This window comes from Aquarana catesbeiana, linkage group LG12, assembly GCF_042186555.1.
Source record: "Aquarana catesbeiana isolate 2022-GZ linkage group LG12, ASM4218655v1, whole genome shotgun sequence".
Lineage (NCBI taxonomy): Eukaryota > Metazoa > Chordata > Amphibia > Anura > Ranidae > Aquarana > Aquarana catesbeiana.
This window is the reverse complement of record NC_133335.1, coordinates 177,450,124-177,522,212: the sequence shown is the minus strand read 5'-3', so window position 1 is coordinate 177,522,212 and position 72,089 is coordinate 177,450,124.

Genomic DNA, 72,089 nt, shown 5'->3' with positions numbered 1-72,089 from the left:
GAGAAGGCCTGGGTCTGGAGGTGAGGGGGTCTCTGGTCGCTCTGCCTGACTGGTTGGAACCCGCAGGACAGGCTCTCCCATGCTGAGCCGCCTCTCTTCCCGACAGCTGACTGAGAGGTGGCCTCATTGTCTAGATTCCTCTGTCGAGCGGGGTCCGGGGACAATACAGGGCTATGTCCCCGTCCCACAGAGCTCTGCTCATCGCGGGGAATCCTCCCAGCACGCACACCGGAGCTAGCTAGTGGAGGCCGAGCCGACTAGGCTGGAGGGTCCATTCCCAGGCTCCCTGAGTGGTGCTGAGCTCAGGGGAAAGGAGAAGAGCTAAAGTGCTCTGGGGGGCGTGCCCGCCAAACACGCGGTGCTGGGTACTCTGCTGGAGCCGTGTCAGAGGCTCCCAGCAAGGACGAAATCTGATCCTGCAGCCAGTCGGCCCACATTGACGCAGCCATGGAGCAGAGCTGCTCCTGCAGGGTAACCAGGTCGACCATGGAAGAGATGGTGGGGGGTGGGGGCGCAGATTCTCACCGGAAAAGCGAAGACATAACCCAGAAAGGGTCCATGAACCTTCCTCCCCCACGTTTCTTCACCGGATGTCTGGAAAATCCTCACTTCCCCTCAAAGACTACCCCTGCAGCCCCTCCCCTCCAGCTGACAGTACCAATGAAATAAGAGGAAATAAAACTTCCAGATTTTAACACTGTCTCTCCCTGAAGTCCCGTCATGCTAGCCCTGCACTTATTTATTTTTTTTGCTTCGGGCTGTACTTACTTCCAGTGTTAATGCTTTCGTTAAAATGGTTCTTCACTTTGAAAACAAAAAATTTAACTCAGCAGCAACAAATAATGTAGCTGCTGACTTTTAATAACATTTGTCCAGGACATTTGTCCAGGGATCCAGTGCTGTCCTCACCTGAGCCAGCCCCTCGGCCGTCTTTGGGTTCGGGCCCCAGCTTGTTTACAAAGGGAAGCTGGCTGTGACTGCTTGTGGCTTCACAGCCTGCTTCCCACTGTGTGCTGTGAAAAACCTCTAAACATCTTGTAAGGACTCTCCCATAAAATGAGTTCCTCTGTTACTCTCTTTAGCTTCTGAGAATCTGTACTTACAAACTACTTCTGATAACACTTTTTACTGTGGCCTTCTGGCTGTTCAGAAAACATACAGACAAAATGTCCATACAGACAAAATGCATACTTGTAAGATCCTGACTTGGGCATCTGGATATATATTTTTGTAATCTCTGGAAGGGATGTTCAGCTTTTGGTAACACCTTTGGTAACAGGTAAAACAGGAAGCAGTATAAAACAACTGTGGTGAACCCTGGCGCTATCCCATGCTCATTTACTAAGGCAGCAATAACTGCTTTTGACCCATGAGTGATGCATAGTTGCCAACATTGAAAAAAAAATTTTAGGGACACTTTTTTGGCCGTAGGCGGAGTCTTGTTTTAATTAGGGGGTGGGGCATGCATTTGTGGGTGTGACAAAGGGAAAAAATAAAAATGCAGCGTGCACCTTGCATCAGGTGCTCCCAGCGGAGCCCCCCTTACATCAGATGTCCCCAGCGGAGCCCTCCCTCACACCAGGAGTCCCCAGCGGAGCCCCCCTCACACCAGGAGTCCCCAGCGGAGCCCCCCCTCACACCAGGAGTTCCCGGCGGAGCCCCCCTCACATCAGGTGTCCCCGGCGGAGCCCCCCTCACATCAGGTGTCCCCAGTGGAGCCCCCCTCACATCAGGAGTCCCCAGCGGAGCCCCCCTCACATCAGGAGTCCCCAGCAGAGCCCCCCCTCACATCAGGAGTCCCCAGCAGAGCCCCCCTCACATCAGGAGTCCCCAGCAGAGCCCCCCCTCACATCAGGAGTCCCCAGCAGAGCCCCCCTCACATCAGGAGTCCCCAGCGGAGCCCCCTCACATCAGGTGTCCCCGGCAGAGCCCCCCCTCACATCAGGTCTCCCTGGTGGAGCCCCGTCACCTCAGGTGTCCCCGGCGGAGCCCCCCCTCACATCAGGTGTCCCCGGCGGAGCCCCTCCTCACATCAGGTGTCCCCAGTGGAGCCCCCTCACATTAGGTGTCCCTGGCGGAGCCCCCCTCACATCAGGAGTCCCCAGTGCAGCCCCCCCACATCAGGTGTCCCCAGTGGAGCCCCTCCTCACATCAGGTGTCCCCGGGGGAGCCCCCCCTCACATCAGGTGTCCCCAGTGCAGCCCCCCTCACATCAGGCGTCCCCAGTGGAGCCCCCCTCACATCAGATGTCCCCAGTGCAGCCCCCCCTCACATCAGGTGTCCCCAGTGCAGCCGCCCCTCACATCAGATGTCCCCAGTGGAGCCTCCCCTCACATCAGATTCCCACAGCGGTGCGCCCCTCCCCCCACAGGTGTCCTAGTGTAGTAGATAGTATATCCAGAGTGGCTGGCAGACATAAAAGATCACCTTTTTCTAAAGTCCTGTTTTATAATAAGTTGCCCCCTGTGGACCACTTGTTCTTCCCATTCTGGGATCCTTAAAGTTGAAATATTAATCCCAGCTGTACTGGGCTATAACTGGGGTGGAATCTGTGAGTTGCACAGACCCAGCAAGTGTAATGCAGCATCCTTAGTCACCTGGTCTGCTTCCATGTGTGAGTTTTAATATTAATATGGCTACCTCAGCAAGAAGCTGGAAGGCTGAAGACAGCCAATCAAATGACTTAGCATGCTTGATTGCATACCTCCCAACATTTTAACTTCAGAATGAGGGACACTTGAGGGAAGGAGTGACCTGACCGTCAAGTGTTGCGCGTAGCACGCTGGGGCAAAATGTGGGTGTGACCAAAGTCTTACCAGTGGGAGAGGCTTAAGGGGTTAAACAAAATCCAGGCTTCCTCGTACCTATACAATATGCTTTGATTGCTTTGTCTGAGCCTACCTTAAAGAAGAACTTCATTGAAACAATCAGGGACTGCATAGCAACCAGCAATTTTAGAGACAATAAGATTTTGGTGAGAAGAATACAATGTACAGTATGGTTTATATAGTGCAGGAGTGTTCAAGGCAGAGCACAGGAGTGCTGCAGTCAGTGTCAGATTTACGTAACGCAGGCTGCAGGGCTCCAGGGTGTGTTCAAGGAAGGAGTATGTAGAGAGGGCTGTAGTCAGTACTTTGTTTAGGTATACATGCAGTGCCAGCCCAAGACATTGTGCTGCCTGGTACCAAGAATGAAATGCTGCCCCCCCCCCCAAAAAAAAAATCACGCCCACCAAAATGCCCCCACATCCATTATTTTATATCATGGTAACTAAAGTGGACCTGCCATGGCTCTATACATGTAAAGGAGTATAAAGAGGAATTGTAAAAATACAAACCACAGAGGTGATCAAATACCACCAAAAGAAAGCTCTATTTGTGGGAAAAAAATGACGTAAATTTTGTTTGGGTGCAACGTTGCACGACCGCGCAGATGTCAGGTAAAGAGATGCAGTGTCATATCGCAAAAAAAATTATTGAAGTGCAATATTTCTATTATTACATTGTTATATAGAATAAAATAGTTCAACTCACCATAATGCAGAATCAGTGGGAGCCCTGAGCATGTCACTTGCCAACGTCACCTGCCTTCAGATGCGGATTGTCACTTGCCATGACGTCACCTGCCTCACATTGCGGAATGTCACTTGCCACGGCACCACCTGCCACACATTGCGGATTGTCACGACGCCACCTGCCACACATTGGGTATTCTCACTTGCCACAACGCCACCTGCCACACATTGCAGAATGTCACTTGCCACGGTGCCACCTGCCACACATTGCGGATTGTCACGACACCACCTGCCACACATTGTGGATTGTCACTTGCCACAACGCCACCTGTCACACATTGCGGATTGTCACTTGCCACAACGCCACCCGCCACACATTGCGGATTGTCACTTGCCACAACGCCACCCGCCACACATTGCGGATTGCCACAATGCCACCTGCCACACATTGCGGATTGTCACTTGCCACAACGCCACCCGCCACACATTGCGGATTGTCACTTGCCACAACGCCACCCGCCACACATTGCGGATTGTCACTTGCCACAACGCCACCCGCCACACATTGCGGATTGCCACAATGCCACCTGCCACACATTGCGGATTGTCACTTGCCACAACTCCACCTGCCACACATTGCGGATTGTTACTTGCCACAGTGCCACCTGCAACACATTGCGGATTGTCACTTGCCACGGCGCTACCTGCCACACATTGCTGATTGTCACAACGCCACCTGCCACACATTGTGGATTGTTACTTGCCACGATGCCACCCGAAACACATTGCAGATTTCCACAACACCACCTGCCTCACATTGCGGATTGTCACTTGCCACGGCGCCACCTGCCACACATTGCAGGTTGTCACTTGCCACTACTCCACCTGCCACACATTGCTTATTATCACTTGCCACGACGCCACCCGCCACACATTGCGGATTGCCACTTGCCAACACAAACTGCAGAGGTGATCAAATACCACCAAAAGAAAGCTCTATTTGTGAAAAAAAAGGACGTAAATTTTATTTTGGGTGTAACGTCGCACGACCGCGCAATTGTCAGTTAAAGCGATGCAGTGTCATATCGCAAAAAAAATTATTGAAGTGCAATATTTCTATTATTACATTGTTATATAAAATAAAATAGTTCAACTCACCATAATGCAGAATCAGTGGGAGCCCTGAGCGTGTCACTTGCCAACGTCACCTGCCTTCAGATGCGGATTGTCACTTGCCACGACGTCACCTGCCTCACATTGCGGAATGTCACTTGCCACGGCACCACCTGCCACACATTGCGGATTGTCACGACGCCACCTGCCACACATTGTGGATTGTCACTTGCCACAACGCCACCTGCCACACATTGCGGATTGTCACTTGCCACAACGCCACCTGCCACACATTGCGGATTGCCACGAAGCCACCTGCTTCACATTGCGGATTGTCACTTGCCACGATGCCACCTGCCACATTTTGTGGATTGTCACTTGCCACGACTCCACCTGCCACACATTGCGGATTGTCACTTGCCACGGCGCCACCTGCAACACATTGCGGATTGTCACTAGCCATGGCGCTACCTGCCACATATTGCTGATTGTCACGACGCCACCTGCCACCGATTGCGGATTATCACTTGCCACAACGCCACCTGACACACATTGCAGATTGCCACAACGCCACCTGCCTCACATTGCGGATTGTCACTTGCCGCTGCGCCACCTGCCACACATTGCAGGTTGTCACTTGCCACAACGCCACCCGCCACACATTGCGGATTGTCACTTGCCACAACACCACCTGCCACACATTGCGGATTGTCACTTGCCACAACTCCACCTGCCGCATGTACCGGATTGTCGCTTGCCATGTCACCTGCCATACATACCAGATTGTCGCTTGCCATATCACCAGGCACACATTGTGGATTGTCCCTTGCCACTGCTGCTGATCCCCCTGTGAAGAGCCCCATCGCAGTACTGAGGACAAAGGAGACGCTGAAAGTCTCCGAACATCAATAGCGGGAGCATGTGGCACAATGTACTCTGAAGCGCAGGCGCCATGTAGAGCTCATGAACAGCTGTTCATGTTTGGAGACTTTCGGCGTCTCCTTTGTCCTCCGTACTGCGCAAGCGCTGCGCTTGCGCAGTACAGGGAAGACGGTATGCGATGGGGGACCTTTCTCGGCGGATCCTCCCAGTGGGATCCGCAGTGGAGCGGGCTGACTGGAGGGCGGCAATTTGCTGCCCCCCTGAATGTGCTGCCTGGAACCATGGCTCCATCGGGTCCCATGGTAGGGCCGGCCCTGAATACATGGCACACAGAGAGCAGGGTCCAGGAGTCTGTAATGCACAGAATACAGGGGACATGAGTGTTATCCACAGAATGCAGGGGTCAGGAGTGTGTAATGCATAGTAGGAATCATGAGTACAAAAAAAAATAGTGCAAGCAATACCCTCCTCCACTTAACCCACTCCCTCCTCTGCAAAATATAACAAAACGCTAATTTGAATACTCACGCCCCAGTACAAATCCTCTCTCCCCTCCCAGAACAAATTCTCCCAAGCAAATCCCCCCTCCCAACATGAAGTTCCCCCACAAAGTAAAAACCCACCTTCCCCCCAGTATCCCTCTCAGAATAAATCCTTTTCAACCTCCCAAATCCTCTGTCCCAGCACAACCCCCCATTATAGCACAAATCATCTCCCACCCAATTTCCCCTCTCCAAATCCCCCAGCACAAATCTTCTTTCCCTCACTAATCCCCCTTCCCAACACAACAACCCCCCCCCCAATGTATTTTCCCAGCAAACATTCTCTCCCCCCCAAGCAAAAATTCCCCCAATCCCTATTTTTGCACAGATCCTCCTCCTCCCAGTGTAAATCCTTTCTCCACTTTTAGCATAAATCATCTCCCCAAATCCCCTTTCCAAGCACAAATCTTCTTCCACCCCCCAAATGCCCCCTCCCATTACAACACCTCATCCTGGCACAAATACCCCACCCCCAAATCCCCTCCCAGCACAAACCCTCTCTCCGCTGCTAGCACAAAGCCACCCCACCCCTCCATCTCAGCACAAACCCTTCTTCCCCCTCTTCAAAACACTCCAGGACAAATTCTGCCCTCCCACCTCCAAATCCCCCTCCCAGCAAAAATCCTCTCTCTAGCACATATCCTCTCCTTCAAGTTCTCCCTTCCAGCAGACCCCCCTCCGCCAATCCTTGGTAAAAGACTCCCCCACATAATTGGGCCCAATTTGGAAATTTTCACTTAGGGGTGTACTCACTTTTGTTGCCAGCGGTTTAGATATTAATGGCTGTGTGTTGAGTTATTTTGAGGGGACAACAAATTTACACTGTTATACAAGCTGTACACTCACTACTTTACATTGTAGCAAAGTGTCATTTCTTCAGTGTTGTCACATGAAAAGATAGAATAAAATATTTACAAAAAATGTGAGGGGTGTACTCACTTTTGTGAGATACTGTGTATGTATATGTATATGTGTATGTATATGTATATATATATATATATATATATATATATATATATATATATATATATATATATATATATATATATATATATATATATATAGTAGCAGAGCGTCCCAGAGAGAGCCAGGAAAGGTCCTGTTCGGGGTTTATACATCTCCCAGGCTCCTCTCATACACGTTCAGGGATCTCTGATCCATGGTCCAGTTCAGGTCTTGGTCCTCTCCCCCAGGCTAATTTAAGCTTACCTGAGCAGACAGCCTTTGCTCTTGGCCTGGGTTACTCAGACAACTTCTGTGTAGGAGAGCAAAAAGGTATGTGGAAGCTGACAAGCTGTAGGCTTGCTCAGCCTGGTAGATAGGAACTGTAAATATTGTTTAGTTAGTGCCGAGACACGGCTAGGTTTTGTTTTGGCTATTTTTGTTCCTATTTGTTTTTTTTGGAACACTGTACAGCACCTGTATATAGACTTGTATATATCACAAATAAACACCGCACTGTTTGTCACGATTTCACTGGATTTGGTATCTGTACCTGAAAGACTGCTCATCCCAGGGAGCTTTGTACCTGCTACCTGTCCCCCAGGTTACATATGGTGGAGAATATGGGCAGCTGTAGTAAGTTACTACTTAAAAGGCCAGTACCTAGAGTGACTAAACATGGAGGAAATCCTAAAACAATTGGTGATATCCAACGCTGCACAGCAACAATCCAACGCTGCACAGCAACAATCCAACGCTGCACAGCAACAATCCAACGCTGCACTGCATCAAGCAAACGCTACACAGCAGCAAACAAACGCTATCGCACAGGAGCAAACCAAGGCGCTGTGCCAACAGATTGGTGCTGTACAGGAGCTATCGCAAAGGCTGTTTGAACAGCTAGCCACTGATGCAAAAGAGGATAGGAAAACCCTGGCTGCGGTTGTGGAGACGCTAGCACAGTGGTCACCTGCTAAAGTTAATATTGTTGGAGATGTGTGCCCAGGGCCCCAATCAACTACACTTGATCTCTTGTATCTATCGTATCCTCCATGAGCCGACTCCAATTACGGAAATATTACACCATTATATGCGCAAGTGGTCTCAGTTGGTGGGCCGCCCTGTCACAATACAAATGTGGGATAGGATCTGGCCCTCTACCTTTTAAATCTTCTAAATGTGTCACTCAGAGGGAGACAACCATTAACCACTTGACGACCTCCTCACGCCGATGTACGTTGGCAGAATGGCACGGACAGGCAGAATCACGTACATATACGTGATCTGCCTTTCGCGGGTGGGGGGTCCGATTGGACCCCCCCCCCGGTGCCCGAGGCGGTCCGCTTCTGACCGGCGATCAGAGATGAGGGGGAGAACATCCGTTCGTGGCCCTCCCCTCGCAATCGCCGCCGGCCAATCAAATCATTCCTTTGCTGCTGTATGCTAAACAGCAGCAAAGGAAATGATGTCATCTCTCCTCGGCTCGGTATTTTCCGTTCCGGCGCCGAGGAGAGAAGACTTCAATGTGAGTGTAACACTACACACACACACACAGTAGAACATGCCAGGCACACAAAACACCCCCCCTGTCACACTGACACCAAGCAGTTTTTTTATTTTATTTTTTTTTTTCTGATTACTGCATGGTGTCAGTTTGTGACAGTTACTGTGTTAGGGTTAGCCCCCTTTAGGTCTAGGGTACCCCCCTAACCCCCCTAATAAAGTTTTAACCCCTTGATCACCCCCTGTCACCAGTGTCACTAAGCGATCATTTATCTGATCTCTGTATTAGTGTCACTGGTGACGCTAGTTAGGGAGGTAAATATTTAGGTTCGCCGTCAGCGTTTTATAGCGACAGGGACCCCCATATACTACATAATAAATGTTTTAACCCCTTGATTGCCCTAGTTAACCTAGTTAACCCTTTCACCACTGATCACCGTATAACTGTTACGGGTGATGCTGGTTAGTTTGTTCATTTTTTTATAGTGTCAGGGCACCCGCCGTTTATTACCTAATAAAAGTTTAGGCCCCTGATCGCCCGGCGGTGATATGCGTCGCCCCAGGCAGCATCAGATTAGCGCCAGTACCGCTAACACCCACGCACGCAGCATACGCCTCCCTTAGTGGTATAGTATCTGAACGGATCAATATCCGATCCGATCAGATCTATAATAGCATCCCCAGCAGTTTAGGGTTCCCAAAAACGCAGTGTTAGCGGGATCAGCCCAGATACCTGCTAGCACCTGCGTTTTTCCCCTCCGCCCGGCCTAGCCCAGCCCACCCAAGTGCAGTATCGATCGATCACTGTCACTTACAAAACACTAAACGCATAACTGCAGCGTTTGCAGAGTCAGGCCTGATCCCTGCGATCACTAACAGTTTTTTTTGGTAGCGTTTTGGTGAACTGGCAAGCACCAGCGGCCTAGTACACCCCGGTCATAGTCAAACCAGCACTGCAGTAACACTTGGTGACGTGGCGAGTCCCATAAGTGCAGTTCAAGCTGGTGAGGTGGCAAGCACAAGTAGTGTCACGCTGCCACCAAGAAGAAGACAAACAGGCCCATAGTGCCCTTCCTGCTGCATTCGCCAATCCTAATTGGGAACCCACCACTTCTGCAGCGCCCATACTTCCCCCATTCACATCCCCAACCAAATGCAGTCGGCTGCATGAGAGGCATTTTTATGTCCTCCCGAGTACCCCTACCCAGCGAACCCCCCCAAAAAGGATGTCGTGTCTGCAGCAAGCGCGGATATAGGCGTGACACCTGCTATTATTGTCCCTCCTGTCCTGACAATCCTGGTCTTTGCATTGGTGAATGTTTTGAACGCTACCATTCACTAGTTGAGTATTAGCGTAGGGTACAGCATTGCACAGACTAGGCACACTTTCACAGGGTCTCCCAAGATGCCATCGCATTTTGAGAGACCCGAACCTGGAACCGGTTACAGTTATAAAAGTTAGTTACAAAAAAAAGTGTAAATAAATATATATATCTCTCTCTATCTCTCTATCTCATTAAAAAAAAATAGTTGTCGTTTTATTGTTCTCTCTCTCTCTATCTCTATCATTAAAAAAAAAATAGTTGTCGTTTTATTGTTCTCTCTCTCTCTCTCTCTCTATTCTCTCTCTATTGTTCTGCTCTTTTTTACTGTATTCTATTCTGCAATGTTTTATTGTTGTTATGTTTTATCATGTTTGCTTTTCAGGTATGCAATTTTTTATACTTTACCATTTAGTGTGTTTTATTGTTAACCATTTTTTTGTCTTCAGGTACGCCATTCACGACTTTGAGTGGTTATACCAGAATGATGCCTGCAGGTTTAGGTATCATCTTGGTATCATTCTTTTCAGCCAGCTGTCGGCTTTCATGTAAAAGCAATCCTAGCAGCTAATTAGCCCCTAGACTGCTTTTACAAGCAGTGGGAGGGAATGCCCCCTCCCACCATCTTCCGTGTTTTTCTCTGGCTCTCCTGTCTCAACAGGGAACCTGAGAATGCAGCCGGTGATTCAGCCAGCTGACCATAGAGCTGATCAGAGACCAGAGTGGCTCCAAACATCTCTATGGCCTAAGAAACCGGAAGCTACGAGCATTGCATGACTTAGATTTCGCTGGATGTAAACAGCGCCATTGGGAAATTGGGAAAGCATTTTATCACACCGATCTTGGTGTGGTCAGATGCTTTGAGGGCAGAGGAGAGATCTAGGGTCTAATAGACCCCAATTTTTTCAAAAAAGAGTACCTGTCACTACCTATTGCTATCATAGGGGATATTTACATTCCCTGAGATAACAATAAAAATTATTAAAAAAAAAAAAAAAAAAAATGAAAGGAACAGTTTAAAAATAAGATAAAAAAAGCAAAAAAATAATAAAGAAAAAAAAAAAGCACCCCTGTCCCCCCCTGCTCTCGCGCAAAGGCGAACGCAAGCATCGGTCTGGCATCAAATGTAAACAGCAATTGCACCATGCATGTGAGGTGTCACCACGAATGTCAGATCGAGGGCAGTAATTTTAGCAGTAGACCTCCTCTGTAAATCTAAAGTGGTAACCTGTAAAGGCTTTTAAAAATTTATTTAGTTTGTCGCCACTGCACTGCACTGTTTGTGCGCAATTTTAAAGAATATCATGTTTGATATCCATGTACTCGGCCTAAGATCATCTTTTTTATTTCATCAAACATTTTGGCAATATAGTGTGTTTTAGTGCATTAAAATTTAAAAAAGTGTGTTTTTTTTTTTCCCCAAAAAATGCGTTTGAAAAATCGCTGCGCAAATACTGTGTGAAAAAAAAAAAATGAAACACCCACCATTTTAATCTGTAGGGCATTTGGTTTAAAAAATATATAATGTTTGGGGGTTCGAAGTAATTTTCTTGCAAAAAAATTTTTTTTACATGTAAGCAAAAAGTGTCAGAAAGGGCTTTGTCTTCAAGTGGTTAGAAGAATGGGTGATGTGTGACATAAGCTTCTAAATGTTGTGCATAAAATGCCAGGACAGTTCAAACCCCCCCCCCCAAATGACCCCATTTTGGAAAGTAGACACCCCAAGCTATTTGCTGAGAGTCATGTCGAGTCCATGGAATATTTTATATTGTGACACAAGTTGCGGGAAAGAGACAATTTTTTTTTTTTTTTTTTTTTTGCACAAAGTTTTCACTAAATGATATATATTGCTCAAACATGCCATGGGAATATGTGAAATTACACCCCAAAATACATTCTGTTGCTTCTCCTGAGTACGGGGATACCACATGTGTGAGACTTTTTGGGAGCCTAGCCGCATACGAGACCCCGAAAACCAAGCACCGCCTTCAGGCTTTCGGAGGCCATGGAATGCCCAGGTGGCACAACCCCCCCCCCCCCCCCCCAAATGACCCCATTTTGGAAAGTAGACACCCCAAGCTATTTTACTGGTTGGTGTGTGTGAATGTGCTACTCCCATAATACCCACCACTTGCAATATTCTCTTCCTGTTAATCCAAAAAAATCACTTCGATAAAATAATAAAATATAAAATCATGTGCATAGTCTTATAACTCTAAATCAAACAGAAATATGACCATAATCCATCCAGTACATGAAAAAAAGTCCTTCAAACGTGCTGCAAAAAATCCTTTGGTAATTAATTGTGACTGGCGTGCTCCTATGTTCCTTCAGTGATCATATGTGACTGAGTGAAACACCTCCACCATTCAGATTGGCCACTCACCAGATGCTTAATTAAAGATGCGCCTTTGGTTCATTCAAGGGATAACCACTCCACCTAAGTAACACTCCTCACCGGCTAAACTTGGGCTTTAATGTTCCTCATTGGAAAGCATAAGGGACAAAAACGATCATAGCACAATATGCTTAAACTATTTATTTAAAATTCACAGAGAAAGTATGCACTCACATTTAAAAGTGCCCTCGAGCCGGCACAAAGCTTATCCAGCAGTTATGGACGGGTACTAGGCTGTTTGCATGGTCCGCCTGGTGTTGTATTGCGGTCTCCACGCTCGGCTTGCGCTCCGAGCCTCGTTCCCGTTCACGTCCGGTCACCTGATGTGAAAAAACTCCCAGCAGCCTCTACGCGTTTCGCATCATAGAATGCATCATCAGGAAGCTGCCGTATGATTGGTTCATGTTCTATTTATATTGCGTGTGGCCGGAAATAGATTTTCCGCCATTTTTACTAAGGTTATGTTCCCATCTGTGACTTCCTTCCTAGTATCGCCATTTTAACTAAGGGCTTAGCCCATTTTTGTAGATCCTGAATATACACAACCATTTTCCCTTTGCTGTCTTTACTTAAATTGAATATTTGGATGTTTTTGTGGACTAAATTTTAACCCATCTATATCTGCTGGAGAGGCTTTTTACAATTCCTTAAACATATCACACATATATAAAGCATTTTGTGTATTTTACCCATTCCACCCTAATTGTTGGTCCATAAGCAATATGGAACAGCAAAAAATTTTTTTTTATATATTCTTCAAATATACATACGACCCCTATTTTCCTTTATTTCATCACATTCATAATGGTTCTAACCATACAGAAAAAAATATATAAAAATAAGAATAAGAAAAAGAAAAAAAATTTTAGAATAAGAAAAAAATGCTCTAAAAAATATATTTAACCAATGAAACCAAAAAAATCAAAAAAACCAAAAAAATATATTAAAATAAAAATAAAAAAGTTGTAAAGATAAAGAAATAAAGAATGAAAAATAAAATAGAATAAAATAAAAAAATATAAAATAAAATAAAATAATAAAATAAATAAAAAAATATAATATAAAAAATATTAAATGAAAATAAATAATAAAAATAATAAAAAGTAAAATTAAAAAATAAAAAATAAAATAAAGTATGAGATAACAAAATATAATAATATATGATATATGAAATAAAGAATATGAAATAAAAAATAAAAATAAATAATGAATGTTATTAATTTCCAGATAGCAGTTGATGTCGAGTTCCACGTTCAACCCCTTTGGCCTCATTGTGTCCATTTTGTATATCCAATGGGTTTCATTTCTTGACACCTCCCTTCTTGAATGAACCAAAGGCGCATCTTTAATTAAGCATCTGGTGAGTGCCCAATCTGAATGGTGGAGGTGTTTCACTCAGTCACATATGATCACTGAAGGAACATAGGAGCACGCCAGTCACAATTAATTACCAAAGGATTTTTTGCAGCACGTTTGAAGGACTTTTTTTCATGTACTGGATGGATTATGGTCATATTTCTGTTTGATTTAGAGTTATAAGACTATGCACATGATTTTATATTTTTTGGAGTGATTTTTTTGGATTAACAGGAAGAGAATATTGCAAGTGGTGGGTATTATGGGAGTAGCGCATTCACACACACCAACCAGTATTTCTAGCTCATCTTAATGAAGGGTTTTTTTGAATGCAGCAACCCTGACACATATGTTTAATATAATAGTGGTTTTTGCGCCGGTGACACACATACAATTAATTACCCCAAGCTATTTGCTGAGAGGTATAGTGAGTATTTTGCAGACCTCACTTTTTGTCACAAAGTTTTGAAAATTGAAAAAAGAAAAAAAAAATGTTTTATCTTGTCTTTCTTCATTTTCAAAAACAAATGAGAGCTGCAAAATACTCACCATGCCTCTCAGCAAATAGCTTGGGGTGTCTACTTTCCAAAATGGGGTCATTTGGGGGGGGGGTTGTGCCACCTGGGCATTCCATGGCCTCTGAAACTGTGATAGGCAGTGAAGAGTGAAATCAAAAATTTACACCCTTAGAAATCCTGAAGGCGGTGATTGGTTTTCGGGGCCCCATACGCGGCTAGGCTCCCAAAAAGTCCCACACATGTGGTATCCCCATACTCAGGAGAAGCAGCTAAATGTATTTTGGGATGCAATTCCACATATGCCCATGGCCTGTGTGAGCAATACATCATTTAGTGACAACTTTGTGCAAAAAAAAAAAAATTTGTCACTTTCCCGCAACTTGTGTCAAAATATAAAATATCCCATGGACTCAACATGCCTCTCAGCAAATAGCTTTGGGTGTCTACTTTCCAAAATGGGGTCATTTGGGGGGGGGGGTTGTGCCATCTGGGCATTTTATGACCTTCAAAACTGTGATAGGTAGTGAGGAGTGAAATCAAAAATTTACACCCTTAGAAATCCTGAAGGCGGTGATTGGTTTTCGGGGCCCCGTACGCGGCTAGGCTCCCAAAAAGTCCCACACATGTGGTATCCCCATACTCAGGAGAAGCAGCTAAATGTATTTTGGGATGCAATTCCACATATGCCCATGTCCTGTGTGAGCAATATATCATTTAGTGACAACTTTGTGCAAAAAAAATAAAAAAAAAATTTGTCACTTTCCTGCAACTTGTGTCAAAATATAAAATATCCCATGGACTCAACATGCCTCTCAGCAAATAGCTTTGGGTGTCTACTTTACAAAATGGGGTCATTTGGGGGGGGGTTTGTGCCATCTGGGCATTTTATGGCCTTCAAAACTGTGATAGGTAGTGAGGAGTGAAATCAAAAATTTACACCCTTAGAAATCCTGAAGGCGGTGATTGGTTTTCGGGGCCCCGTACGCGGCTAGGCTCCCAAAAAGTCCCACACATGTGGTATCCCCATACTCAGGAGAAGCAGCTAAATGTATTTTGGGATGCAATTCCACATATGCCCATGTCCTGTGTGAGCAATATATCATTTAGTGACAACTTTGTGCAAAAAAAATAAAAAAAAAATTTGTCACTTTCCCGCAACGTGTGTCAAAATATAAAATATCCCATGGACTCAACATGCCTCTCAGCAAATAGCTTTGGGTGTCTACTTTCCAAAATGGGGTCATTTGGGGGGGGGGGTTTGTGCCATCTGGGCATTTTATGGCCTTCAAAACTGTGATAGGTAGTGAAGAGTGAAATCAAAAATTTATGCCCTTAGAAATCCTGAAGGCGGTGATTGGTTTTCGGGGCCCCGTACACAGCTAGGCTCCCACACATGTGGTATCCCCGTACTCAGGAGAAGCAGCTGAATGTATTTTGGGGTGAAATTCCACATAGGCCCATGGCCTGTGTGAGCAATATATCATTTAGTGACAACTTTTTGTAAATATTTTTTTTTTGTCATTATTCAATCACTTTGGAGAAAAAAAATAAATATTCAATGGGTTCAACATGCCTCTCAGCAATTTCCTTGGGGTGTCTACTTTCCAAAATGGGGTCATTTGGGGGGGGTTTGTACTGCCCTGCCATTTTAGCACCTCAAGAAATGACATAGGCAGTCATAAACTAAAAGCTGTGTAAATTCCAGAAAATGTACCCTAGTTTGCAGACGCTATAACTTTTGCGCAAACCAATAAATATACGCTGTAGGAATCGATATAATTATTAATATTATATCTGTGTATTAATTTGTCTAGTCCCTACCATTAGTTGGTCTAGTAAACTCTGAGCACATGCTATTGTTAATATCACAATAATACCAGGTTAGCTATGAAATCAAACACACGGTGCTGCTAGTAAAACAAGTTACATTTATTTCCCAATAAAAATAGGAATGTCGTAATTAGGAAAACTAACATAAAGATACTACCAGAAATTGCAATATTACAAGGCCTACACTCATAACACAATACAAGAGTGATACTTAGCACATCCTCCTCGGCTGGTCCTCTGGTCTTAAAGAGAGACTGTTTCTTTAGCAAACATTACTTTTAACAAACATACCTCATCCAGACCCCCCCTTTTGCCTGCCCAACTTTGCCTTTGGACGAATCACAGTGTCTCTGGGGCGTTCCCTCAACAGCCCATCATATGGACCGTTTTGTCCTCTGGGGGGCAGTGTTGGTCCATGCATTGCCATCGTCCGACAGATGTCAGGTTTCACACACACCTGGGCCCTTGATCTCCTGTATCTAACCTCATCCATCATCCCTGTCAGTTTATCTGCCTTTGAAGCCTGGGTGGATAGTAGCTAATCAGGAAATTCCCATAGACAGGTCGGAGCCAGCATTGTCATGCGCAATGGGAGCTAAACAGGCCACGTCCTGTAATCCCGGAAGTGTGAAACTTTCAGCCTTTTCAAAAACCATGTGAGTTTTCTTCTCTTAGGTATCGTAATGAAATATATGTACAAATACGATATTCATGTTGAATGCCAACATACGCTTATTGACTTTTTTTTTTTTTTTACCAAAGACATGTGGCCGAATACATTTTGGCCTAAATGTATGACTAAAACTGAGTTTATTGGATTTTTTTTTATAACAAAAAGTAGAAAATATCATTTTTTTTTCAAAATTTTCGGTCTTTTTCCGTTTATAGCGCAAAAAATAAAAACGGCAGAGGTGATCAAATACCATCAAAAGAAAGCTCTATTTGTGGGAAGAAAAGGACGCAAATTTCATTTGGGTACAGCATTGCATGACCGCGCAATTAGCAGTTAAAGCAACGCAGTGCCAAATTGGAAAAAGTCCTCTGGTCCTTAGGCAGCATAATGGTCCAGGGCTAAAGTGCTTAAGATTCTCATGTTCTGGTACTGAACTCCCGATGTTATTCACAAGTATGATCCTTCAGTTTCACAGCTCTGTTGGTGGTGTGGATCTGATATAGGCTCACTATTCCATATCTTCTGGCAATGTTCCTTGATACAACCTTTTTGGAATGATGTACATTTACTTATACATAAGGTGACTGGGGTGTCTCTTCCGTTGGATCCTTTGAATTAACTTTTGGGTCTTCCCCCCCCTCGGGGGTACCAAAAAAGACAAACAAACTGGAATCCTATATATTGCTAGCCGCCAGGAGGATTATCCCACTGTTCTGGTTATCCAATACACCTCCCCCATGGTCCGGGTTTCTGCGTTTAGTGGCTGAGATTCGGACAATGGAGTTTTTGACAGCTTCGGTACATGACTGCACCCCCCAATTTAATAAAATATGGGAACCATGGGATCTTTCGGAACTCGGGACCCCCATACTACCAAATATGCCCTAATCCTAACCTAATTTAATTCTACGTTGCCTGTGTATATACTCTGAACTGATCGCAGGATTCTAGATATTCTCCCATAGTGCGTTTATCGCATACATCATAAAGATTTGATTTAATGCATATATGTGCCTTGTTTCTGTGAACACTCTTTTATCACTTATATTTGTTTTTTTTCCATTTTGTTTTCTGTTTTCATTATGTTTGTTTATAATGCACTTATGTTGATAGTGCACTGTACATCTTGATACAATTTTGTACTTATTCTTCGATACTTCAATAAAAATACAATTTAAAAAAAAAAAAAAATGTTGTTGGAGACAAGCCCTCAGCCATCCATGTGGGTCGCTTTCTTTCTAAGATGACTGCAGATGATGATCCAGAGGCCTTTCTCTTAACGTTTGAACGGACCGCTGAGAGGGAAGGTAGGCCCAAAATCCAGTGGGCAGGACTGGTCGCCCCCTTGCTGTCTGGAGAATCGCAGAAGGCCTACTATGATTTGGAGTCAGCAGAAGCAGGAGACTATGAAAAGGTCAAGCGGGAAATCCTGGCGCGACTTGGTGTCAACTTGGCAGTTCGAGCACAGCGGGTCCACAGCTGGTTCTTCCAAGACGAGAGGCCCCCAAGATCGCAGATGTTCGACCTAATTCACTTGGTGAGAAAATGGCTACAGCCAGAGTCCCTGTCTGGGCCAAAAATAGCGGAGCGTGTGGTCATGGACCGGTTCCTGAGGTCACTACCAGTTCCCCTGCAGAAGTGGGTGAGTCAAGGAGACCCCAACTCAGCGGACAACCTCGTGGAACTCGTTGAAAGGTACTTTGCTGCAGAGAGCCTGGTCACCACCCCTACAGCCGCATGGACTTTCCACCCAAAGCCACGGTCTCCCCAGGCAACCGGTAAGACTGTTCCAGGGGAAGTGGGTGGTAAGCATGGCAAGGAAATAGGGGGGAGGATTTTTGGTACCAGGACTGAAGTTTGGCGTCCCAAACAAGGGAAGCTACTGCCTGTCAGCAAACCAAACTGGGGAAACATCAGGTGTTTTCGATGCCAAGAACTGGGACATGTTGCAGCAAACTGTCCATTGACAGATGAACCAATGCAGTGTGATCTATCTATTAGAAGGCAGTCAATGTTTGCTGCTGTTTCATGCGCTGCAGCACCAAGTATGGGAAAACACATGTGCCATATGACTGTTAATAATAAGCCTAATATGGCCTTGCTGGACTCTGGAAGTCTAGTGACTTTGGTTACAGCTGAGATGGTTGAAACTGTGAATTTGCATGCTAAAAAAGTTGCTGTGATCTGTGTACATGGGGATACCCGCAAGTATCCTATAGCCACTGTTCAGTTTTTAAAACTGGCTTAGGTACGGTGACCCATCCGGTCGGACTTGTGCCCCACTTGGTGCACGAGGCTCCCTACGTTTTGGGAACGGTGGGATCGTCCCGACTCGGTCGCAGTAGCCGACTCAGTGAAAAAGCCAGAACTTCTGGCCGCTAATGACAATGTGGGTTCAGGGGACTCTTCTCAGGGCTCCCCGGGTTTTCCTTTCTCAGTTATGGCAGGAGAGCTGGAGGAGCCTGAGGAGGTCCCCACAACCAGTGGAGCTGGACAGCCATCTGCTGAATCTGAGCCTACGTTGGCGTTTGCTGACCTTAATGTACACAAGGAAAATTTTGGTACCGAGCAGAGAAAAGACCCAACACTTGCCAGGGCCTGGGAAAATGTAATGGTGATTAATGATGTACCTGTCGAATCAGGGGACAGGCTCTGTTTTCCTTATTTTAGCAGCAATGAAGATTTACTGTATCGAGTAGAAAAAAAAAATGATGAAGTGGTTGAACAGTTGGTGGTCCCTAAGCCATACAGACGGGTGGTGTTGGAACTTGCCCATGGGCACTTGCTAGGAGGTAATTTAGGGGTTGAGAAAACTACTGAAAGGGTGTTGCGCAGGTTTTATTGGCCCGGGATACAGAAGGATATTGAGAATTATTGTCAATCCTGTCCTGTGTGTCAGATGTCAGCCCCACTACAACACTTCCGAAGTCCTTTAGGGCCCTTGCCCATTATTGAAGTGCCCTTTGAGAGGATTGCCATGGACCTTGTGGGTCCACTCCCCAAGTCTGCCCGAGGTCATCAGCATATCCTTGTTATCATGGATTATGCTACCCGTTACCCCAAGGCCATTCCCTTACGCACCGCGTCTGCTAAAAACATTGCCAAAGAGCTGTTTATGGTGTTCAGTCGTGTTGGAATCCCTAAAGAAGTCCTTACAGACCAGGGCACCCCATTTATGTCACAAATAACTAGAGAGCTGTGCAAGTTATTTAAGGTGTCGCAACTGCGAACCTCGGTATACCATCCTCGAACGGATGGCATGGTGGAACGCTTCAATAAGACATTAAAGAGCATGTTAAAAAAGGTTGTTGACAAGGATGGGAAAAACTGGGACTTCCTGATACCATACTTGATGTTTGCCATCAGGGAGGTTCCCCAGTCCTCCACGGGGTACTCTCCATTTGAGTTGCTTTATGGGAGACACCTTCGGGGACTCTTAGACATAGCCAAAGAAACTTGGGAGGGGGAGCAGACACCCCATAAAAGTGTCATTGAGCATATCGCTCAAATGCAGGACAGGATTGCAGCAATTATGCCGATGGTAAAAGAACACTTACTGCAGGTCCAAGCAGCCCAACAGAGGATATACAAGCTCAAACCGTACCGAATTCCTGAAGCGAGGAGAAAGGACATCAGCGAGGAAGTTAAAAGAATGTTGGAGCTAGATGTCATTGAGGAATCCAATAGTGACTGGTCTAGCCCCATCGTGTTAGTCCCAAAACCGGATGGCACTTGGAGGTTCTGTAATGACTTCAGGAAGCTTAACGCAGTGACAAAGTTTGACACGTACCCAATGCCCAGAGTGGACGAACTTATAGACCGACTTGGCAAGGCTCGCTATCTGACCACTTTGGACTTGACAAAAGGCTATTGGCAATTACCCCTAACTGGTAGCGCCAAAGAGAAGACTGCATTTGTGACCCCGGAGGGTTCCTTTCAATATAAAAAAATGCCTTTTGGGTTGCAAAATGCCCCCGCGACATTTCAGAGGTCCATGGACAGGACTCTAAGACCCCATCGACAATATGCAGCAGCATATCTAGATGACATAGTGGTACATAGCACTGACTGGGAGTCTCACTTGCCCCGTGTCCAGGCTGTCCTTGATTCCCTCTTCAAAGAAGGTTTTACAGCAAATCCAAAAAAATGTGCCATTGGTATAGAGGAAGCCAAGTATTTGGGCTACACTATTGGGCGTGGTGTCATAAAACCTCAAGTGAATAAAATAGAAGCCATCCAGGAATGGCCACGTCCTGCAAACAAGGAGCAGGTCAGGGCCTTTCTTGGCATTGCGGGGTATTATAGAAGATTTATCCCAAATTTTGCAACTATAGCTGCCCCACTGACAGACCTTACGAAAGGGAAAGACTCTGTAATGGTGAAATGGTCTTCAGTAGCAGAGGAATCTTTCCAAGTCCTGAAGAAGGCTCTTTGTGCACAACCAGTACTGTACTCCCCTGATTTCTCCAAAGAATTTTTGGTTCAGACGGATGCGTCTGATGTTGGTATCGGGGCAGTACTATCACAGGTACACAATGGGGAAGAACACCCTGTGGTGTACCTAAGCAGAAAGCTCAATGACCATGAGCAAAGGTATGCAGTCATTGAAAAGGAGTGTTTAGCCATAAAGTGGGCCGTAGACGCACTCAGGTACTATTTGTTAGGGCGCCAGTTTGAGTTAATAACTGACCATGCTCCTCTGAAATGGATGGCCCAAAAGAAGGAGACTAATAGACGGGTGAACCAGTGGTTTTTGGCTCTACAGAATTACTCATTCACTGTAAAACACAGGCCAGGTATTGAGATGGGGAATGTAGATGCCCTGTCCTGTGGTCACTCCTGTTGGGCTACAGGTGTTCCAACCCTGGGGTTGAAACAAGGGGGAAGGATATGTAGCAGGGCGTCCCAGAGAGAGCCAGGAAAAGTCCTGTTCAGGGTTTATACATCTCCCAGGCTCCTCTCATACACGTTCAGGGATCTCTGATCCATGGTCCAGTTCAGGTCTTGGTCCTCTCCCCCAGGCTAATTTAAGCTCACCTGAGCAGACAGCCTTTGCTCTTGGCCTGGGATACTCAGACAACTTCTGTGTAGGAGAGCAAAAAGGTATGTGGAAGCTGACAAGCTGTAGGCTTGCTCAGCCTGGTAGTTAGAAGCTGTAAATATTGTTTAGTTAGTGCCGAGACACGGCTAGGTTTTGTTTTGGCTATTTTTGTTCCTATTTGCTTTTTTGGAACACTGTACAGCACCTGTATATAGACTTGTATATATCACAAATAAACACCGCACTGTTTGTCACTATTTCACTGGATTTGGTATCTGTGCCTGAAAGACTGCTACCTGTCCCCCAGGTTAATGTATGTATGTATGTATGTATGTATATATATTATAGTGGGGACGGAAAGTATTCAGACCTCCTTAAATTTTTCACTCTTTGTTATATTGCAGCCATTTGCTAAAATCATTTAAGTTCATTTTTTTCCCTCATTAATGTACACACAGCACCCCATATTGACAGAAAAACACAGAATTGTTGACATTTTTGCAGATTTATTAAAAAAGAAAAACTGAAATATCACATGATGGTCCTAATGCCGCGTACACACGAGCGGACTTTACGGCAGACTTGGTCCGGCGTACTGGATTTCGTTGGACAATTCGATCATGTGTGGGCTCCAGCGGACTTTGTTTGCTCCAAAGTTGGACGGACTTAGATTTTTTTTTGAATCAAAAAAGGTTTTATTGAACATATTTTCCAACAATAATCAATGTTCAGGTTGCAATTTCAGTTACATCATTAATTCCAGTTAGGTTCACATACATATACACAGTAATTGTTTCAACTAGTCTATCAACTTGTTGCATTTCTCCAGACATCTAGAGTACAACTCCCCCTGTTTTCACCATCACAGCCCGCATTATTTGTATTATACAAACTGTTTTGCTCTCCCTCATTCTGTTTAAAGAGATTGCAGGAGTCTAGACATCACAAGCTCTCTCGGGCTTAATCCCGGTGTGTCCAGCCATTTTGACCAGATACGTTCAAACCTACATGGGCATCCCCTATGTTGGTATATATATTTTTCCCTTATAAGGGTTTTCCCATGTGTTCCACCCAGGAGCCACTGGTGGGTGGCAGCGTAGATTTCCACCCCATTAGGATAAGTTTCCTGGCTTGGAATAGAGCCCTGGAGAATGCGACCCTAACCATCTCCTCCGGGATCTCCTCCTCCAGGACCCCCAGCAAACAACACTTAGGATCAGTGGGAACCTTTGTCTGAAATACTCCATTGAGCGTGCCCATCACCTCATTCCAATACCGATGGAGCTTCGGGCAACGCCATAGGAGGTGAATAAGGTCCCCGTCGTGCTGTCGACAACGGGAACATAAAGGGTCTGCCGCCCTGCCCATCTTGTGCAACTTTTTCGGGGTATAATGCACTCTCAATGCTATGAACAATTGGGAAACCTTTTGTGCAACATTAAGGGAGCAGGTAGATATGGACTGAAGAGCCTCCTCCCACTGTTCATCTGTGATCTGGCCAAGGTCCCTCTCCCAGGCAGAAGCCGCCTTGCATGGATAAGCCCGCAAGTGTCTTGCTAGTAGCATTGGGATATAATTCCTTTAGTTACACTACTAGACTGCAGTACATGAAACACAGGAGTGGATGACAATATCCACTCACCGGCATCTCCCTGCGCAGCGACAGCATGTCGCAATTGAAGGTACGAGTAAAACATGTTATTCCGGTAAGTTAAATTTGGCTTGTAGTTCTGTGAAAGAAAGTAGTTTACAGTCCCTAAATATATGGGAAAGTAGTTTTACCCCGTGCTTACACCATCTAGACCCTTGTTGTAATTTTCCCAGTTCAGTATAGGAGCGGTTGCCCCATATTGGATTGAAATCCGTGAAGCCTTGCACCCCCTGGAGTTGTCTGACCTTATTCCATATTTTCTGTACAAGTGACAGGGTTGGGGCCTTTTTATTGGATTTCGCAAACAGTTGTGCCTCAAGGCCCATGGGGATGGTCTCCGCTCCAGAGGCAATCAGCATCATCCGTGCGGCTGAGCCCTGCGGTTCTGGAGTCATAGAGCCAACCAACTGCTGCAATTGGGACGCCATGTAGTACAACCAGGGGTTGGGAACCGCCAACCCCCCTGTTGTCCTTAGACTGCTGCAACTGTTCTAGCTTAATTCTGGGATGTTTGGTATTCCATAGTAATCTACGAAAAAGGGTGTTTACTATTCTGAAAATTTTAAGAGGAATTACTACCGGTGTATTGTGCAGGCAGTATAACAATTGGGGCATTAAGATCATTTTAATTAAATTGGCCTTGCCCGCCAGGGACATCTTTAAGTTATTCCATGTGTTTATTTTATCTCGAAAACGTGACAGCAAGGGGTATATGTTTAGGAAACAGTAGTCTCCAATCCTGGGCGCTATTTGTACGCCCAGATATTTGAAACTAGTGACCAGAGGGATGGGGCATTGGTCAGGAAGCGCAACCCCATGATCTCTATCCAGCATTATCAGGGCCGACTTGGACCAGTTTATGGTTAACCCGGAGTGGTGACCAAACAATTTTATTATAGACATCGCCTCTGATAATGAATTGCTCGGGTCCCCCAAAAAGAGTAACATGTCGTCTGCGTACAACATTATCTTTTCATGCAGAGTTTCATATTGAAACCCCTGAATCTGGGCACTCTCTTATCAAGATTGCCAGTGGCTCAATCGCAAAGAGCAGCGGGGACAGAGGGCAACCTTGCCTCGTCCCCCTGCTCAGAGCGAAGGCTTGTGAAACTCTATCTGTCATTCTAATATTGGCCTGAGGGGTTGCATACAGTAATTTAACCCATTCTATAAAGCGTTCCCCAAAAACAAATTTGTCTAATACTGCCCAAAGATATCTCCAGCTAACGCTGTCAAAGGCCTTGTTGGCGTCAAGGGACAGCAGTGCTCTTTGACCCTCGTTATCTGCTTGCATTTGCATATTAACAATCTCCTCAAATTTGTGGCTGTGGACTTTTGTGGCATGAAGCCCGCCTGGTCTTGGTGTATAATGGAGGAGATGACCCCATTGACCCGGAGCGCCATGACCTTTGCAAGGATCTTTACATCACTCTGGAGTAATGAAATAGGTCTATAGGAGCCGGGGTCAACCGGATCCTTCCCCTGTTTAAGAAGTAAAATCACATTTGCTCTTGCCATAGATTCAGGGAGTCTGCCTGCCTCCAGGCAAGCATTAAATACTTTTAACAGTTCAGGAAGTATCTGTTCACCATATTGAGTAAATACCTCTATAGGGAGGCCATCCCCACCTGGTGCCTTACATGTGGGGAAAAGAGCAGGCCGCTGTCTGAAGCTCCTCCAGAGTGATTGGAGCATCCAATAGTTTTTGTGCTGCTGCCGACAATGAAGGTAAATCAATTTTTGATATATATGCAGCTAGATCTGCATCCGAGTAAGCATCCCTCGGCCTATACAGGTCTTCATAGAAGGATGCCAGCTCGGATATAACGACCTCCGGGGAATTGACTACTGTCCCATTGGCAGCACGAATAGCTCCAATTGCTGGTGACTGTTGTTGTGATCGTGCAATTTTGGCAAGTAAGCGGTCCGTCTTTTCCCCCTCCTCATAAAATGCCAACTTCGTGAAGAACCTTTTACGTTCCGCAGTGGAGGATCTCAGCCGGTCCAGGGAGTCCTGGGCCAACATCCATGCCTTCCTGGCGGAGTCAGTAGGATCAGTTATGTAGGTTAGTTCTAATTGCTTCACCAAGTCCCCAGCCTGTTCTAACAGGACCGAGGAGTTGTGTTTAACCTGTTGTACTTCCTGAATAAAAATCCCTCTCAGATGTGCCTTAAAGGCCTCCCATTTCAAATGAACATCAGTTAAATGTCGATGTGTTTTAAAGAAAGCCTTGATCTGAGTTGCTATTCCCTCCTGTGAAACAAAAAGTTTTAACCAGAAAGCATTCAACTTCCACGGGGCTCTAGGTAAGTTGCTGGGGGGGTCTGGTAATTAACCATAAAGCCAGTGGAGAGTGGTCTGACACTCCCCGTGGAAAATATTCCACTTTAGATATGTTGCCCACCAGATTTGGGGTGCCTATGCATAAATCAATACAAGATAGTGACCCATGGGTCTTAGAAAAACAGGAAAATTGCTTGCACCCTGGATTACGATTGCGCCACATATCTATCCATCCTACCTCTGCAAGTAGAGGACTGAGAACAGTGCCCCGTCCATCCCCGGTGGGCTGTACAGGTGGATGTCTGTCTAGTTTAGGGTCTAGGTAGCAATTAGTCACCCATTATTAGTACCGGTATGTCCGGTTTGTTAGCTAAGTAAGAGATTAACAATTATAATGCCTCTCTGGAGAATGGAGGGGGCACATATACAAAAGCTAGTATCAAAGTGATTGTATACAATTTACAGTGCAGAAACACAAATCTACCAGATATATCTATCAATGAGTCTAACTCCTGGTACACTAGGGCTTTGTGTATCAATACACTCACTCCGCGCGAAAAAGCGGAGTAAGTGGTGTGATAGGCTTTACCGACCCAGGCATATTGTAGGAAGCCAACCGTATCATCCCGCAGGTGAGTTTCCTGCAGGCCAATTATGGCCGGATGGAACTTCCGCAGTCCGGCTGAGATCATAGATCTTTTCAGTGGATCGTTCACTCCCCGAACGTTCCAGGACACTATGGGTGTATAAGACATTGCAAAAATCGAATCCATTTCTTATAAGTGTAACAAGGTCCCGCATTGTCATGCAGCACACCCGGAGATCTCCAGTCCGCAATCCATGCATAAACTGAAGTGGCCAGCCGACCAGTAGGATCACAGGGCATGACGGTGATGCAGTTCAAACAGTGGAGAAGCAACAAAATGTCGTGGAGAAGTTGTATGTTCATTTGTAGAATAAAATGAACCAAATAATAGGTCCAGAAATAAAAAAAGAACCTGTGAAACAACCCCCGCTGACTGTGCCACGCGAAGGGGTATCAAATATTGTGGGGCTCTGTAGGCCCTAACCGTGCCAACAGGGCACAAAAACTCAAGCCATAATAACAGTGGCAACATGGTAAGTTCAGGTGGTGTTAACGACAGTAGAATGTGGGCACCCTTTATGCTTGCAACAAGCGGATTAAGTAAAGTCATCCTTCCTCATTTTCGCATCTGCGGCGACGCAGGTCTTGCTCGTTCCGGTCCAGCCATGCTGCAGCATCTTGCGCATTTTCAAAGAAATGATTCTGATCTCCAGCTGTGATTCGCAGCTTGGCAGGAAATAACATCGCATATTTAAGTTGTAATCGTTGCAGCCGTTTTTTAACATCTGCAAATTTAGATCTTCTGCGCTGCACTTCGGCTGAGAAGTCAGGATAAAAGGAGATTTTGGTTCCATTAAATTGCACAGCCCCCTTTTCTCTGGCAAGTCGTAGCACTACTTCACGGTCACGGTAGTTAAGGAGCCTGGCCAGCATCGCTCTAGGGGGGTTTCCGGGTGGGAGAGGTCTTGGCGGCACACGATGTGCCCGCTCCACCGCATACAGGGGAGAAAAGGCCTCTTTACCGAATATTTCCTGTAACCACTCTTCAACGAACACCGTGGGGTCCTTGCCCTCCACCTTCTCTGGGAGCCCCACTATGCGAACGTTATTACGTCTCAGGCGGTTCTCGATGTCACCAGTCTTTTCAAAGGCCTGGTGTGCATGTTGTGCAGCCCCCCTCACATCTCTGTTTAGATGAGGCATCTGATCTCCTATGTCACTTACTCTCCCCTCCACTGCCGTGGTTCTCTCCCTGATTTTTTGAATGTCCTGGCGGAAGAGAGAGACAGTCTCCTTCAACCCCCCCCAAATTTTTCTTTGAGATCATCCACTGAGGCAGTGCATCTGTGGACTGCATGTAAAATTTCACTGAGCGTAGGCTGGGGGCTGTCGTCCACTTGTAAGTCAAACAGGCCTGGCATAGGATCTGGAACAGACTCCATAATGTCAGTGTCTTCCGGCCTGTCTGTGTCCCCCCCTGCCTGCCTGCTCCATGGACACTGCTGGGATCTGTGTACTGGTCTGTGTGGAGTCTGCAGAGCCTGCCAATTTCTGTGCGTAGTACAGCATATTCCTGGGCTGGTCTTTGGTCTTAGGGGGTTTCTGTGACTTACCCCCCTGCTCTGTCTTCTTGTCCTGGCCTCGTGGCGTTCTCTGCGGCTGAGATGTCCAGGCACCATCTTGGAAGTCCGGAGCGGCCGAGGCCGCGGATTCACCGTGATTCCCTCGGGTCATCATGCCCAAAACAGCAGCTGTTTCTGTGTCCTGGGGTGTCAGGGAGGTTGTAGGCACCAGGCACTTTGGTTTTAGGGCGCCGGGAACAGCGAGGAGAGGATCGTTTTAGAGGATCAACAGCGGGAGCTCCGGTGAACAGGTCTGTTCACATGCCGCGCTAGGCCATGCCCCCCCGGACGGACTTAGATTTGAAACAAGTTTTAAATCTATCTGACAGACTCTTCTTTCTAGCGGACAAACCGGTCGTCTGTGTGCTAGTCCAACGAACTCAAACTGACGCATGCTCTGAAGCAATTACAAGACGGAAGCGCTCGGTCTGGTAAAACTAGCCTTCGTATTGAAGCTTGCATATTCCTCTTCTGTGATCTTTAAACCACTTGCCGACCGCCTCACGCCTATATACGTGAGCAGAACGGCACGGGCAGGCAAAATCACGTACCTGGTACGTGATTGCCTTCCCACGGGCGGGGGGTCCGATCGGACCCCACCCCGGTGCCAGCGGCAGTCGGCATTTGTCTGGGAGCGTTGAGAGGCGAGGGGGAGGCCATCCGATCGTGGCCCCCCCCTCGCGATCGCTCCCAGCCAATGAGAAACATCCCCTGCCTGTGTATAGTACACACAGGCAGAGGATGTGATGTCATCTCTCCTCGGCTCGGCAGTTTCCGTTCCGGCGCCGAGGAGAGAAGACTTCACAGTGAGTGAACACACACGCACACGCACACGCGCACACACACACACACTGTAGAACATGCCAGGCATACATTACACCCCCGATCGCCCCCCGATTTCCCCCCCCCCCAATCACCCCTCCCCCCGTCACACTGACACCAAGCAGTGTTTTTTATTTATTTTATTTTTTTTTTCTGCTTACTGCATGGTGTCAGCTTGTGACAGTTACTGTGTTAGGGCAGTTACAGTTAGCCGCCTTTAGGTCTAGGGTACCCCCCTAATAAAGTTTTAACCCCTTGATCAACCCCTGTCGCCAGTCGCCATCATTTTTCTGATCGCTGTATTAGTGTGACTGGTGACGCTAGTTAGGGAGGTAAATATTTAGGTTCGCCGTCAGCGTTTTATAGCGACAGGGACCCCCATATACTATCTAATAAATGTTTTAACCCCTTGATTGCCCCCTAGTTAACCCTTTCACCACTGATCACCGTATAACCGTTACGGGTGAAGCTGGTTAGTTTATTTTTTATAGTGTCAGGGCACCCGCCGTTTATTACCGAATAAAGGTTTAGCCCCCTGATCACCCGGCGGTGATATGCGTTGCCCCGGGCAGCGTCAGATTAGCGCCAGTACCGCTAACACCCACGCACGCAGCATACGCCTCCCTTATTGGTATAGTATCTGAACGGATCAATATCTGATCTGATCAGATCTATACTAGCGTCCCCAGCAGTTTAGGGTTCCCAAAAACGCAGTGTTAGCAGGCCGTCGTGCCCATAATGCCCTTCCTGCTGCATTCGCCAATCCTAATTGGGAACCCACCGCTTCTGCAGCGCCCGTACTTCCCCCATTCACATCCCCAACCAAATGCAGTCGGCTGCATGAGAGGCATTTTCTTTATGTCCTCCCGAGTACCCCTACCCAACGAACCCCCCCCCCAAAAAAGATGTTGTGTCTGCAGCAAGCGCGGATATAGGCATGACACCCGCTATTATTGTCCCTCCTGTCCTGACAATCCTGGTCTTTGCATTGGTAAATGTTTTGAACGCTACCATTCACTAGTTGAGTATTAGCGTAGGGTACAGCATTGCACAGACTAGGCACACTTTCACAGGGTCTCCCAAGATGCCATCGCATTTTGAGAGACCCGAACCTGGAACCGGTTACAGTTATAAAAGTTAGTTACAAAAAAAGTGTAAAAAAAAAATAAAAAAAAACACAAACAAAAATATAAAATAAAAAAAAATAGTTGTCGTTTTATTGTTTTCTCTCTTTCTCTCTTTCTCTCTCTTTCTCTCTCTTTCTCTCTCTTTCTCTCTCTTTCTCTCTCTTTCTCTCTCTTTCTCTTTTTTTTTTCTCTCTCTTTCTCTTTTTTTTTTTCTCTCTCCTCTCTCTTTTTTTTTTTCTCTCTCTTTTTCTCTCTTTTTCTCTCTCTCTATTGTTCTGCTCTTTTTTACTGTATTCTATTCTGCAATGTTTTATTGTTGTTATGTTTTATCATGTTTGCTTTTCAGGTATGCAATTTTTTATACTTTATCGTTTACTGTGCTTTATTGTTAACCATTTTTTTGTCTTCAGGTACGCCATTCACGACTTTGAGTGGTTATACCAGAATGATGCCTGCAGGTTTAGGTATCATCTTGGTATCATTCTTTTCAGCCAGCAGTCGGCTTTCATGTAAAAGCAATCCTAGCGGCTAATTAGCCCCTAGACTGCTTTTACAAGCAGTGGGAGGGAATGCCCCCCCCCACCATCTTCCGTGTTTTTCTCTGGCTCTCCTGTCTCAACAGGGAACCTGAGAATGCAGCCGGTGATTCAGCCAGCTGACCATAGAGCTGATCAGAGACCAGAGTGGCTCCAAACATCTCTATGGCCTAAGAAACCGGAAGCTACGAGCATTTCGTGACTTAGATTTCGCCGGATGTAAACAGCGCCATTGGGAAATTGGGAAAGCATTTTATCACACCGATCTTGGTGTGGTCAGATGCTTTGAGGGCAGAGGAGAAATCTAGGGTCTAATAGACCCCAATTTTTTCAAAAAAGAGTACCTGTCACTACCTATTGCTATCATAGGGGATATTTACATTCCTTGAGATAACAATAAAAATGATTTAAAAAAAAATGAAAGGAACAGTTTAAAAATAAGATAAAAGCAAAAAAATAATAAATAAAAAAAAAAGCACCCCTGTCCCCCCTGCTCTCGCGCTAAGGCGAACGCAAGCGTCGGTCTGGCGTCAAATGTAAACAGCAATTGCACCATGCATGTGAGCTATCACCGCGAAGGTCAGATCGAGGGCAGTAATTTTAGCAGTAGACCTCCTCTGTAAATCTAAAGTGGTAACCTGTAAAGGCTTTTAAAGGCTTTTAAAAATGTATTTAGTTTGTCGCCAGTGCTCGTTTGTGCGCAATTTTAAAGCATGTCATGTTTGATATCCATGTACTCGGCCTAAGATCATCTTTTTTATTTCATCAAACATTTGGGCAATATAATGTGTTTAACGCATTCAAATTTAAAAAACTGTGTTTTTTCCCCCAAAAATGCGTTTGAAAAATCGCTGCGCAAATACTGTGAAAAAAAAAAAATGAAACACCTACCATTTTAATCTGTAGGGCATTTGCTTTAAAAAAATATATAATGTGTGGGGGTTCAAAGTAATTTTCTTGCAAAAAAAAATTATTTTTTCATGTAATCAAAAAGTGTCAGAAAGGGCTTCAAGTGGTTAGAGTGGGTGATGTGTGACATAAGCTTACAAATGTTGTGCATAAAATGCCAGGACAGTTCAAAACCCCCCCAAATGACCCCATTTTTGGAAAGTAGACATTTTCCTATTTGCTTTGAGGCATGTTGATTCCATGGAATATTTTATATTTTGACACAAGTTGCGGGAAAGTGACAATTTTTTTGCAGAAAGTTGTCACTAAATGATATATTGTTTACACAGGCCATAGGCATATGTGGAATTGCATCCCAAAATACATTTAGCTGCTTCTCCTGAGTATGGGGATACCACGTGTGGGACTTTTTAGGAGCCTAGCCCCGTACGGGGCCCTGAAAACCAATCACCGCCTTCAGGATTTCTAAGGGTGTACATTTTTTATTTCACTCTTCACTGCCTATCACAGTTTCGGAGGCCATGGAATGCCCAGGTGGCACAACCCCCCCCCCAAATGACCCCATTTTGGAAAGTAGACACCCCAAGCTATTTGCTGAGAGGCATGGTGAGTATTTTGCACCTCTCATTTGTTTTTGAAAATGAAGAAAGACAAGAAAAAACTTTTTTTTTTTTTTCAATTTTCAAAACTTTGTGACAAAAAGTGAGGTCTGCAAAATACTCACTATACCTCTCAGCAAATAGCTTCGGGTGTCTACTTTCCAAAATGGGGTCATTTGGGGGGGTTTTGTGCCACCTGGGCATTCCATGGCCTCCGAAACTGTGATAGGCAGTGAAGAGTGAAATCAAAAATTTACGCCCTTAGTAAGCCTGAAGGCGGTGCTTGGTTTTCGGGGTCCCGTCAAGGCTAGGCTCCCAAAAAGTCTCACACCTGTGGTATCCCCATACTCAGGAGAAGCAACAGAATGTATTTTGGGGTGTAATTTCACATATTCCCATGGCATGTTTGAGCAATATATCATTTAGTGACAACTTTGTGCAAAAAAAAAAAAAAAAAAATTTGTCTCTTTCCCGCAACTTGTGTCACAATATAAAATATTCCATGGACTCAACATGACTCTCTGCAAATAGCTTGGGGTGTCTACTTTCCAAAATGGGGTCATTTGGGGGGGGGGGGTTGAACTGTCCTGGCATTTTATGCACAACATTTAGACGCTTATGTCACACATCATCCACTCTTCTAACCACTTGAAGACAAAGCCCTTTCTGACACTTTTTGTTTACATGAAAAAATTATTTTTTTTTGCAAGAAAATTACTTTGAACCCCCAAACATTATTATATATTTTTTAAAGCAAATGCCCTACAGATTAAAATGGTGGGTGTTTCATTTTTTTTTTTCACACAGTATTTGCGCAGCGATTTTTCAAACGCATTTTTTGGGGAAAAAACACAGTTTTTTAAATTTTAATGCACTAAAACACACTATATTGCCCAAATGTTTGATGGAATAAAAAAGATGATCTTAGGCCGAGTACATGGATACCAAACATGACATGCTTTAAAATTGTGCACAAACGTGCAGTGGCGACAAACTAAATACATTTTTAAAAGCCTTTAAAAGCCTTTACAGGTTACAGAGGAGGTCTACTGCTAAAATTACTGCCCTCAGTCTGACGTTCGCGGTGACACCTCACATGCATGGTGCAATTGCTGTTTACATTTGACACCAGACCGACACTTGCGTTCGCCTTTGCGCGAGAGCAGGGGGGGACAGGGGTGCTTTTTTTTTTTTTTTCTTTATTTTTTTTTGCTTTTTTATCTTATTTTTAAACTGTTCCTTTTCATTTTTTTTTTTTTTTTTTTTTTTTAATCATTTTTATTGTTATCTCAGGGAATGTAAATATCTCCTATGATAGCAATAGGTAGTGACAGGTACTCTTTTTTTGAAAAAATTGGGGTCTATTAGACCCTAGATCTCTCCTCTGCCCTCAAAGCATCTGACCACACCAAGATCGGTGTGATAAAATGCTTTCCCAATTTCCCAATGGCACTGTTTACATCCGGCAAAATCTAAGTCATGAAATGCTCGTAGCTTCCGGTTTCTTAGGCCATAGAGATGTTTGGAGCCACTCTGGTCTCTGATCAGCTCTATGGTCAGCTGGCTGAATCACCGGCTGCATTCCCAGGTTCCCTGTTGAGACAGGAGAGCCAGAGAAAAACACGGAAGACGGTGGGGGGGGGGCATTCCCTCCCACTGCTTGAAAAAGCAGTCTAGAGGCTAATTAGCCGCTAGGATTGTTTTCACATGAAAGCCGACCGCTGGCTGAAAAAAATGATACCAAGATGATACCTAAAGCTGCAGGCATCATTCTGGTATAACCACTCAAAGTCGTGAATGGTGTACCTGAAGACAAAAAAATGGTTAACAATAAAACACAGTAAACGGTAAAGTATAAAAAAATTGCATACCAGAAAAGCAAACATGATAAAACATAATAACAATAAAACATTGCAGAATAGAATACAGTAAAAAAGAGCAGAACAATAGAGAGAGAATAGAGAGAGAGAACAATAAAACGACAACTATTTTTTTTATTTTATATATTTTTTTTTTTTTTACACTTTTTTTTTTTTGTAACTAACTTTTATAACTGTAACCGGTTCCAGGTTCGGGTCTCTCAAAATGCGATGGCATCTTGGGAGACTCTGTGAAAGTGTGCCTAGTCTGTGCAATGCTGTACCCTACGCTAATACTCAACTAGTGAATGGTAGCGTTCAAAACATTCACCAATGCAAAGACCAGGATTGTCAGGACAGGAGGGACAATAATAGCGGGTGTCAAGTCTATATCCACGCTTGCTGCAGACACAACATCTTTTTTGGGGGGGTTCGTTGGGTAGGGGTATTCGGGAGGACATAAAGAAAATGCCTTTCATGCAGCCAACTGCATTTGGTTGAGGATGTGAATGGGGGAATTACGGGTGCTGCAGAAGTGGTGAGTTCCCAATTAGGATTGGTGAATGCAGCAGGAAGGGCATGATGGGCACGACGGGCCTGTGTTTGTCTTCTTCTTGGTGGCAGCGGGACACCACTTGTGCTTGCCACCTCACCAGCTTGAACTGCACTTAGGGACGCTCCACGTCACCAAGTGTTACTGCAGTGCTGGTTTGACTACGACCGGGGTATACTAGGCCGCTGGTGCTTGCCAGTTCACCAAAACGCTACCAAAATAACTGTTAGCGATCGCAGGGATCAGGCCTGACTCTGCGAATGCTGCAGTTATGCGTTTAGTGTTTTGTAAGTGACAGTGATCGATACTGCACTTGGGTGGGCTGGGCTGGGCCGGGCGGAGGGGCAAAACGCAGGTGCTAGCAGGTATCTGGGCTGATCCCGCTAACACTGCGTTTTTGGGAACCCTAAACTGCTGGGGACACTAGTATAGATCTGATCAGATATTGATCCGTTCAGATACTATACCACTAAGGGAGGTGTACGGTGCGTGCGTGGGTGTTAGCGGTACTGGCGCTAACCTGACGCTGCCTGGGGCTGGTGCTTGCCAGTTCACCAAAATGCTACCAAAAAATCTGTTAGCGATCGCAGGGATCAGGCCTGACTCTGCGAACCCTGCAGTTATGCGTTTAGTGTTTTGTAAGTGACAGTGATCGATCAATACTGCACTTGGGTGGGCTGGGCTGGGACGGGCGGAGGGGCAAAATGCAGGTGCTAGCAGGTATCTGGGCTGATCCCGCTAACGCTGCGTTTTTGGGAACCCTAAACTGCTGGGGACGCTAGTATAGATCTGATCGGATCAGATATTGATCCGTTCAGATACTATACCACTAAGGGAGGCGTATGCTGCGTGCGTGGGTGTTAGCGGTACTGGCGCTAATCTGACGCTGCCTGGGGAGACGCATATCACCGCTGGGCGATCAAGGGGCTAAACCTTTATTCGGTAATAAACGGCGGGTGCCCTGACACTATAAAAAATAAACGAACTAACCAGCGTCACCCGTAACGGTTATACGGTGACCAGTGGTGAAAGGGTTAACTAGGGGGCAATCAAGGGGTTAAAACATTTATTAGATAGTATATGGGGGTCCCTGTCGCTATAAAACGCTGACGGCGAACCTAAATATTTACGTCCCTAACTAGCATCACCAGTGACACTAATACAGCGATCAGAAAAATGATCGCTTAGTGACACTGGTGACGGGGTGATCAAGGGGTTAAAACTTTATTAGGGGGGGTTAGGGGGTTACCCTAGACCTAAAGGGGCTAACCCTAACTGCCCTACCACACTAACTGTCACAAACTGACACCATGCAGTAATCAAAAAAAAAAAAACTGCTTGGTGTCAGTGTGACGGGGGGGGGATCGGGGGGGTGTAATGTGTGTGTGTGTGTTTGGTGCACTCACATTACAGTCTTCTCTCCTCGGCGCCGGAACGGAAACTGCCGAGCCGAGGAGAGATGACGTCACATCCTCCGCTTCTGTTTACATTACAGAAGCCGAGGAAGTCTGTCATTGGCCAGGAGTGATCGCGAGGGGGGAGCCACGAATGAGTGGCCTCCCCCTCACCTTTGATCGCCCCTGACCTGAATCCGACCGCCGCTGGCACGGGGGGGGGGTCCGATCGGACCCCCCACCCGCGGGAAGGCAAGGACGTACATGTAAGTCCTTTTGCCTGCCCGTGCCACTCTACCGACGTACATCGTCGTACGGCGGTCGGCAAGTGGTTAAAAAAAGTAAGTACTTGTTGTGTTTTCCTATTGAGATACTTAACTTGCATGCTGATCCATATTTTTTTACTTTCTACAGCATCGTTCGTAAAGACCATTCTTTGTAAAATACATATGATACTTTAGAAAATGACGTTATTTTTTCGCCAAATACGATGGTACAGGGTTGGACATACATTTATGTCTTGATAATTTGTTGAATTCCCACAATTTGTTGATGTGCTGTAGATATGTTGGAAAATATAATGCTTCTTCAAAAATGATTCAGTGTAATGTAAGGACAGGACACAGCAGCTGTTTACACATCTGGACTCACGAGCACTAGTGTACTATGTGACCATAAATACATTTTAGAGGGGCAATACACATAGGAGATCATTGATGTGTCTGCATCTGTGAAACTTGCCTGAAAATGTGCATTGTTTATAATTGTTGTTCAGAGGGAATGTTCATCCTGTCTTCTAAATTTTTGAGGACAAAAAAAGGCAATTGGCCACAACTCCTAACCAACGTTTCATATTATTTGATAAAATCTAAAATATCATTGTTTTTAACTATACCTTTTGTTCAATTATCATAGGGGAGAAAAGACTCAGACAACAGTCCAAGGATCCCAGGACCCCCCCCCAAGTAGCCAGCCTGAGGCTGAATATGCCCCAGCCCAAGACCACGCCCACCCGACGACCTGGAGGAAGGAGAGGTGGAGGAAGTGTGCGAGGTTTCAAGCCCACCAAGTGAGTGTCTGACACCCCAGCTTAAGGTAATGTATTTTGGCGTGCATATTGTAACCCTTGTTTTTATTCACTCATTTTAGGTGAGTTTCTGGTTGTGGAAGGCCAAGCGGCAGAGCCATTCAGCACAGACAGTGCCCAAAGACTGATTGGCCAGATAATGCTGTGGAATGGCCAAATAGATAAAATGCATGACCAAATTCACAGCATGCAACTTCGCCTGGACTCCATGCAACAGGAAATGAAGAACATGATTTATGTTTTGGGCAGAATATAATAACTTTTTTCCTAAAAAGATCAATCATGTTCTTCATTTCCTTGTGAAGTTTGTTTCTTCTAGAAAATTGTTTTTAATTTTCTTTGGGATCCCCAAATTTTGATTATGATGCACACGGTGTGTCATCATGTGCTAGCTTCCATCATGGGTTATCAATGTACTTGTTTTGTGTTTGCAACCCCTTCATCCTCAAAATTATTTTGTGGTGATAGGAACAAAAAGGGATTGCACACACAAAACACGTACATTGCTCACCCATGATGGGAGATAGCACATGTTGACTTGACCCTTTTGTAATGCTCAATTTTGAGCATATTCAAACTTAATGATTTCCAAGGGTGACATCACATGCACCGTTCTTTAAATGTTGAACTTTGTAAGTTCTTTAATGTTTTGGTATGTTTTTCAAAACACTGTTGTGAATTTAAATATTTTTATCAAGGTCTATTTTTGTAAAAATATGCCTTTAATAACGTTAAAACAAAATAAATATTTTTACACCAAAAAAAATCTATAAAAAAAAAAAATAAATAAATAAAAATTATTCAAAAATGCACCTTTCAATATGCACACAGTAAAAAGTTTTTACTAATACAATGTGTATGGCTGATTATTTCTGAAAAATATTTTTTTTTTTGGGTGGTTACAGTGACAAAGGGCCTGATTAACTAAAGGTAAATGCACTTGCCACTACTCCAAGTGCACTAGGAGACAGACCAAACTAAATGCAAACAAGAATAAAAACAAGATATTTTTGATCAATTATTTTTATTGTATTTTTTTGTAAAATTAAAGCTCTTGCTGAATAGCAATGGCCCCCCGACCATTAAAATAATTAACATATCGCTCACGCACTTGACGTGCGGTTCAGGGGGCCAAGCCAATGCGGCCAATTTCTAGGCCTGTCGTTGTTGGATCTTGTTCCAGTCCGGCCTCAGGCCCAACAGAAGAAATATATGTCGCAGAATGTCTCCGTAAAAAGTTATGTAGGATGCAGCAAGCAAGTATGACGTAATTTAGTTTATAGTCCGCCAGATTTATTGCTGAAAGGAACAAACGGAACCGGCTGGCCAGAATCCCAAAGGCATTCTCCACAACTCTTCTTGCTCTGGCCAGCCGGTAATTAAATACCCTCCTCTCAGGGGTGAGTGTCCTTTGGGGGAACGGCCTCATCAAGTGCTCACTGAGAGCAAACGCTTCATCAGCGATAAAAACTGAGGGGAGTCCATCAACATTCTGGTCATCAGGTGGCAATCCTAGGCCACCAGTCTGGAGACACTGGCACAGCTCGGTCTGTGCAAAGACTCCTCCATCAGACATCTGGCCGTTCTTCCCCACATCCACAAACAGAAAGTCCAAATGTGACGAGACCACCGCCATCAAAACTACACTATGGAACCCCTTATAGTTGTAGAAATAAGACCCTGAATGCGGTGGTGGCACAATGCGGACATGCTTCCCGTCAATCGCCCCGACACAGTTGGGAAAGTCCCAACGGTCAGCGAACTGGGAGGCCACAGTCTGCCATTCCTGTGTACCGGAAGGAAACTGTGGAGTGAAAAAAAAAACAAACATTAAGATAAGGACTTTTAAACATAACTTGTATATCAGATTACACAAAAACATTAGTGAACAACAGCAGTCAAACATTATTAATATGTGTGTGTGTAATTTAAATTGTAAAAAACATAAGGCCCACTTATAAGATTAATCACCCCCTCTGATGGCCCATTGATCCATTTGAATGTGGGGGGGAGGGGTTCTAATTAGGTTAACAAACACACCTGATTGTTTTAAACATTTGAGGGGTGGGGGAGGGGTTCTAATTAGGGTCAAAAACACACCTGACTGTCTTAAACATTTGTGGGGTGGGGGAGGGTCAAACAAGACAATGGAGCAGACATTATACATTGTTCAAGGGACTATAGGCTAGAGATATAAATGGACCCAGGATTGCATGGTGGGGAGGTTATTGAAGGTAAATATGCATGTAGGGCAATAAATGATTAATGTCCAAAAACAGGCACGCATGAAGATAAAGGGGACATTCACAGCATATTGAAAGCATGGCAATTAGGTAAGGAGGACATTTATACAATACATTAGCAAACATTTAATACATATCATGTCATGTTAAAGGATAAAACTTACCTTCATATAGTCCTTCTGCAGGACCTGAATGATGGCAGAACAAGTCTCTGGGATTATTATCCCCAGAGCCTGGGGGGAGATGCCTGTCAAGAACTTCAAGTCCTGCAGACTTCTCCCAGTCGCCAAGTAACGTAACGTGGCAACTAGCCTCTGCTCCGCACTGATGGCTTGCCTCATGCAGGTATCCTGCCTGCTGATATAGGGGGTCAGCATAGCCAGCAGACGCTCAAAAACGGGGTCCGTCATCCTGAGAAAATTCCTGAAATCCTCAGGATTATTCTCACGGATCTCACGGAGCAAAGGCATGTGCGGGAATTGGTCACGCTGGCGCAACCAATTCTTCATCCATGAACTCCTCCTCGCCCTGTTCAAGGACTGGACTCGGGTCAAAGTATTAACCCCAACACCAAGTCCCCACGCAGCACGAACTCGAGAACGAGCACGAACTGAAGAACAGCAAGGCCTATGAAGAACGACCTGAAAATCAGGAACGAGCGGACCAGAACGGCCTGCAAGGCAGGTTACGAACTGACCAACATGCACTGAAAAGCAGATACAAACCTCACAAGCACAAACTGAACCGCAGAAAACAATCGAAATAAGCTGAAGTGTGGAAAGCGCAAATCATCTCTAACCAAACTTCTACTAACACGAGATAAACACGAGATTAGCAGAAGGAGCCCAAAGGGTGCCGTAGTGGCGCTTGAACTTCCTTATTATAGTCCCATCGTATGTGCTATAGGTCACCGCGTTCCAAACCAGCGGACTTTTGCAGTGATCATGTGTGGCCAAGTCCGTCCCTTTTTAAGTCCGGCGAAAAATCCGCCGAGCAAAGTCTGCCGTAAAGTCCGCTCGTGTGTACGCGGCATAAGTATTCAGACCCTTTGCTCAGTATTTAGTAGAAGCACCCTTTTGATCTAATAAGCCATGAGTGTTTTTGGGAAAGATGCAACAAGTTTTTCACACCTGGATTTGGAGATCCTCTGCCATTCCTCCTTGCAGATCCTCTCCAGTTCTGTCAGGTTGGATGGTAAACGTTGGTGGACAGACATTTTTAGGTCTCTCCAGAGATGCTCAATTGGGTTTAAGTCAGGGCTCTGGCTGGGCCATTGAAGAACAGTCACCGAGTTGTTGTGAAGCCACTCCTTCGTTATTTTAGCTGTGTGCTTAGGGTCATTGTCTTGTTGGAAGGTAAACCTTCGGCCCAGTCTGAGGTCCTGAGCACTCTGGAGAAGGTTTTTGTCCAGGATATCCCTGTACTTGGCCGCATTCATCTTTCCCTCGATTGCAACCAGTCGTCCTGTCCCTGCAGCTGAAAAACACCCCCACAGCATGATGCTGCCACCACCATGCTTCATTGTTGGGACTGTATTGGACAGGTGATGAGCAGTGCCTGGTTTTCTCCACACATACCGCTTAGAATTAAGGCCAAAAAGTTCTATCTTGGTCTCATCAGACCAGAGAATCTTATTTCTCACCATCTTGGAGTCCTTCAGGTGTTTTTTAGCAAACTCCATACGGGCTTTCATGTGTCTTGCACTGAGGAGAGGCTTCCATCGGGCCACTCTGCCATAAAACCCAGACTGGTGGAGAGCTGCAGTGATGGCTGGCTTTCTACAACTTTCTCCCATCTCCCGACTGCATCTCTGGAGCTCAGCCACAGTGATCGTTGGGTTCTTCTTTACCTCTCTCACCAAGGCTTTTCTCCCCCAATAGCTCAGTTTGGCCAGACGGCCAGCTCTAGGAAGGGTTCTGGTCGTCCCAAACGTCTTCCATTTAAGATTATGGAGGCCACTGTGCTCTTAGGAACCTTAAGTGCAGCAGAATTTTTTTGTAACCTTGGCCATATCTGTGCCTTGCCACAATTCTTTCTCTGAGCTCTTCAGGCAGTTCCTTTGACCTCATGATTCTCATTTGCTCTGACATGCACTGTGAGCTGTAAGGTCTTATATAGACAGGTGTGTGGCTTTCCTAACCAAGTCCAATCAGTATAATCAAACACAGCTGGACTCAAATGAAGGTGTAGAACCATCTCAAGGATGATCAGAAGAAACGGACAGCGCCTGAGTTAAATATGAGTGTCACAGCATAGAGTCTGAATACTTAGGACCATGTGATATTTCAGTTTTTCTTTTTTAATAAATCAAAAATGTCAACAATTCTGTGTTTTTCTGTCAATATGGGGTGCTGTGTGTACATTAAGGAGGAAAAAAAATGAACTTAAATGATTTTAGTAAATAGCTGCAATATAACAAAGAGTGAAAAATTTAAGGGGGTCTTAATACTTTCCATCCTCACTGTAATATATATATTCTGCATTCAGTGTAGCCTATATATACAGTGCATTCGGCGGTGTACAGTATATAATACACTTCAGGCAGTATATATATATATATATAAAAAGTCTAAATATATATACAGTCTTCTCAGAGAAGCTATATCCCATATATTGACTCCAGTAGAGGGAAACGCCGCTATCTGCCCCATGATGTGACTGAAGTTTTTTGGAGAGTATTATTCTTCCTCTATAACCTATCAGCCCCTTTATCAACTGACCAGTTAGTGGAAAAGCAAAAGCTAATGTGGAGATATCTTTCCTCTTTAGGCCTTGCAACGATACCCGAGGATACATACAAATTAATGCATGCTCCCATCGCAATCAAAGAATACTTGATGGATATCAAGTTACTTACTGTAAGCCCCACAAGCGCATGGCCCAGACAGATATACGGTAGCCTAGTATAAGGCACTCGCTTTCATTCTAGCTCCATGATTCATTCAAGCGTTTAATTCTATTCTGGCAGACCAGCCGTTACTGAAGGACACGCTGAGGGCATATATCAGTGATCCCCAAGGGTAAGGATCATGCCCAGTGCATGCATTTTCGACCTATCTCCCTGCTAAATGTGGACCTGAAGATTCTTACACAGATTTTGGCGTCTAGACTCCAATCTCACCTTTAGGATGTCTGCCACCTTGATCAAGCCAGATTAATGCCTAACTAGGAGGCGAAGGTTAACACTACCAGAGCCCTTGATATCATCCATTTGGCTCACTCTTGTAAATTACCTCTATGTATGCTATCCTTGGTGCAGAGAAAGTATTTGATAGGGTGGATTGGACATTTCTGAAGGAGACGCTAATATATATTGGAGTTCTAAAGGCCTTTGGCAAACGGATAGACGCCATATACTCTGCCCCGTCTGCAGCTGTCAGAATTAACTAAGTAACTTCCACGTACTTTATTTTAACTAATGGCACCAGACAAGGATGTCCCTTGTCCCCGTTGATTTTTATCTTAACTCTGGAGCCATTTTTACGATGCGTACGAGGAAGTACAGACATTCAGGGCTTCTTGAACGCCAAGGTGGACCATAAAATCACAGCCTTCGCGGAAGACATTCTGTTTTTCATTACATCCCCGGAAATTACGTTGCCAAACGTATTAAGTGAGTTCAATCAGTATAGTATACTGTAGAATTTTCAAATCAATCCCCACAAATCTGAACTGCTTAACATCACGTTGGCCCCTACACGAGTTCAGGCTCTTTGATCCTTGTTTTGTTTTCCATGGGCATCCTCTCATCTGACATACTTAGGGGTGAAATTGACTTCCTCCATAGATGAAACATTTTCGGTTAACTTTCCGCCAATGCTCCATGCTCTTGTCTCTGACATGGAAAGATGGAACAAGGTTTCCTATACATGAATGGGTTGGAACGCTATTCTCAAAATGAATATTATGCCGAGGTTACTTTATCTCTTTCAGACTTTGCCACCTCTTTCTTGAAGTCAGTGCGTAGTACCTTTATCAGATTTGTGTGGTCAAAAATGCATCCATGCCAGTCTTACTCATGTCTGGCAATGGCAAAAACTCAAGGGGGCATGGCCTTCCCAGATCCTCTGCAATGTTACCAGGCAGTTCACCTTGCCAGGGTATTAGCATGGTGTAGAGATGAGGGACATAAAGCATGGGTATCGATTGAACAATCCTGTACGGAGATCCCTCTACAATGTTTGCCATGGCTATGCCCAAGATCTTTCAGAACCTTATGGCATTGGGCTACCCTTAGAGTAGTTCAACAAAGCCATTTTTTCTCCAAGTTAGAAGGAGAGATTACTGTGCTCTATCTAGTACTGGGGAATCCAGCATTCCCCCTGGCCAGACTGACAGCCGTTTTAAACAAATCTTTAGGCAAGATAAGTTTCGTCTTTGTGACTACCTTGTAGACTCCAGGCTAAAGACATTACATCCCCGGAAATTACGTTGCCAAACGTATTAAGTGAGTTCAGTCAGTATAGTATACTGTAGAATTTTCAAATCAATCCCCACAAATCTGAACTGCTTAACATCACGTTGGCCCCCTACACGAGTTCAGGCTCTTTGATCCTCGTTTTGTTTTCCATGGGCATCCTCTCATCTGACATACTTAGGGGTGAAATTGACTTCCTCTATAGATGAAACATTTTCGGTTAACTTTCCGCCAATGCTCCGTGCTCTTGTTTCTGACATTAAAAGATGGAAAAAGGGTTCCTATACATGAATGGGTTGGAACGCTATTCTCAAAATGAATATTATGCCGAGGTTACTTTATCTCTTTCAGACTTTGCCACCTCTTTCTTGAAGTCAGTGCGTAGTACCTTTATCAGATTTGTGTGGTCAAAAAATGCATCCATGCCTGTCTTACTCATGTCTGGCAATGGCAAAAACTCAAGGGGGCATGGCCTTCCCAGATCCTCTGCAATATTACCAGGCAGTTCACCTTGCCACGGTATTAGCATGGTGTAGAGATGAGGGACATAAAGCATGGGTATCGATTGAACAATCCTGTACGGAGATCCCTCTACAATGTTTGCCATGGCTATGCCCAAGATCTTTCAGAACCTTACGGCATTGGGCTACCCTTAGAGTAGTTCAACAGCCATTTTTTCTCCAAGTTAGAAGGGGAGATTACTGGGCTCTATCTAGTACTGGAAAATCCAGCATTCCCCCTGGCCAGACTGACAGCCGTTTTAAACAAATCTTTAGGCAAGGTAAGTTTCGTCTTTGTGACTACCTTGTATACTCCAGGCTAAAGACAAGAGCTGAAATGCAGGCTATGCTTAATCCACCATTAGACCTGTGGTGGCTTCAGCAACTTACCCATTTCCTCAGCTTTCTCCTTCGCAGGGGGTGGTCAAATCGTCCTAACTCACCTTTAGAAAATGTATGTCTGATAGAGGCTCCCTCTGCACATGGGGTATCTAAAGGCCTATAAAGTGCTAATACATCCTCTTGAGGGATTTGTCCCTGGATTTCGTCGGAAATGAGAGATCTGGATACCACATTTTCCAATGAGCAGTGGCATCATATCCTCTATTTTGCTCACTACTCTTAGGTGGCTAGTAATTATTAAGAACTGAGCTATAAGATCCTTACACGGTGGTACAGGGCCCATCTCTCTTACAGAAAATCTATCCGACGCAACGAACATCTGCTGGCACTGCAGAGAGGCAGAGGGTACCATGCTGCATATTTTCTGGTCCTGCCCGAAATTTGAGAGGTTCTGTTCTAAACTGTGGGATATTTCAAAACGGCTTACTGAATTTGATTTGGGGTCCAACCCGGCCACATATCTTCTCCACCTCAGATTTTTCAAAGCGTAAATATAAAAACTCAATGGTGGCATACCTTTTGAATGCGGCTAAAGCCTCGTATACGCGATCGGATTGTTCGCCAACAAAACCATGGAATTTTGTCAGAAGGGTGTTGGCCCAAACTTGTCTTGCATACACACGGTCACACAAATGTTGGCCAACAATTAGGAACAAAGTGACGTATTAGATGTACTACGAGCCGATAAAAAGGAAGTTCACTAGATATGTGCCACCCTTTAGGCTCCTTCTGCTAATTTCGTGTTAGTAAAAGTTTGGTGAGTGTCGATTCGCACTTTTCAACCTCGTGCTTGTCAGTTCGTTTCTGTTTTTCAGGTAGTGCTTGTCGGTTCATTTCTGTTTTTCAGCGCGTGTTTGTCAGGTCGTTTCTGTTTTTCAGTGTGTTCTTTTCAGTTCGCTTCTGATTTTCAGTGCGTGCTTGTCAGGTCGTTTCTGATTTTCAGGCCGTGCTTGTCAGGTCCTTTCTGATTTTCAGTGCGTTCTTTTCAGTTTGTTTCTGAATGGCCGTTCGTCTACTAGCCATGTGGCATTCTCGTCGGCGAGATTGTGCTATTATTCGGCTTGGAGTTATTGCTTTGACCCAAGTCCAGTCCAGGAACAGGGGGAGCAGGAGTTCTTGGACCAAGAATTGGTTGCTTAATCGTGACCAATTCTGTCATATGCTTTTGTTGCGGGAGCTCCGGGAGATATAATAGAAGGTATGGTGCTGCGCTAAATCAGTAAGAGATAGATACTGTTGTACAAAATAGTAGTATAAGTCGCAAATCTTAATGAGTAAATACGTGTACTGATTTAGTATCACAATGTAAGGCTGTGAAACAAAAAATTTAAAGTGCCAAGTGCATAAATAATAAAGTAAAGAAGTAAAAAATAGACGCTAGTATAAGCAGTGTTCAAACAGGTGACTCAGTGTCACACATTTCAGTGCAAACAAATATAGTGCCCTAGTAAGGGTATAAATTCAGATGCTCAGAAACATAAAAACATAAATATTGGTATGTTCATAGATAAATATAAATGCAACTGGTGAAAAAGTGCAATACGATGCAGTGTAAAAAGTACTACAATCATGTGTATCATGCACACATAAGGGTACTCTGTGATCTCAGCATGTCTAATGTGAAAATACACACAGTGACAAATATTCTACATAAATGCCAAATACATTGTATACATATAGGAAGGTGCACAATGTAGTGCCTAGTGAAATAAATAAAATAAAATAAGTGACAAAGGTATTAGTCCATAATGTGTTGATAAAACATCCAGTGACTTCACACCAAGCAAGATGATTCTTCACAGGGCATATAGTGAGTGTATATTATAACCATAACGTGATCCCGCGCTACAGCAGAAATATAAAAAAAAACTTTTCACTAAATAGAATAGGTGAACCTGAAGTGCCTCTAGTTCAATAATAGAATAGGTGAACCTGAAGTGTTTCTAGTTCAATAATAAAAAACAACAGTGCAAGTGTAAAAAGAAGATAAATCCATAAATAAATAAATCAATCCCCGGGCATATGATTCAGGGTGATGGTAGTCTCTTAATTAGGTCATCTAAAAATTTCCAAAAGAAGGAATCATGCATAAGTAGTTCCAGCAGAAATGGTGGGCAGGGAGAAGTTTAAATCCAAAAAGTGAGCTCACAGAACCCTCACCTTCCTATCTTGATAAATCAGCATGTAGTAATAAACGGGGATCAGTTCCGTTATTCCAGCTTCTACCACCAGGGGGTCCTCCGTTCCACTATATGCACGACCACCTGAAGTACCAGCATACACCAATATATATGAAATATATATTGTTGTATCGATATCCACCACTAGGGGGTCCTCTGTTCCACCAAGTACGTCACCTGAATTAGACTTCATATCCAAGTCCTCATATGGCCTCGTCACCTCCGCACAGGGGGGGGGGGGGAGGACGAGGGGGAAGAGGTAAACAAAGGTGGGAGAGAGAAAGAGCTCCAATAGTGTAGTATATTAAAGCATAAAGGTTTATTTCAATAATAAAACTGGACTCTTACAATGAAATGTTAAAAAACAGGCATAAATCAGCTGCTAAGGCGTCTGGACGCCACTCTCACGTCACTTCCGGTGTACTTCAACCTCCGGCCACTCCCTACGCGTTACGTCATCACGTGACTTCATCATGGGATCGCCTGATGAAGTCACGTGATGACGTAACGCATAGGGAGTGGCCGGAGGTTGAAGTACACCGGAAGTGACGCGAGAGTGGCGTCCAGACGCCTTAGCAGCTGATTTATGCCTGTGTTTTAACATTTCATTGTACGAGTCCAGTTTTATTATTGAAATAAACCTTTATGCTTTAATATACTACACTATTGGAGCTCTTTCTCTCTCCCACCTTTGTTTACCTCTTCCCCCTCGTCTTCCCCCCCCCCCCCGTGCGGAGGTGACGAGGCCATATGAGGACTTGGATGTGAAGTCTAATTCAGGTGACGTACTTGGTGGAACAGAGGACCCGCTAGTGGTGGATATCGATACAACGGGATTATTTCCTATATATAGGTGTATGCTGGTACTTCAGGTGGTCGTGCATATAGTGGAACGGAGGACCCCCTGGTGGTAGAAGCTGGAATAACGGAACTGATCCCCGTTTATTACTACATGCTGATTTATCAAGATATGAAGGTGAGGGTTCTGTGAGCTCACTTTTTGGATTTAAACTTCTCCCTGCCCACCATTTCTGCTGGAACTACTTATGCATGATTCCTTCTTTTGGAAATTTTTAGATGACCTAATTAAGAGACTACCATCACCCTGAATCATATGCCCCGGGATTTATTTATTTATTTATGGATTTATCTTCTTTTTACACTTGCACTGTTGTTTTTTATTATTGAACTAGAGACACTTCAGGTTCACCTATTCTATTTAGTGAAAAGTTTTTTTTTATATTTCTGCTGTAGCGCGGGATCACGTTATGGTTATAATTTACTGAGAGTGGATTGTGATACACTGAAAGGTTCTGCTGCAGACAGCTGTCTTTGATTTATTAGACTGCACTTTAATGCACTACATGCACTTTGTGATTTAATAGTGTAATCAGTAATTTTATTTTAAATTATATAGTTTATAGGAGTTCACATACAGCACAATTTAGTAGCGCAAAGGCTTTTTTACATTTTTATAGTGAGTGTATGCCATAAAGTGTATTAACCAGGGAAAACCACACAGTGACTCCTCTTAGTGACAAAAATCCTGCACCAGTAAGTAATGGCCCCTTACCAAATCTTACTGGGGTAACAGCATAAACAGCAAAGCTAATACTGGCTCCTTTTCATAAACCTGGACCCGGCTCTGCTCTCCAGACTCTAGGTCCCTCCAGAGGTGTAATGGCCATAAATAAAAAGAAGGGGATGACACATAGTGTAGTATTTAAATTGTAAACAGCCAAAGTTTATTTGAAGCAAAGGTACTCACATAGAAACACAGCAATATAACATATCACCGATGAGCGGCGAGCTCGTACGCGTCCATCAATGGGATGTGCCTCTCCTGTCCCTACGTGTGACGTCACGTGTCTCGTGACTTCATCAGGGAATACTAGAGGGCACCGAGTGTTGTCCTTAAGTAGTAATGGTCTGATAGAGTATGCAGCGGCCATTTTGTTGTAGCTCAATGGGGAAATGCCATAGCGGCCATTTTCCGAGAAAGTGATGGAGGCGGCCATTATCTAAACACTCGCGCGGCTGCAGATATGCTTGCAAGTGGTGTTTATTGCCACAGACCATATAACATATAACCCAAGTAAGAATGGGCTGATGGACTAGAGCTGAAAATCTAGTGTATTACTGACTAACCAATAAACAATAAAAAATAATGGATAAAAACAGCCCATTGTAATAATTGCGGGCACCACACTATATAAAGCTGATTCTTTTTAAAATATTAAAAAATATTTAAAAATCTAAGATGATATATATATAAAAAGGTTTTATTAATTTAAAAAACATGTGTGAAAAATATGTAAAAAATTAGTTAAAAATTGATTGAAATGAGGCGCATGCGCGGTAGCTTCCAAGATGGCCGCTAGCCTCTGAAGCTCAGCTCCACCCAGGCCCCTTTCGTTCCTCTAGCGCCAACAGAGTGCTTCAAACAGCCTGATAACGACACCTTCGGGTGTAAGACACCCCCAGGAACCGATCGATTCTGGTGGGGCCCGCCAGAAGGAGCCTGTCGCGCCAGATGACGGCCGCGCCCGGACCGCTCAGCTACGCCAAGATGGCCGCCGCTCCACCGAGACACAACGCGGCGGCAGCTGCTGAAGATTTCTTTAGCCGATCAAGACTGTGCCCCACCGCAGTCACCAGGTACCATGGACTCCCCACTACCTCAGGCCCATTCACCTGCATCCACTGAATCCCTCCTTTTCAGCTTGCAGGCAGACCTCCCATCCACCCCCATGATGGACCCACATACAGGCCTTCTGCTGTCTGTTAGCGAAGCCCATGAAGCCTCCCCCATCCTCACTGACTTTCCCTCCATGATGGAGGCCTTTGCCCAGCTGCTCTCAAAAAGCCTGGCACAAAACGCAGCTCAGATAACAGCATCCATACATGCTGACATGCAGCAGTTTGGGCTCAGACTGGACAATATGGAGAAAAAAGCAGATCAAGCAGGGGCACGGATCAATCAGAATACGGCAAGATTGCAAGACATGCGGGATCAACTTGAGACAGCTTTTGCTAAGATCAATGATCTGGAGAACAGATCGAGACGATATAACTTCAGAGTAAGGGGGGTCCCGGAAGCAGAAAAAGAGGTTCATTCTGTCATTAAAGCCCTCATTAAAGACCTTATCCCTGAGATCCCAGAGCACCATTTAGAGCTTGACAGGGCCCATAGAGCTTTACAACCTCCCCGTAAAGATGGACTCCCGAGGGACATAATTGTGAAGCCCCATTACTACTCTGTGAAGGAGGAAGTCATGAGGAAAGCCAGAAATTTGAATGACCTATCTGTTCTGGGCCATAAAATTCAGATCTTTGCAGATCTGTCCCCCTATACAGTTCAGAAGAGAAGGGCTCTGAAACCTTTACTGCAGCTCCTGCAAGAGAAAGAGATTCCCTACAGGTGGTCGTTCCCGATGAGACTAAATTTTTCATACAAGAGCAGAAACTGCAGCTTCTCCACCTTCGCGGAGGGTGAACGGATTCTTCTTCAGCTGGGCCTCATCCCTCAAGAACTTTCAACATCACAGTCAAGCAGGGGCACTCCATCTTCCACTAAAAGACCCCCTCCAGCAAGCCCTCTACAGCCTTCCTGGCTAAAACAAAGCTCCAAGAGGTCGAAGGAAAATTTCCCCACGTGAATTTTTACCTATATCACATGGCTCAAGGTTTCACGAAGGGTGTTTGGCGCCTGATTTAGGTCCTGTAGTAGAACGTTTTTGGTCTCTCTTGGTCCACTGGATCCAGGACTTATTTTTGTTGGCTTAGGCCTTTTTTGGTTTTTATTTCTTATGATTTCCATGAAGATGTTTGATAGGTTTGATCACAGGGCAAGGCTATGTTTAAGGAGCTTTTCTCGATGGGTTCTGTGGGTGGGGGGCTCTCCATAAAGTTCCCCTGTTGGAGACTCAGTGTCCCAGGGGGGGTGGGCCCTGGTTTTGGGACCCCCACCCTCTCCCGGGCACCGATAGGTTCAGCCTTCTGATTCCTTAAGAAGGGGATCCGTATATACCCCTGAAGAAGGGTATTATCCATAGACATATTATTAATGATTAGTTTACAAAGGTTTTTTTTACCTTTTATTGATCGCTCTGTCTTTTGTTTTTAATAGACCTGACTGTGGTCTTTGTTTAGATAGATGCGAGGAACTGGGGCTGTGGTTGACCCAGTGTGCCTACACTTATTCTCAGGTGTTCCTTTGGTTCCCCTGGGCTCTTAATTGGTCTCCCCGTTTTAGGGAGGCCCAGGCCCGAGTGGCCATAAGGGTAGGAACGACAGTCCTTCCTACTCTTTGGGCTGGGTGGGGTTGGTTTTTCCAACTTCCTCAGTACATTTATCAGATATGCTTAACATTTTATTGCTGTTCTTTATTCATTGCACAACTTTAATCGCTCTTCTCTTTATTCTCTCCGCTCTCTCTCTCCCCTCTCTTTTTACCCTCCTGTACTCTTTTATAGGTTCTACCGGACTCAAGGGACAGCTTAGGCTCCTCATCCCAGGCTCTAGCGGACACCATGCTTCTCAAGTGGATTACCGAAATCATTTACGCTCCTTGGGAGTCGGTAAGTCGCGGTATGGGATGACAGTTCACTCCCCTCTGGACTATGGCTAGCTTAAAAGATCGGAAGCTTCCTCTTAGAATTATATCACACAACACCCAAGGCTTAAACGCAGAAAGAGTTTTCAGTCCTACCACTCTATGCACACTGACGTCCTGAAAGAAACGCATTTCCCAGTGAGCTACAAACCCTCATTTCTCCATCAAAATTATCCCCAATTCTTCTTGGCCTCAGCTGAAAACAAAACCAAGGGGGTGGCCATCTGCTTTGCCAAACATTTGAATGTTTCTCAACCAGAGAAGATAGTTGATCCCCAGGGGCGTTTCCTGCTAGTGTCGGGCTACATTGATGGGGAACTATATACGTTTGTTTCGTATTACGCGCCTAATAGAGGCCAAAGAAAGTTCTTTGACCTGTTGTTCAAAAAATTACAAGCTCACCTTAAAGGTACAATGTTTATTGGAGGGGACTCGAACATCGCCTTCGACTCCGCACTTGACAGACTAGCCAATGGGAAATCTAAATCTCCGTCCAAACAGAGTACTAGAATAGCGGCTCTCCTGTTTGAGGAGGGTTTGGTCGATTTATGGAGGGAGGCGAATCCACACAAAAAAGATTACACCCACTTCTCGGCTCCTCATAATTCCTTCGCCAGGATAGACCACATCTTTACACGCTCGCGCACTATCCCGCTTGTCCTAAACTCTCGGATTATTGATTCCCCGCTGTCAGATCACGCGATGGTCTTGGTAGTGGCCCAGAAAGTAGGACCCTCTAAGGGCCCGCCACGTTGAAGATGACAAGAGTCTCTCCTTAGTGATCCAATAAATTGTCTGGGCATAGCAGCGGCCATAAAAGACTACTTTCGAACTAACCAGACGGGGGAGGTTTCCCCCTCCACCGTTTGGGCAGCCCATAAATCGGTTATTAGGGGCCACATAATTAGTTTATCTTCTCATCTCAGAGCAGCCTATAAAGCTGACATTCTCAAACTCACATCAGACTACAGGGCAGCGGCTAAAGCACATAAGAGGTTACCCACATCTGACTCTTTAGAGACCCTTGACAAATCCAGGACTATCCTTAACCTAGCTTTGACTTCTGCAGCTGAAAAACACTTAAGCTGGACAGGAGCTAAATTCCATTACCAATCAGACCGGATGGGCTCCAGACTAGCAGCCAAACTCAACCCAAAACAACACTCTTTAGCATTCCCCAAAATCAAAACACTATCAGGAGACCTGACACAACCCTACAAAAATTATGGAAGCTCCTGTCACCAAAGCAAAGGGATCGTTTCCTCAGGGACTTACCTCTTCCAGCTTTGACCAAGGAACATAGGGAACTTCTTGAGGACACAATCTCGGTGGAGGAAGTGTTGGATACGATTGGATCTCTTAAAACGGATTCTGCCCCGGGACCAGATGGCCTCTCTACGGGGTATTACAAAAAGTTTGCCCCTAGCCTTGCCCCCCACCTAACTAAGTTTTTCAACTCCCTCAGGCATGGAGCCCTCCTGGGACCTGATCTTAATTCAGCATATATTTCGGTGATCCCAAAGCCGGGGAAAGGTTCAAGTGAGCTAGGTAACTACAGGCCCATATCACTTAATAACAACGATATCAAAATTCTGACTAAAATTCTAGCGAATAGGATGGTGAGCTTCATCTCTAAATATGTTCATAACGATCAGGTGGGCTTCATCCCTGGCAGACAGGGACCAGACCAAATACGTAGAACAATAGATATCATATCTCTGCTCAAATCGGGATGGGACGGGGGCTCACTGCAGAGGGGCTTCCTCCTCTCCATCGACTTACATAAGGCATTTGACTCTGTTGACTGGGAATACTTATCTGACATATTACAAAGATGGGGATTTGGTCCCTTCTTCCTGAGCTACATTAAGTCCCTTTACTCGACTCCATCTGCCCAGGTCCGTCTCTTGGGGAGGTATTCAGAACCGTTCCCTATCGGTCGGGGGACCAGGCAGGGATGCCCACTCTCCCCCCTCCTCTTTGCGATAGCAATTGAGTCACTGGCTGTAGCGATCAGAGCCAACCCAGATGTTAAGGGGTTCAATGCGGTGAACAGGAGCATAAATGTGCGCTTTATGCGGATGACCTTCTCCTATATATCACCTCCCCTCTCGTCTCCACCCCTATGATCTATAAGATCCTCCAAGATTTTAGCACAGTTTCTGGCTTAAAGGACAATATGACTAAATCCATCGCGTCCACGGAAATTCCCTACTTAGGCATCAACATAACCTCAGACATCCAAAGGCTGTTTGGTGCTAATTACCCCCCCATGTTTCGTAAATGTAGAGAGGACTTGGATAAGTGGGCCAGATGTGGTTTGTCCTGGCTGGGCAGAATTCATGCCGTCAAGATGACCCTTCTCCCCTGCCTCTTATATCTTTTTCGCTCACTCCCTATCCCGATTAAGAAAACGACCCTCCTCAAATTTCAATCGGAGATTGTCTGCTTCATCTGGGGTCGAAGAGGTTACAGATGCCCATCCAGTATTCTTTACCGTCTAAAAAGTCAGGGAGGACTCGGTCTCCCAGACTTTTGGCAATATTATCAGCAGCCCAACTCTCCCAAATTTCGATGGCTTTTGTAAGAGGTCCTAAGCCAAGTTGGCTATCATTAGAAAGACAGGCTACCCCTCGGAACGTTATTGACTATCTTCTCTGGTGTGACCCTAAGGATAGGCCAGGCATACTGTCGCCCACCCTTTGCCATTCTATAGCCTTGTGTACAAAACTTATTTCACATCTTAACCTAATCTCACCTATCAGACCGCTAGCTCACCTATTCCATAACCCAGCTTTCCTGCCAGGGATGGTAATCAGGGCCTATAAATGGTGGACAGATAAAGGCCTATATAGCATTGGTCACTTTCTCTCCCCCAAAGGTCCGATCACATTGACCCACTGTCAGAACGAGTTAGATATGCCTGAATCTGAGATTTTCAGATTCTCCAATATCCACCACTACCTACATTCCATTTGGAATCAAAATCAAGAAAAGCCCTCTCTGACTCCATTTGAATATTGGTGCTCCAATACTGAAGTCCAGAGGGGAGGAATTTCTCTAATTTATACCGCCTTAAAATCCTCATCAGAGAGGCCAGGATACGCTCGGCCTTGGGAAGTGGACTTAGACAGCTCTTTGACGTTGCAGGACTGGTATATCAGGTTTGAAAGATCATTCAAAGGTATACAAAACATCTCATTGATAGAAGCCAGTGTAAAAGTCATAACACGGTGGTATTATGTTCCCGCTCGCATTTCTGTCATTTTTCCAGGGTCTTCCCAACTGTGCTTCAGGGGCTGTGAGATGGAGGGGACCATGATACACATATGGTGGACTTGCCCTTGAATCAGATCATTCTGGGGAAAAGTCTTCCGCACAATCAGTACTGTTTTACAGCAAACAATTTACCCCCTTCCATTGCCCTTCTTAATGGGAAGATCAGGACTTTTTCTAAATTTTCACAGAAGTTAATTTTCTTTATCCTCTTAGCAGCTAAGGCTTCATTAGCGAAGTCCTGGAAGAAACCTAGAGTTTCGTTCCAGGGTTTTAAGAGGAAGGTGTTGTGGATAATGGCACAGGAACAAATCGTAGCTAAAATAAATGACAAAAGCGAAATATTCTTTGCTATTTGGGAGCCATGGGCCAAATACTGTAATGTTCCCTTGTTTCCGGTTACACTACAAGCTCCTTAGTGAGTTGGAATCTCCTGCAGAGTATCCCCCCCCTTATCTACCCCTCTTCTCTAACACTTCTTCCTTTCTCTTTTCCGGAGACTCTCTTGTCTCCACTATAGGATGATAAGGGACAAGTTTTCTCAGAATTTGCCCTGTTTTGGGCGTTTGTTTTTTATTTTCCTTGAAGTTATAATTTTATTTTTACTGAAATAGTCTTACCTGAATGCACTAGGCTGAGAGGCATGTTACAGGTCAGGCCACTTGTGCGCAAACATCATAGACAGATTGCAGGGGGCGAGTGACTTAGTGTGGGGTCAGCAGTAATATTGATGCAATGATACAGGAGCCTTGATCCCGGGCCTACCAAGCAGGCCACAGTGTGTTCCCTTTGGGGTGGTCTGTCGAGAGGCGCAGGGTCTGAGTTTAGATCCCTTTTTTCTGGGGTCATCTCTTAAATTCTACACCACACTGGGATGCTTATTAGCCCTATTATGACTCTAATGTGTTCATCGACACGCGCCTCTAATACCATTATTCCTATTCTATTGTTATTTTGTAATTTGTTACTTTATTTCTTGTTTATAACGGTCCCCGTAAGGGAAAGTCAGATATCGTCACTTTGAAGTATGTAACTACTGAGATTGTATAAGGTATATGTGTCTTATCGGTTGTTGATCTGTATGATTCTTTTATCTACAAAATAAAATTATTTGAAAGCAAAAAAAAAAAAATTGATTGAAATATTTTTGCAGGGGGAAGATCATTATGCAAGTTAATTCATTCTTTTGGTAAAGGCTGACGGGATAGGATAGGCCATAACATTGATGACGGTATACATAATAGGTTAGAATAACATAAAAGAGCATCATGATTGTAAATATGCATACAGATTACTATAAACTATCCAGGGCACATAACGGTGAAATTAAGTGACAGTATGGATAACATAATAACTTTTTAAAATTATCACGATTCAAAGTGCATCATGCAAATATTAAGGGATAGGTCAATACATTGCAGACAAAATGAAAAGAGAAGGGGTGTGATAAGGTGCACGGTGGGGCTTGTGGATTAATATACGCACACACGAATAATGAAAGAATACCACAAAGGCCCTGATACTCATGTCGTTACCCAGCGATTATTAAATAGGCAAAAGTCTACCAGCATTCTACATCAAGCTGGGGAGAGCTTGGATATTGTATTATATTAGATATCGATAGATTTAAAATGGTCAGAAATCGCTGAGAAAGCAGTTCAGATCGAATTCAATATTTAGGCCTCTTGGCGCGAATGTGTCTAGTATAAATATCCATTTGGACTCTGCCTGACTTAAGGTCCTAACTTTGTGACCCCCCCGCCAGTGTCTAATGTAAGGTTCAATTCCCCAAAATTGGAGATGGGTGGGGTTTTTGTTATGGCATAGCAAGAAATGTTTCGAAACACTATGTTTATCATATCCATTGATGATATTCTGGACATGCTCTTTAATTCGCACCCTAAGGGGTCTTTTTGTGTGGCCAATGTATTGGAGCCTGCAGCTACACTCAAGGGCGTACACAGCTCCTTCTGTATTACAGCATATGAAGTTTTTTTACCTCATATGTGTCTCCTGTACTTAGGCAGGCAAAGCATCTCTTACATGGGTAGAAGATTTTTCCATTAAAAAAGTTTTTTTCGGTGGATCTAGTACGTTCCTCACCACTTTGTCTCGGATCGTTGGTGCTCTTTTATATAGAAATCTGGGGTTCAAAGGTAGGGACTCTTGTAGTTGTTTGTCTGCTAGGAGTATATGCCAATGGCGTTTAATAATTCTGTCTATCTTCTTGTGCTGAGCACTGAAGTCTAAGATTAAAGGTGCTCTCGTCATTGATTGTTTCTGTTTGAGCGTATCTCTAATTAATAAATTCCAGTTCATTGCCGTCACCTCTTCTATTTTCTTTTCAATGAAATGGCTATCATAGCCTTTTTTTGTAAATTTAAGTTCTACCTTCTCTGCCTGATCTAAGAAGGTATTTAGGTCCGTGCAATTGCGTCTCAACCATATGAATTGGCCCTTTAGTACATTGAAAAGCCAATTCTTATGGTGACAGCTCTCTATGGGTAGGTAGATATTTCTATTGACTTTCTTAAAATGCATCTGCGACCTAAGTACGGAGTTTTCTTGCAAGATTTCCAGATCTAAGAATGTAACTTTATTTTCACTGAGGTCCCAGGACAATTCTATATTTTTATTATTCTTGTTCAGTCTTTCCAGAAAAAATATTAGCCGATCTGCGTCGCCTTTCCATAGGTTCGAAATGTCATCGATATATCTTTTATAAACTACCAATTCTTCAGGTGTGTTTAGAAAAACATTTTCCTCCTCCTACTGGGCCATAAAAAGTCTGGCTATACTTGGGGCAAATTTTGCTCCCATTGCTACTCCAGTGTGTTGGTGATAATAGTTTTTATCGTACCAGAAATAATTATTCTTTAAACTCCAGGAGATAATTTCAGGAATTATCTCCGGATAACGGACCCCTGCTTTCACTGTCTATTGGCTTTGCTTACCCCCTATATTAGTAAGCAGGACACATGCATGTGGCAAGCCATTACCCCCATACCCTGCAGTACTTGGCGACGGGGAGAAGTCTCCAGGACCTTAAGTTCACAACTGGGATCTCCCCTCAGGCTCTGGGAATCATTATTCCAGAGACCTGTTCTGCCATCATCCAAGTCCTGCAGAAGGACTATAGTCAGGTAAGTTTTAGCCTTTAACATCACATTCTATATATTTAATGTTTGCTAATGTATTGTATTAATTTCTTCATTGCTATCCTGGGCCCATACACACCTAGCCTAGTAACTTAACCACTTCAATATCAGGCACTTTCGCCCCTTCCCGCCCAGGACAATTTTGAGCTTTCAGTGCTGTCGCACTTTGAATGACAATTGAGTGGTCATACAACACTGCACCCAAACAAAATTTTTATAATTTTCTTCCCACAAATACAGCTTTCTTTTGGTGGTATTTGATCACCTCTGCGGGTTTTATTTTTTGCTAAACAAACTAAAAAAGACCAACATTTTTGAAAGAAAAAACGTTTTCTTCCTTTCTGTTATAAAATGTTGTTTTCTCCTTCACTGATGGGCACTGATTGGTCAGCACCGATGAGGCGGCACCAATGGGCACTGATGAGTTGGCACTGATAAGGTGGCACTGATGGGCACTGATATGTAGAATAGATGGGCACTGATAGGCGGCACTGATATGCAGCACTGGTGGGCACCAATAGGTGGCACTGATATGAAGCACTGACAGGCGGCACTGATGGGCATTGACAGGCGGCACTAATGGGCACTGACAGGTGGCACTGATGGGCACTGACAGGCGGCACTGATGGGCACTGACAGGCGGCACTGATGGGCACTGACAGGCGGCACTGATGGGCACTGACCGGCGGCACTGATGGGCACTGACCGGCGGCACTGATTAGCACTAATAGGCGGCACTGATTGGCACTGACAGACGGCACTGATGGGCACTGATAGATGGCACTGATTGGCACTGACAGGTGGCATTGATGGACACTAATAGATGGCACTGATTGGGCAGGTACTGACAGGTATTAATGGTGGGCACTTATTGGCATTGGGATGGACACTGATTGGCACTGTGGTAGGCTCTGATTGGCACTGTGATAGGCACTGATTGGCACTGTGGTGGGCACTGGCAGACTTTAATATTGAGGCACTGCTGGGCACTGATTGGCAGCTGATTGGCACATCTGATGGGGCTGTGCCGATAATCAATGTGCTGATTATCAGCACAGACCCCCCCTCTCTGACAGGGAGAGCCACCGATTGGCTCTCCCTGTTAGCATGAACGGAGGAATGCCGTTTACTGGCACTTCCTGGTTCTCGCAATGATCAGCTGTGATTGGTCACAGCTGACCACGTGGTAAGAAGCCTCTGTCACTTGCTTCTTATCACCATCGGCATTGCGGCGTATCAGACTGAGAAGCCACACTCGCAATCGCCGCGCTGCGCACCCCCACGGGCATGTGCCGGCATGTTATCCTGCTGGACGTCATATGATGCCCAGTCAGGATAACAGAACCACTTCCCGGCCGTCATTCTGTTATAGGCCTGTCGGGAAGTGGTTAACAATCTATTTTGTCAGCTTCATTTTTGTGCTTACCCTAAACTTTTGTCTTTAAATACTCATTTAAATAAATGTTATACTTATGTTGGCCAAGAATGTTTGTGTCTAATCTGCTTGCAATGTTATGTGGAAAAGTAGTAGTTTTTTTTTTTTGACTCCACAGTTTCCTTCCAACCTACAGGAATGGCAGGCCATTGCTTCCCAATTCCCCCATCAGTGGGATTTAGGACTATTGATGGGAAGAATGTGCATATTGTCCCACCACCAAACTCAGGCTCTTATTATTTTTATAAAAAGGGCTTTTGCAGTATAGTGATACTAGTGGTTGTGTCTGCAAATTATGAATTCCTGTACCTTGATGTTGGGAAGACAGACGCAACTCGGATGGAAGAGTGATTGCCCAGACAGAATTCTACTGTTGGCTCCAGAATGGCACCTTAGGCTTGCCACCTCCTGAGGAGAATTTGGAGGGCCTCAATTTTGTTTTTGTTGCAGATGAGGCCTTTGCTCTGGGGGAACATCTTATGAGTCCCTTTCCCATGAGGAACCTGACCCCAGAGCAGAGGATCTACAACTATAGGCTGTCTCGTGCCCGAAGATTTGTAGAGAACGTTTTTGGAATACTGTCAAGTCAGTTCAGGCTTTTTCTAAAAGCAATTAATCTGGCCGAATACAAGCTGAATCATGTTGTCTTGTGCTGCTTTTTATTCTTGTTCAGTCTTTCCAGAAAAAATATTAGCCGATCTGCGTCGCCTTTCCATAGGATGGAAATGTCATCGATATATCTTTTATAAACTACCAATTCTTCAGGTGTGTTTAGAAAAACATTTTCCTCCTCCCACTGGGCCATAAAAAGTCTGGCTATACTTGGGGTAAATTTCGCTCCCATTGCTACTCCAGTGTGTTGGTGATAATAGTTTTTATCGTACCAGAAATAATTATTCTTTAAACTCCCCAGAGCAGAGGATCTACAACTATAGGCTGTCTCGTGCCCGAAGAGTTGTAGAGAACGCTTTTGGAATACTGTCAAGTCAGTTCAGGCTTTTTCTAAAAGCAATTATTCTGGCCGAATACAAGCTGAATCACGTTGTCTTGTGCTGCTGCATCCTGCACAATTATTTAAGGAGGAATGCAAGCAGCTACCTTGCCTCACTTTCAAGTGAGGTTGACTTTGCTGTGTCCGGCCCAGCTGAATCAACTGTGATGACGGCTCTTGAAAGTGGCCGTGCTGGATTGCCCTCCCAAACTGCCTGAGATGTCTGGCAAAAGTATCTGGAGTACTTTGTGGGTAGAGGGGCAGTGGCTTTACAGCAAAATGTTGCTAATGTGGAATAAAACTATTATTTGATACTAAACTCCTATTTCATTTGACTTACTGTTTATAAGGTATGAGCTTCGTGTTCGAGTCGAACCCATGTTCGACTCGAACATCGCCTGTACGACCGTTCGCCGAATTGCGAACAATATGGGCCGTTCGCGCCAAATTCGAGTGGCGCGTCACGGCCCACAATTCACTGTGGCATCGCAGTGCATTGCTGGCTGATGATTGGCCAAGCATGCACTATGACCCACATGCTTGGCCAATCACAGCGCCGTCTGTACAGAGAGCTGTAATTGGCCAAAGCCAGGGTGGCTTTGGCCAATTATGGCTCAGGGGGTTTAGTACACGCCCCACACAATATAAGGCCGCCTGCACGTCGGCCCTGTGTAGTGTGTTCCGGCGTTGAGAGACAGAGACAGAGAGACAGTGTCATTTGATTTAAGTTAGATAGATTAGGTAGTCAGTCAGTCAGTTAGCTGCACTTACAGTGTATTGTGTATATATATATGCATCCCAGGTGTTGTGTGTATATATATATATATATATATATATATATATATATATACACTGTATTCAGTTTAGTTAGATCCGTTCCTGTTATTATCTTCCTACTGACAGGCAGGCAGGTGTTGTTACAGTATTTGAAGAAAATTTGCTGGTGTTCTTCTGATGCTATTAGTCCTATTAGCTACAGTATTTACAGTTAGTGTAGTGCGACCTCTGCACAGTGTTCAGCTAAAGCTACCTGTAGAAGATTGGTGGTGTTTTTCTGATCCTATCACTACCGCAGGCAGCTACATTATTTTTTAGTGTAGTGCGACTTCTGCACAGTGTTCAGCTAAAGCTACAAGTTTGTGTAGTGAGACCTCTGCACAGTGTTCAGCTAAAGCTACAGGTTAGTGTAGTGCGACCTCTGCACAGTGTTCAGCTAAAGCTACAATTTAGTGTAGTGCGACTTCTGCATAGTGTTCAGCTAAAGCTACAAGTTAGTGTAGTGCGACCTCTGCACAGTGTTCAGCTAAAGCTACAAGTTAGTGTAGTGCGACTTCTGCATAGTATTCAGCTAAAGCTACAAGTTAGTGTAGTGTGACCTCTGCACAGTGTTCAGCTAAAGCTGCAAGTTAGGGTAGTGCGACCTCTGCACAGTGTTCAGCTAAAGCTACCTGTAGAAGATTGGTGGTGTTTTTCTGATCCTATCAGTACCGCAGGCAGCTACATTATTTTTTAGTGTAGTGCGACTTCTGCACAGTGTTTAGCTAAAGCTACAAGTTTGTGCAGTGAGACCTCTGCACAGTGTTCAGCTAAAGCTACAGGTTAGTGCAGTGCAACCTCTGCACAGTGTTCAGCTAAAGCTACAATTTAGTGTAGTGCGACTTCTGCATAGTGTTCAGCTAAAGCTACAAGTTAGTGTAGTGCGACCTCTGCACAGTGTTCAGCTAGCTAAAGCTACAAGTTAGTGTAGTGCGACCTCTGCACAGTGTTCAGCTAAAGCTACAAGTTAGTGTAGTGCGACCTCTGCACAGTGTTCAGCTAAAGCTACAAGTTGATGTAGTGCGACCTCTGCACAGTGTTCAGCTAAAGCTACAAGTTAGTGTAGTGCGACCTCTGCACAGTGTTCAGCTAAAGCTACAAGTTAGTATAGTGCGACTTCTGCAAAGTGTCCAGCTAAAGCTACAAGTTAGTGTAGTGCGACCTCTGCACAGTGTTCAGCTAAAGCTACAAGTTAGGGTAGTGCGACTTCTGCACAGTGTTCAGCTAAAGCTACAAGTTACTGTAGTGCGACCTCTGCACAGTGTTCAGCTAAAGCTACCTGTAGAAAGTTGGTGTTGTTTTCCTGATCCTATCACTACCGCAGGCAGCTACATTATTTACACGTTAGTGTAGTGCGACCTCTGCACAGTGTTCAGCTAAAGCTACAAGTTAGTGTAGTGCGACCTCTGCACAGTGTTCAGCTAAAGCTACAAGTTAGTGTAGTGCCACCTCTGCACAGTGTTCAGCTAAAGCTAAAAGTTACTGTAGTGCCACCTCTGCACAGTGTTCAGCTAAAGCTACCTGTAGAAGATTGGTGTTGTTTTCCTGATCCTATCACTACCGCAGGCAGCTACATTATTTACATGTTAGTGTAGTGCAACCTCTGCACAGTGTTCAGCTAAAGCTACAAGTTAGTGTAGTGCAACCTGTGCACAGTGTTCAGCTAAAGCTACAAGTTACTGTAGTGCGACCTCTGCACAGTGTTCAGCTAAAGCTACCTGTAGAAGGTTGGTGTTGTTTTCCTGATCCTATCACTACCGCAGGCAGCTACATTATTTACACGTTAGTGTAGTGCAACCTCTGCACAGTGTTCAGCTAAAGCTACCTGTAGAAGGTTGGTGGTGTTTTCCTGATCCTATCACTACCGCAGGTAGCTACATTATTTACACTTTAGTGTAGTGCGACCTCTGCACAGTGTTCAGCTAAAGCTACCTGTAGAAGGTTGGTGTTGTTTTCCTGATCCTATCACTACCGCAGGCAGCTACATTATTTACACGTTAGTGTAGTGTGACCTCTGCACAGTGTTCAGCTAAAGCTACAAGTTACTGTAGTGTGACCTCTGCACAGTGTTAAGCTAAAGCTACCTGTAGAAGGTTGGTGTTGTTTTCCTGATCCTATTACTACAGCAGACAGCTACATTATTTACACGTTAGTGTAGTGCGACCTCTGCACAGTGTTCAGCTAAAACTACAAGTTAGTGTAGTCCGACCTCTGCACAGTGTTCAGCTAAAGCTACCTGTAGAAGATTGGTGGTGTTCTCATACTAATAATACTACAGACAGGCAGTTGATTTTGCTAGCTGCAGTATCAGTATATAATATATATATATATATATATATATATATATATCCCAGCTTAGTGCAGCTACATCTCACTGCAGGCCATTAGTATGTCTGGAAGGCCAACAAGGAGAGGCAGACAGTCACAAGCCAATAAAAGAGGGCAAGCAAGCTCTGTGTCTAGAGGCAACAGTGCTGGTCGTGGACATGGTGCATCCTCATTAGCACGTGGCCGTGGGACATGCTTGGCCTTTTTTTTGGCAGCTGGCCGTGTTGAGCCGCAACATGCGGAAGACTTGGTCGAGTGGATGACCAAGCCATCAACATCCTCCTCATCCTCTCTCACCCATGCTCAGGGTACTTTGTCTGGCAAAGCAGCTGCCAACGCGGCCTCTTCCCTCGGCTCAGTGGCATCAGTGACTCCTTCCCTAGTCCCACCATGTCCTCCTGAGGAGTCCCCTGAACTGTTTGACCACAGTGTTGGGTACATGCTCCAGGAGGATGCACAGCGTTTAGAAGGCTCTGATGATGATACTGAGCTAGATGAAGCCAGTAACGTGAGCACGGACAGAGGGGGTGCCCGAGAAGGACAGCAATCTGGCAGTCATGTTCCTCCTGCTGCAGCATACTGCCAGGTTTGCTCCAGTGATGAGGAGGGAGGAAATGATGAGGTCACTGACTCAACGTGGGTGCCTGATAGGAGAGAGGAGGAGGAGGCACATCACCAACTAGGCAGGATGCCCTCCAGGGGCCAGCCTAAGGGCAGCACACTGACTGCATCACACCTCAGAGCTCCGCATGTGCAGGACGCTACTGTCTCTGCTCGTTATTCCAAAAGTTCTTTGGTGTGGGCCTTTTTTGAGACGAGTGCATCAGATGGCATCGCTGCTATTTGCAACATATGTCTCAAGCGTATCTCGCATGGCCAAAACATCTCCCGCTTGGGCACCACATGCTTGACCAGACATATGTTGACCTGCCATGCAGTTCATTGGCAAGCGTATCTAAGGGACCCACACCAAAAAACAAAGAGGACTTCTCCTTACTCCTCATCAGCTGGGATCTCCAACCCCACTATACATTCAGTCCTCTCTGAGACCTGCACTGAGAGGAATGAAGGTGTAGAATTAGGTGTGTCACAGCCAAGTACTTGCGGGCACCGACGTCAGATTGTACCAGGCAAATTTCCCTGCCCCAGCTGCTGCACCGCAAAAAGAAATTCGCTCCCAGCCATCCACATGCTCAGCGGTTGAATACTAGCTTGGCAAAATTGCTAGCACTTCAACTGCTACCTTTTCAGTTGGTAGACTCTGCCCCCTTCTTTGAGTTTGTGGAATGTGCGGTTCCTCAGTGGCAGGTTCCCAAACGTCACTTTTTCTCACGGAAGTCGATTCCGGCTCTCTATCGGCATGTGGAAGGCAATGTCTTGGCCTCGCTGGACAGGGCGGTCAGCGGTAAGGTGCATATTACCACTGACTCATGGTCCAGCAGGCATGGACAGGGACGTTACCTAAGTTTGGGTGACTCTTCTGGCAGCTGGGAAGGATGCAGGACAAGGTGCAGTAGTGTTGGAGGTTGTTCCACCACCACGTCTCCAAAATGCCACTACTAGTGATTCTGACACACCTCTCTCCTCCACCCCCTCCTCTTCTTCTTCCTCCATGGTCTCTTCCTGTGCTTTGTCCTCGGAACCAGCTCTGTAGGCGTTCAAGGGGCTACGCAAGTATGCAGGCCAAAAGATGCCATGCGGTGCTTGAGCTGGTGTGCTTGGGGGGCAGGAGCCACACTGGGGCAGAGGTTCTGTCAGCTCTGCAGGGGCAGGTTCAGAGGTGGTTGACGCCACGCCAACTTAAGGCAGGAATGGTGGTTTGCGACAATGGCACCAACCTCCTCTCCACCATTCGAAAGGAACAAATGATCCATGTGCCCTGTTTGTTTCACGTCCTTAACTTGGTGGTGCAGCGGTTCTTGGGCAGGTACCTGGGCTTACAGGATGTCCTGAGGCAGGCCAGGAAAGTCTGTGTGCATTTCCGCTGGTCATATAATGCCAGTGCTCGGCTGGCAGACCTCCAAAAAGGAATTTAACCTGCCCAAGAACCGCCTAATCTGTGACATGCCTACCAGGTGAAACTCAACGTTGGCCATGCTGCAGCAGCTGCACATGCAACAGAGGGCCATCAATGAGTACCTGTGCGACTATGGCACCAGGACAGGGTCAGGGGAGCTTGTTTTTTTTCCCCATGCCAGTGGGCCATGATCAGGGATGCATGCACTGTCCTGTCACCATTTGAGGAGGCCATGAGGATGGTGAGCAGTGACAGTGCATGCATCAGTGACACTGTCCCCCTTGTCCACCTGTTGGAGCACACACTGCGTGGAATAATGGACAGGGCACTTGAGGCAGGACAGAGGCAGGAAGAGGAGGACTTCCTTAGCTCTCAAGGCCCCCTTTATCCAGACAGTGTTCCTGCGTGCCCACCGATCACACAGGAAGAGGAGGAGGAGCAGGAGGAGGAGGAGGATTGTGTCAGTATGGAGGTGGAGCCTGGCACTCAGCATCAGAAGCAGTCTTTAAGGGATCATTTACAGTCCCAAGAAACACATTGACTTGTACGTGGCTGGGAGGAGGTGGCTGCGGATCAGGTCGTCCTCAGTGACCCAGAGTACTCCGGACCGAATGCCTCAGCAAACCTACGCTGCATGGCCTCCCTGATCCTGCAAAGCCTGCGAAAGGATCCTCATATTCATAGTATCAAGGAGAAGGAACAATACTGGCTGGCAACCCTCCTTGATCCACGTTACAAGGGTAAGGTTGCGGACCTTATCTTGCCGTCGCAGAGGGAGCAGAGCATGAAACATCTTCGGGAGGCCTTGCAGAAAGGTCTGTGCAACGCGTTCCCAGAGACTGGGAGGTTACAAACTCCTGTTTCTGGATAACGTGTTGCTGAGGCTTCGGTCAGTCAAAGAAGGAGCGGTGGAGAAGGTGGCCGTCTGACCGATGCAGCCGCAGCCCCAAGGTATGATTGGTTCCAGCAACCATCGCCAGCGTCTGTTTTACATGGTGCAGGAATACCTAGGGGCAAGATCTGACTTGGACACCTTTCCCACCGAAAATCCTCTGGGTTACTGGGTCTTGAGGATGGATCACTGGCCAGAGCTTGCACAGTATGCAATTGAGCTACTGGCCTGTCCTGCATCCAGCTTTCTTTCAGAACGCACATTCAGTGCTGCTGGAGGCTTTGTAACCGATCACAAGGTGCGTCTGTCCACCGACTCGGTCGATCGACTTACCTTCATAAAAATGAATCCATCTTGGATCACCACCAGGTACCAAGCACCTGATGCTGATGTAACTGAATAATTTTTTTTGAAATGTCAGATCCCTTCAAAGACTGCCTATGCTGATGCTGAGTGACTATCCTGTTATGCTGAGTAATTATCCTCTTCCTCCTCAATGATCATGCTGATAGCTTGTAAGAACATTTTTGGTTCATGGGCGCCGCCACCAGTGCCTGATTTTTCAGCCCCTGTTTGACAGGGGCATGTAATTACAATTTTTGATGCAATTCTTTGCAGCAGGACTAGTTCCTGCACTCCAACTAGAGTATCTGTGAGGGGTTGCAGTGTTGTGGCACCAGCACTAGTGCCTAAGGCCCAATTTTTCAGTCCCTTTTTAACAGGGGCGTGTAATTACAATTTTTGATGCAATTCTTTGCAGCAGGGCTAGTTCCTGCGCTCCAACTAGAGTATCTGTGAGGGGTTGCAGTGTTGTGGCACCAGCACCAGTGCCTAAGGCCCAATTTTTCAGTCCCTGTTTAACAGGGGTGTGTAATTACAATTTTTGATGCAATTCTTTGCAGCAGGACTAGTTCCTGCACTCCAACTAGAGTATCTGTGGGGGGTTGCAGTGTTGTGGCACCAGCACCAGTGCCTAAGGCCCAATTTTTCAGCCCCTGTTTAATAGGGGTGTGTAATTCCAATTTTTGATGCAATTCTTTGCAGCAGGGCTCGTTCCTGCGCTCCAACTAGAGTATCTGTGAGGGGTTGCAGTGTTGTGGCACCAGCACCAGTGCCTAAGGCCCAATTTTTCAGCCCCAGTTCAACAGGGACATGTAATTAGAATTTTTGATCTAATATTTCACAGCAGGGCCCATTTCTGCACCCACCAAGAATAACTGTGAGGACTTACAGTGTTGTGGCACCAGCACCACCACCAAAGGCCCAATTTTTCTGGCCCTGTTCAACAGGGGCATGTATTTACAATTCTTGATCTAATATTTCACAGCAGGGCCCTGTGAGGGCTTACAGTGTTGTGGCCACAACAACACCTAAGGCCCTAATTTCAGCTGAGTATATAGGGCAGGCCCCTACTTTCAAACATCCAACTTATAAATGACTCATACTTGCAAACGGACGGAGACAACAGGTAGTGAGATGAAATCTACCCCTAGGAAGGGAAATGTTCTCCTGTAATGCCCCGTACACACGGTCGGATTTTCCGATGGAAAATGTTCGATCGGAGCGTGTTGTCGGAAATTCCGACCGTGTGTGGGCTCCATCGGACATTTTCCATCGGATTTTCCGACACACAAAGTTGGACAGCAGAAGATAAAATTTTCCGACAACAAAATCCGATCGCGTCAATTCCGACCGTGTGTGGCCTGTTCCGACGCACAAAGTGCCACGCATGCTCAGAAGAAATTCCGACACGGGACAGCTCGTTCTGGTAAACTTAGCGTTCGCAATGGATACAGCACTTTCGTCACGCTGCAATGTTAAAAATGGTTTAATACAGCGCACTCTCTTCTTCTTTATAATGTGACAAGAATTAAGTCGTTTTGCTGCTCATATTCACACACACTTCTCACAAAGTTTTATTTGTGTTTTTTTAGTGGGATTCCCTCAATATATTGTTATTAGTTGTCACATCTGACAGTTTTATATTTTTTATGTTTTTATTTTTTTCTTTTTAAGCCTTTTTTTTTCTTTAATGTTTGGATTTTTTCCAAGGCTGATCTTTGTTCAATGTTATTTTTATTTTTACTCCAGAATATTTTTGTGTGTGTTTTGTGTGGCAAGTTACCACAACACCATTGATATCTTTTATTATTTAATCTCCATGAGATTTTTTGTTGTTGGTGTCCCTTGTTCATTTCACATTGTATATTTGAAATGTACCTGAATCCTCACAAACAAACTGTCATTTTTGAAGTAAAACACATAGGAGAGTATAATTCAAAACAAAAATCCTTTATTAAGGGCTCAGAACCAAACAAAGAGGAAGGCAACACTGGATCAACAGGAGAAATTAGCGAAGCCTGGGACCCCCACGGCAGACATCAATTCTTAAACCTCAAAATTGGTGGCCTGAGGAGTCCATATGTAAGGGAGTGCAGTCTGGTCCGGGATTCACAGAGACTCGGATAGCAGCAGATGACATCTGTGTCCCCAGGCTGTGGTACCACAAGAGGCTGCATCTTTTGGCCGACCAGACTGGATCCAGGGCAATCACTCTCTGGTCTTCCTTTCACACTTCCTTCCGGGCTGTGGCTGTGCTGTTGGAGATGTGGCAGGAGGAGGAGGACTGGGAGGACCTGGAGGAGGACTGGGAGGCCCTGGAGGAGAGGGAGGAGGAGGAGGAGGACCTGCAGGAGGAGGAGGAGGACCATCCCAAAGCTGTGTGTGAGGTGTAAGTTAGCCCCTCACACCTTTCGCCAGAGCCTCTGATATGAGGGCCTGACACATGGCTTGTTGGCCCTCCTCCATCCTCTGCATTTTATAGGCAATGAATGCAGCAATATTCTCCTCCCTGGTCTGTGGTGCTCCCAGGACCTCTGTAGCCCTCCAAAAAAATCTGATAGCCGCCTCCTCTAGGCTACTCCTCCTGCTGCCACTTTCTGTTTTCAGGGGGGGTGGAGGGACCTGCAGATCAGCCACCTCCTGGCTGAGACTTCCCTGTGTATGAAAAAGGGACATAGTTTTAGTTTTTGCATCATCAATCACAATCATAAATTAGTACTCCAAACTAACATCTAGTTAACATCATTGATTGGACAAGCAGAAATATTTAGAGGAATGCTATACCTGGCTCAATCTGGGCTCCTCCACATATGGCCTGGAAGGCCCAGGTTGGGCGTCAGAAGCCTCAGCCGGGGGGGAAGGAAGCGTGGAAGGAAGACTGGAGAGGGATGGCCTGGGTTCAGTCTGGCCTGCCAGAAAATGCAGCCTGTCATAGTACAACATCCTGGGGACATAGATGTCATCTGCTGCTCCGGATCTCTGTGAATCCAGGACTTTCTTGCGCTCCCTTAGATATGTGCTCCTCAGGCAACCAATTAATATCTTTAAATAGGTGATGTCTGCCGTGGGGATCACCTGCTTCACAATTTCACACAATTGCTCCAGTGCTGCCTTCCTCTTTGCTTGGTTCTTGAAATGGGGGTGGGTAATCTCCCACAGACAGGGCAGCTCCCTTAGCATATCAATGAATAGTGACATGAAGTCAGTATCTCTCATTAAGATATCCATGTTCACTGCAAGACACAACACAAGACAAAGCCTAATGTCAGACAAAACTCTCCTAATCTTGTTACAATATAGGCCTCAATCTAGAAGCAGTATAGGCCCAAGTTTGTCTCTTACCTTCGTTCTTACGATTGGCGCGTCCAATGCTCCTTCCTCCGCTCACAGATCGTACGTAATACGCACGCGTGTTACGCTTTATACACACTGCGCATGTGTGTAACTCCGCCCACCCCTGACGTTCTTTCTATTCTATTCCCCGCCCCTTTTCGTTCGGCGCAGTGGGGGAAGAGCATGATGGCGGAGTTACACCAGGTGCGTGATAATTCGAACAACGAGGAGGAGGAGGAAAGCCCAGATCCAGGCACGTCCCGATCCAGAAGGAGACGTTTTAAGGCCACAAATATGTCGTTTGGGGAGATGTTGGAGATGGTCGACATCATGAAGAAGTCCGACTATGACGGAAAATATGGGCCTTACCCCAACCCCAACATCCGAAAGGCAAAAATCATTGGTAAAGTGGTCCGGAGTCTGGAGAGGAATTTCGGGGTACGAAGGTCTAAAGATCAGCTCAGGAAGCGGTGGTCGGACCTGAAGTTGAGAGAGCCGGAGCAGTACCGAAAGATCCGGAGAGTGCTGCAAAAAAGTAAGTAGTTGTGCTGTGTTCATATTCTTTCTGTCTTTATTCCGTTCGTTCTGCTCCATATGCTTTTAGTAATTGTAACGTTTAAAAGGTCAACTTTAATGTTCATGGGCCCATTATTCGTTCGTATCAAACATTTTTTCTTTCGGCCTCTAGAACACCATTGTTTAGGCCATATGCATTTTCACACATTTTTTTTGGGCCTACTTGGATGCCAAATATTTGTTTGTGTAGATGGATTTGTTACTAGAATGAAATGCAAACTAGATTGTGTGTAAGGAGAGGACACTGAGCAGCTGTTTTCACATCTGGACACTGGAGCACTAGTGTGGGACACAAGAACACCATTTTTATTAGGGGGGGCACACAGGTGCTCCAGTGTATACTATAGGGGGGGTCTCCATCTGTGAAGCTTGTACCAAACAGGTAAAGTATTGCAGCTTGACAAAGGGCAATAAAAAAAATACATCTTTGAACTCGGCTAACATAGAAAATTGTACCCCACTTCCAAGCAATGTTTCCTATTTCTAGAGTTCTGCCATCAAATATCTGTGTGCTAAGTATACCATTTTTGTTTTACATAGGGGAGAAAAGACTCGGACACCCCTCATCCCAGGAGACCCCCCTCTGGAAGAAGGGAAAATACCCCAAACACAAGAAGAAGAGCAGGAGGAAGAAGAAGACGTGGTGGAGATTGGCACCACAACAGGTGAGTGTCTGCGACCACAGGCTCAGGTAAAAGAGATGGATGGTGGCAGATTTTTGAGACCTGTTTTTTTTGTTCTTTATCTCTTTTTAGGTGATCGGGATCCAGAACGCTTTACATCAGAAAGTGCCCAGATACTGATAGGGGAGATCATGGGATGTAATCTCCAATTGCAAAACATCCAGCAACAAATCACTGATGTTATTAAAAAAAATAATAACATCATTGATGTTTTGGGGCGAATTTAAACCCCACAAAATCACCTGTTTTATGTTAATTAAATTTTTACAATGTTTCGAAAAGCCAAATTTGGAGGATGCACACAGTGTGCCAACATGTGCTATCTGCCATCACGGGAGATCAATGGACGCGTTTTGGGGGGGCAACCCCTTCCTCAATTATAAAGTCGCATTGAGGAAGGGCTTGCTCCCCCAAAACACGTCCCTTGATCCCCCCTGATGGCAGATAGCACATGTTGCCATTCGTAAATTGGTGTGCATCTTCCAAATTTGGCTTTTCCAGGGGTGATTTGCCCCCATCTGAACGCTAGATCAAACCCAGTTCCTAAATACTGATGTCTGATATAGCCTTCAGGTTTTACCTAATGTGAACTTTGTAAGTTCTAGTTTTTTGGCTTTCTTGTTGGTTTTACACAGGCCTGTTTTATCTGAAATGGATATTTTGATTTTTCATAATGCTACTGCAAACATTTTATACAACAAACATGTTGGTTTGTTTTAAAAATCTTTGGTAAATGCACATGTGATTGTGCAGGTATAAAAAAGTGCCTTACTCAAGAATGTGTGGATTATTGTCTCAACACTAAAACACTTTTGGGGTGATGTAATTGCTGTTTTATGCACAAATGGGGGTTATTTCCTAAGGGCAAATACACTTTGCACTACAAGTGCAGGTTCAGTGCAGTTGCAAGTGCACTTGTAGTGAAATGTGTTTTTGCATTTAGGAAGTACCAGCCAACACTATTCTTTATAAGGTTACCCAATCACGACATTTTCTGCACTCAACACATTTCTGTCAGGGTCAGCTCAAACAAACACAAGCAGTAAATGTCCACCAAGAATTGCTTTTGGTTGTTTTTTATTTGAAAAAGGTGTCACAGATTGTCTGGCATATTGATAGCCCCCCTACCCGCAAAGAACTCCAGGTATCGTAACCGGACATCACGGGCACTCAGGGAGGGCAAGCCAGGACGGCCACTTTCAAGTGCCGTCATTGTTGATGT